We start from the raw sequence: 72,089 nt of genomic DNA on the forward strand, positions 1-72,089 counted from the left end.
AAGTACTAAGAAGACGTTGTATGATCTAAGACATGAAACATGTCTGTCCAGATAGACAACTACAGTCACAGTGAAATATATGTATTTCTCTTTAGGATCCTCTGAGGAATTAGTGACACCATTCAGAGAGGTAATGATGGCTGTTGATGGAGACGATGTGACTATCTCCTGCAACTATTCAGGCTCTGCCAACTACCTCTACTGGTATCAGCAGAAATCAGGTTCATCTCCACAACTTTTCATAGGAGGATATTAAGAGAAAACTAAGAAGTTGTCTACAAGACATGACAAACAATCTAAGGAGTTTCATCTGGAGATCTCCTCTGCTGCACTGACTGACTCTGCTGTGTACTACTGTGCTCTGAGGCCCACAGTGACAGGAAACACCACAACTCTGTACAAAAACCTCTGGAGAGAAGACAACACAATACTCCACAACATCCACTAGAGGGAACATCAGACCGAACAACTCAGCACCAACTCATACTAGTTCTTCCTTTACAGCACCTCACCTCTGTAAATGTGAGAGAACTCACAACGGCCTCCAGTTAAAAACAAGTTCAAGTTTTAAATAAGGTGTTTCTCTGGCCCCGCCCACTGAGACCAAGGGCCCGTTTCAGAAAGAAGGTTCAACAAACTCTAACTCTGAGCTCTGAGTTGATTTACCCTCAGGTGGGAAACTCTGAGTTTTGGGTTCCAGATCAGCTGATTTGAGTTAAATCAACTCTGAGTAGGTTCACTCGGTGTTCAGCGTGTGCACCACTACTATAAAAAGCCAACATTAATGGAGCCATGGCAACAGGTGACAAAAAAGAGATCCTCTTACTTCAACCATCTGGAAATATAACCGTTCTACATCTTCATGCAGACACACTACAAATATAAACCAGTTATAAGAAAGAAAGAAAAAGTAACACTGCTGCAGCAGCACAGGAGAGAAAGAAGTGGTGAAGGAGAAAACTGCTGCTCGCGTCAGCATGTAATGAAGTCTATTCATCTAATATTTAATCAGAATAATAGTTTTGCAGGTAAAAACCGGTGTGTAATGTTGATGACAGCTTTAAGTGAAGCAACAACGCCATCTATGGGTGTCACATTTATATAGAGCAGTCATGTAGCACAGTCATGGTTAGTTAGTCACTGTTTGTGAATGTAACTGGCAGCCTCTGGATTAAAAGCATATACATTGCTACGTCGTTGTCCGCCTGTTTCATCTCGGGGTTTTACAAACATTACATTGGCGACGAGGAGTAAAGGAAAAGACGCAAAGAGGCATTTTTCAGTGAAAGAACAGTAAACTGGACAGACGGAGACCAAGTTAATAGCGACCACGAAGCTAAAGCAGAACAACGTGACTGTACAACTTGGATAAAAAGTAGCAAGCATGGCTGCCGCAGCACACGCAACTCTACCACCTTTCGACACAGAAATGGATCCTGGATCTATTGGACCACGGTGGAACAAATGGGTGCAAAGGTTTGAGAATTATGTGACTGCTATGAACATTACTGGAGATGCAAGAATTAAAGCATTGCTGTTGCATATCGCAGGACAACGTGTGCATGACATATATGACACGTTAGCAGCACAGGATGATAAATATGCAGACGTGCAGGAGAAGCTAACTGGCTATTTCTCTCCCAACAAGAACGCACAGTACCAAGTCTATATGTTTAGAAAAGCCATGCAAGAACCAGGAGAATGTCTGGACAATTATCACACTAGACTGAAGATGCTGGCTAAGAATTGTGAGTTTGCAGATACTACGGTGGAGATAAAAACTCAAATAATACAGTGCTGTACGTCATCTAGGCTGCGGAGGAAGGCACTGAGGGAACCAAATATGACTTTGGATCAGCTCCTTGATCACGCAAGGACACTTGAACTGTCGGAAATGCAAGCGAGTGGCATGGAAAAACACGCAGCAGCTACGCCTTCAGTGAATGAAGTTAACAGGAAACCCGTGGATAAGCACTATCCAAACAATAGAAAGTGGCCTGAAAAACAGCGCCTCACTCACAACAACCGCTGCAGGAACTGTGGAGGCAAATATCCTCATGATGGTGAGTGTCCTGCTAAAAACAAAGAATGTTGAGCCTGTGGAAAATTAAACCATTTCGCTAAACAATGTCGCTCGACATCCAAAGACAGTATCAAAAGACAGCCCCGATACACTGTTAAACAACACTCCAGAAAATTCCAGCGCATAACAAAAGCTGCACCAGATAATGAAACACAACATGACTCCTCAAGCAGTGATGATAAATATGTGTTCACAGTTAGTGATGACAATACATCGGATTTGCCACAGACGCAAATCAAGCTGAATGACCGTGATGTGCAAGTGCTAATCGATTCAGGAGCCTCAGCTAATTGTATTAGTGAAGTGAGTTTTGAGACACTAATGCCACGCCCACAGTGCGACCAAGATTTACCCCTTCCGCTCCAATGTTCCTTTGCCTGTCAGTGGTGCATTCAAGTGCAGCGTGGAAAAGGGACAGAAAAAAACAAGGTGCACATTCTATGTCATTAAAGGTGACTATTTTAATGTACTTAGCTATAAAACATCGAAAACACTTGGTCTGATTAAAATAGTCACTGCAGTATCATCCACACCACAGCATAGCACAGCTGCTGATGAGCTGGTGGCAAACAATCCAGAACTGTTCCATGGTGTTGGAAAGTTACAAGATTTTCAGGTGAAACCACATATAAATCCTGACATCAAACCCACATGTCAACCTCATCGACGAGTGCCATTCCATATCCGCCAGAAGGTTGAGGATGAGCTTCGGAAGCTGGAGGCAGATGGTATCATTGAAGAGGTCACTGGCCCGACGCCATGGGTCTCGCCCATTGTTGCAGCTCCTAAGCCTAAAGCTCCAAACAAAGTAAGGATCTGTGTTGACATGCGGCAAGCTAATACGGCCATAGAAAGAGAACGTCACATCACTCCCACCATGGACGACGTGATACATGAGTTAAATGGAGCTACGGTGTTCTCTAAACTAGACCTGAGAGCTGGATATCACCAACTAGAGCTGCATCCAGACAGTAGGTACATAACTACATTCACGACTCACCTTGGATTGAGGCGCTGCAAAAGGCTTAGTTTTGGCATATCTTCCGCTGCTGAGGTGTTTCAAAACACCATATGTCAAACACTACAAGGTCTCTCTGGCGTCAAGAACCTCAGTGATGACATCATAGTCTACGGCGCTTCTCAGAAGGAACATGACTACAACCTAAGAGCGCTGTTCCAAAGACTCAAAGAAAGCGGTCTCCCACTTAACCGTGAAAAATGTGAGTTCAACAAATCCAGGCTTCAATTCTTCGGTTTTGTTTTCTCAGCACAAGGTGTTTCAGCTGACCCCAAGAAGGTCGCTGCAGTTCAACATGCTGCAGAACCACAGACTGTCAGTGAAGTCAAGAGCCTGCTGGGCATGGCCAAATATTGCTCCAGGTTTATAAAAGACTATGCCTCTATCTCTGAGCCACTTCGCAAGATAACCAGAAAGGACCTGCCCTGGGAATGGGGTCCAGAACAGCAAGCTGCATTTCAAGCACTAAAGAACGGTCTACCAAATGACACAGTTATGTCATACTTTGACCCAAGCAAAGAGACTGAGTTAGTTGTGGATGCTAGCCCTGTCGGACTGGGTGCTATTCTCAGTCAAAAGGATGAAAAAGGAGAAAAGCATATAATAGCGTATGCTAGTCGATCTCTCAGTGATGTGGAGAGGAGATATTCACAGACAGAGAAAGAAGCTCTGGCCATTGTGTGGAGTTGTGAACACTTCCATCTGTACATTTATGGTCATCCTGTAACTCTAGTAACTGACCACAAAGCTCTGGAGATTATATGGAACAACCCAAGATCAAAACCTCCTGCCAGAATTGAGCGATGGGGACTAAGACTTCAGCCCTACGACTTCAAGATGGAGTACAGAAAAGGAACTGACAACCCTGCTGACTACATGTCCCGTCACCCCATCCGTTTTGACAAAGCTGACAACGCACGTGCAACGAAAGTGGCAGAGGAGTATGTTAACTTCATCGTGAGTAATGCGATACCAAAAGCTATGACACTCGCTGAGATCAAAGCTGAGACTCTTAAAGACACAATCCTTCAAGAGTTCAGTGAGTGCATCAGACACAACACATGGAACAAAATGGACAAGTCACGTAATACAGACATACTAAAGCAGTTCAAACAAGTTAGCAGTGAACTATCAATATCACATGACTCAGACATCGTACTGCGGGGGAATAGAATAGTTATTCCCACTTCCCTACAAGAGAGAGTGCTACGGTTAGCCCATGAAGGACATCAGGGAATTGTTAAAACTAGAACACTACTCAGAACCAAGGTATGGTTTCCAGACATTGATCAAAAAGCAGAAACAGCAGTACGCAGTTGTCTCGCATGTCAAGTCAATACACCAGTTACACAGAATGAGCCACTAAAAATGTCAGTTCTACCAGAATCTCCATGGCACAGTGTGAGTGCAGACTTCTATGGACCGCTCCCAACGGGAGAGTATTTGATTGTTGTCATAGATGATTACACACGTTATCCAGTTGTCGAGAGTGTAAGCTCAACTTCGGCAAACACCGTCATTCCGGTCATAGACAAGGTCTTCTCAATGTTTGGGATCCCCAGAGTTGTAAAAACCGATAACGGACCGCCATTCAACAGTGATCAGTTCTCCCAGTTCGCAGACTATCTAGGATTCGAACATCGCAAGATCACACCGCTTTGGCCCCAAGCCAATGCTACAGCTGAAAGATTCATGCGGACCCTGGGGAAAGCTATCCGTGTTGCGGACACACAGGGAATGCACTGGAAACAACAACTGAACATCTTCCTACGTGAGTACCGATCCACACCTCACAGCACAACAGAGAGCTCACCCGCTGAACTTTTATTCCAACGCAAGATGTTCACGAAGATTCCTTCATTCACTCAAACACCGAGTAACAGTACAGATTCTGAAGTGAGAGCAAAGGACAACAAGGCTAAGGACAAAATGAAATCTCATGCTGACTTTCATCGTCATGCCAAACCACACACACTTACTCCAGGGGACACTGTACTTCATCGTCAGCCCAAGAAAAACAAGCTCACCACACCATACAACAACAAGCCATACACTGTGACCAATACCAAAGGCTCCATGGTTACAGCGGCTAGAGATGGGCACTGCATCGTCAGGAATTCTTCATTCTTCAAGAAGATACCACCACAGCTACTGGACATCTCAGCTGATCCTGATGACGAAGGTCGTGAATACAGTGAAGCCTCTACAACCACAACTACACCAAGATACCCCACACGACTCAGATGTCCTCCCACATACTTGAAGGACTACAAATAAACAATTGCTACTTGAAATGTGTGGAGTAGAGAGACAATGACATTGGAATACCAAGATGGACAGTTTTTGTTTGTTTCTTAATTTCAATTATTCTATAGTTTAACAGTTAAAAAAAAAAAAGAAAAAGAAAAGAAAACAGCAAAGTAGAACACTTAAAAAAAGAAAAAGAAAAAAAGAAAACTTGATTTTTCTGTTTTCAGACAGATTTGATCTATTCTGTTTTAATTTCAGATTTAAAATTTTCTGTTATCAGGAAAGTTTTGAAGCATGTTTGAAGAGCAGGTTCAGTATAGCAACATTTACATTATTTTGTTTCTTTGTTAAAAAAAAAAAAGAGCACAGCTTTAAGTGAAGCAACAACGCCATCTATGGGTGTCACATTTATATAGAGCAGTCATGTAGCACAGTCATGGTTAGTTAGTCACTGTTTGTGTATGTAACCGGCAGCCTCTGGTTTAAAAGCATATACATTGCTACGTCGTTGTCCGCCTGTTTCATCTCGGGGTTTTACAAACATTACACGGTGTAATGGTGTTTAAACTAAAATTAATTGACATAAAGATGCAATTAAGCAGGAGAAAAGCAACTTTAAAGCAGCTCAAGATGAAATAGGCTATAAGAACAAACTAGGCTCATGGTGGGAGCCAACCTTATTTTATTCATATTTGACAAAGTAAACTTAGCCTAATTCATTTGAAAGTGCATTATCAAATGTTCTTTTTATACGCTATAGCCTTCCTAACATATAACATTAAAACAACCTGGATTTTTATTCAGACAAAACGGTGAATCTTCACTAATATTCACGTGATACGGACTGAATGAAAGAATGAGGAAAACCCAGTTTCCCTCATGTCATGGTTAACTGACTCAGTGTTTGTTAAAAACCTGCTTACTGAAACAGGCCCCAGGATTAAAGTATTTCAGAATATCCAAACAATACTTGACATAAATATACAATATCTGAACAGTACGTCTGATATGTTGCTTTTTCATATTAATCCTTTAGGGCAATTCATCGATAGTTTGGTATCAAATTTCTGAATAAATTATCCCTGTAAACATCTAGAAACACATGATTGATTACTGTGTACCACATGGTTCAACCCTGCGTCCTCATTTCTTCTTTATGTGTTGACTTTGATATTTTAAAAATGATTTGATCTATTTTCATTTGTGTAATAATAGTAAGAATGGATTATATATAAATTCATTAACATGTGCATCAGGTTCAGAACATTTTAAATGTGTTCCAGTATGCAGTTCAGAGACGCGTTCCAGGATGTCACTTCTAGAATTTCTGCACTACATTTTTACAATTCCTCCAGGGGGAGACATTATTGACCAGGTAATGAACTACTGTGTTCAAACATTATATTAATACCAGCTGCTGCTGTAAAGAGAACACTTCAACACAGTGAACATTGAACATCAGAGAGTTCCTCCTGTTGGTTTAAACCTGGTTTTAGAAATGGAAATTTGGCTTTGGATTATTCTGGCTGCTCTTTTCTTTGGTAAGATATAAAGCACAACATGTCTTCAGTGTTTTTAAGTTCTGAGCAGAAATCTATGAACATTTGAATTATTTTGTTCTTGCAGTAAGACCGAACAACTGATATTTTCCACTGTCTCATCTTCTCAGTCTCTTGAACAATATTTAATCTAATGGCTTCATTTTCTCTATCTTTTACAGGACTAACAGCTGGAGACAAAATCTATCCTGCAGTCGATGAAGTCAGAGGAACAGAAGGAGAATCTGTCACACTCAGATGTAACTATGAGACAACATCAGAATATGTTGTTCTCTTCTGGTACAGACATCATTCTGACCTCCAGGCACCTCAGTTTATACTCTTGAAAGGAGCAAGATCATGGAGTGATAGCAAATACAAATATATTCCAGATAAACGATATGAATCTCAAACATCACGCAGCTCAACTGAACTGACCATTAGAAAGCTAACCCCTGAAGACACAGCTCTCTACTACTGTGCTTTAGAAACACAGTGATACAAAGTGTAGAAGAGGCTGTACAAAAACCTGAACACAGATATCTGACTACTCTTCAAAGAGGAGGGAAGTGGGATTCAAACCACAGCTTCATGTCAGATGGATTCTGATGATTCCTGTTTGATCAGAGTCTCTGTGGTTACAGCTGCTGATGAGACACTGAGGGAATTAAATACTCAGCTACTAACTACACATTTTGTATAGCACCAAATCATAACAAGTGTCATCTCAAGACACTTTACAAAAGAGCAGGTCGAGACCTTACTCAATGTTATATTAAGATAATCTGCATATTATCAAAGTGCCATCAAATAACTACTTAAAATGAATCACAAAGTAGATAATGCTTGAAAGTTAGGTAGCTAATGTAACTAGCCCGGTAGCAAGCTAATCTTTCTGTGAAGTCAATTAGAACTAGCTAATACATGTTTCTCAGAGTTAAATATGTATTTGGGTGTGGTTATGTGTATCAAAGTACAAAGAAATATGAAATAATGCTAAAGCCACCTAGCTAATTGTTGTGGTTTTCTGTATTGGAGATATCACAAAAATGTAGCGTAGCATTAGTTCAGGCAGGCCACAGAGTCACGCTCTTCTATTATGCCAGAGATTTTGGAAACAGCTGATCTCATGCAAACCTCATCAGCTGATTTGCTTCAAAGCATCCTATTGGCCAAATAGTACTTATGCTGCCTTATTATTATAACTGCTCTTGACTGCCTACTCTTTGCTGCTCCCTCTGCAAGCTACATTTACAAACCTCCTCCACCCCAGCTCCTCCTTTTATTCTGTTCTGACTTAATCAATGTCATGCTGTTGTCATTGATGCCTGCTCTGTTTGGGTGTGCTGCTTCTCTCCCTGCCTTAAGCTTTCCTTGTATGAACGGGGAGGGCAGGAATGTGTGCTGTTCCTGCCTAATGCTTTCCACATAAAGATGTTTACGGGCAGGGAGATCCCAGAACAACCGCTGAATATAAATAATTACAATAAAGTTTTTTTTTTTTTTGACAAAGTGGTCCTGACTGAACTCTAGTTTTGTACGATCATTTACTTAAACTGGTCTTAAGAGTTAATGAGTTTGAATATGGCCACCGGTGATGTCATCAGGATGCAGCACCCTTCAATTATATTAAATACAGCCTAATGAAGTGATGTTGAGGAAGGACGTTTTCATCTTGTCCTAACAACTTTAAAACCAATGAATGTGTACGAAACCCCAAAGGATTTTGGTATGTGAAATCCATTAAAAAAATCAGCATGGTTTGTCCGTTAATGACCCCTTCAAGAAGATACTCTAGATGTTAAATGTGGTATGGTGGTTGGTGCTGGGTTGTTTTCATGTGCATCTTTTTCAGAATCCTCTCCTGCGATGGTGTTTTGGTGACAACCCTTTAAAAGTGACATATCCTGATAGATCAGACCTAGATCTCTACATCCAAGTAATCCAAGCCACCCCACAGCATCAACTGGAACATTTGTGTCCCCTGTCATGTATTAACAGATGAATCTTTATAGAGTCCACTCAGATCAACCAACCAACCTGTAATAGTGGCTATGCATCCCTGGAAGAAGACCTTCTTCAGATCCACAACGGACCTCAACCAGGAGCGACAGGATGACACATAGATTTAACGGTACTGTGTCTGTATGTGCTGGCAGAGGAAAGAAGACTGCTTGGAAACTTGGAAGTCTCTCCCAGAGGTGAAGGATGGACGGTGGGTCTGGGACACACTTCTGCATATTTGCATCATAGTTGTAGGTTGATGCATTATGTAAGCATACAGAACCAGCAGGCTCACTGCAGAAGAACTGATCTGATCTATTTAACGATTTTCCTCCACTTGAGGGCGACATTATCAGGTAGGCGGTTCATCACCTCTGCACTGAGTTCAACCTTTCTATCAATACAAACTGCTGCAAGGAAGAGAACTTTTCTCACTCTGCATGTTGAACATCAGAGAGTTCTCCTGTTGGTTTAAACCTTGTTGTAGAGATGGGACTTTGGCTGTGGATTATTCTGGCTGCTCTTTTATTAGGTGAGAGACAAAGAACATATTCTGATTACACTGTACATGTTTGTGTGTCTGATTCTCTAGCTACATAACTTTTCTAACCTACTAAGTATTTTTGGCAACAATTAATCTCTCCCTCCTCATGTTCTATTTTTCTCAGAGTGTAAAGGAGAAGACAGAGTGATCCAGCCAACAGAAGATGTCTTTGCTTCTGAAGGAGACACAGTCACACTTGATTGTAAATTTGAGACAACTGACACAGCCCCCTCTTTGTTCTGGTACAGACAAGAAATGGGTGATTTCCCAAAGTACCTGTGGAAAGGTTATGCAGGATTGTCACAAAATGCTCTTGGGATCTCAGAAGACAGATTTAATGCAACAATCAACGGGAAATCTGTTCCTCTGAAGATCCAGAAGCTTCAGCTGACTGACTCTGCTGTGTACTACTGTGCTCTGCAGCCCACAGTGACAGGAAACACCACAACTCTGTACAAAAACCTCTGGAGAGAAGACAACACAATACTCCACAACATCCACTAGAGGGAGTCACTGTTCAAACATACTTTTCATAGTCTGATTGAAATATCAAAACTTGAGCTTTTCTTACATTTCAAGGAGGAGCACAGTTTAGAGTTAAGATGTTACTTTTTATCTGTTATGACACACTGACCAATTGCCTATTTAACAACTCAGCAGCCTGTCATGGGGTCTTTGATGATACGTGGATGATTGCATCGTTGACATACAACTGGCAACAAACATCTTCACAGCTGTCTGGTAGTTGGTTAATGTATAGGAAAAAGAGCAGCGGCCCCAGAATGGATCCTTGTGGTACGCCAACATTACAGTGTTGGGGCGATGATATTGAACTATTGATTTTAACTCATTGACTTAAAAATTCCAGACATGACTTGAGAGCTTGATTACAGAAATGTAGATTGTTTTGAGTATTATAAATCAAGTCATGGTTTACAGTATCAAAGGCCTCTTTCAGGTCTAGAAATACTGCTCCCAAAACTCAGTATCTAATCCAAACATATCTTTAGCCTGAGAGGTATTAGATTAATTATTTGTTGAATGTTGCCTTCATTAGTCTGTGTAATGAAAAATGAGTTTGATGCATCTGTAGGTAGTATCGCTTTCATTGTGCAGGTCTGAAAAAGAAGCTGACGCCAGATGCTGTCACACGTATCAGAAAGTATGTTAAAAAAATATCTAAAACTTTGCAACAGAGAGACATGACAAATGCATAAACACCAAATTTGCAGCAAATACATGAACCATGCAAATTTACAGCATATCAACTAAATTAGTACATATATTCAGTCACTTTTCTCTCTCTCTTTCTGGGAATATGCATTTTTGACTTTAGAATCAATTCTGAATTCCAGTCCTGTCTCTCCAAATGGAAATCTCTTGACCTGTTGCAGCGTGGTTTCATTCCTCAGCCACAGTCCTACATAAGAGACAAACAAAGATGATTTTAGAGTTGAGTGGAGTGAGGGGTTAAAGGGAGGAGTCAAACTGTGACTCAACGACCAAAAAGACAAACTTTCACAAATATGGTTCATAGAAAAGGAGACTCTTTATGTTTAAAGATGCTTTCAGTATATTTGAGTCGGTTTGTGACTTTGTTTCTGCTCACATTAACAGGTAGGTCACTAAGAATAACAGAGCTTTATTCATTAAAAAAGATGATTTTGAATCAGAAGCACTTCTTTGTTCCTACTGGAAATCACATTAAGACAGTAAGTGTTATTGTTCCTTCAGGTGTTATCTGTGATGATCTCACTCCAGTCAAGAATGAAGTGTTCGGTTCAGAAGACAGCACTATAACTCTGTCCTACAGATACTCCAAGACTGTTTCTAGTGGTGATGATTTCTTCTGGTACCAACAACATCCAGGAAAACCACCAGAGTTTATTCTGTATATCTCTGGGCGTAATTCTTCAAGGCCAGCAGAATCTCTCAAATCAGACTCAGAGTTCTCGACTAAGGTGTCTGGAAAGAACCATCTGGATCTACAGATCTCCTCTGCTGCACTGACTGACTCTGCTGTGTACTACTGTGCTGTGAAGCCCACAGTGACAGGAAACACCACAACTCTGTACAAAAACCTCTGGAGAGAAGACAACACAATACTCCACAACATCCACTAGAGGGAGTCACACGCTGATAAACTTCTATGGTATGTCATGATGAAGGCTTGATGTTTCTCAATTCAGAAATGAAACTAGTTCAACAGATGAGTCTCCTCCCAATGACTGCAGAGGTGTTTGATGACAGAGAACTGTTTGATTCCAGCTGTGAACATCAGACCAAACTCTACTCACAAAAATGAATCATACTGAACATTCAGTTACAGCATCTCACCTCTACAAACATGGAACAACTCACTGTTATTTTGTTCTTCTCAGTTCTCATAGGTATGTATGTAATAAATGGACAGTGTGTTGTGATTTTGAAAATAAAGAGTATTTCAGTTTGGACAACAGTCGTTATTATCACATTAAATTTGTTAGATGTAAAGTGCTGTAGTGATGCTGTAAAGATGCTGTAATTCACAAATTTCCCCCATGCGGGATCAATAAAGTTTATCTTTATCTTTATCTTTATGTTTGTTCAATGTTTAGATTTAATGACGTGACTTTGAATAATTTCTTTGGCTTCATCTTTTTTAGGTGTCAGCTGTGAAGAACTCACTCCAATGAAGAATGAAGAGCACAGTTTAGAAGTCAGCACCGTCACTCTGTCATACAGTTACTCCAAACAAGCTGTTGGCAGTGATTCTTTCTTCTGGTATCAACAATATACAGGAACACCACCGCAGTTGATAATTTCTCATTCAGGAACAGGACGACTTATATCAGATCCAGTCTCTGGACTGTCTGTTACAGTGAGGGGGGATAAAAAACATCTGGATCTACAGATCTCCTCTGCTGCACTGACTGACTCTGCTGTGTACTACTGTGCTGTGAAGCCCACAGTGACAGGAAACACCACAACTCTGTACAAAAACCTCTGGAGAGAAGACAACACAATACTCCACAACATCCACTAGAGGGAGTCACATGCTGTTAAACTACGATGGTATGTAATGATACAGACCAGATCATCTGAACACTTATTAAAACTGAAGACATGATGTAGGAGGGATGCATGCTTTTATGTGGGGCTGTACCAGTCTCTCAAAGCATTTCATAATCACCGGGGTGAGAGCAACCAGACGGTAATTGTTCATGCTGGTGATGGCTGAGGTTTTGGGTACGGGGATTATGGTTGCGGTTTTCAGACAGATGGGGACAGTGGCTTGCTGTAGTGACAGGTTGAAGATGTGTGTGAATACTGTAGTGAACTGGTCAGCACACGCCTTCAGTACTCGTCCTGAAACGCCTTCAGGCCCGGCTGCTTTGCTGCAGTTGATGTTGAGTAGTGCTCTCTTTACCTCATATGTCTGGAGAGTGAGTGGCTGGTCACTCTCAGGAAAGCTGGTTATGGCATCTGGATCTGGTCATGTTTACCTCAGCTAGACAGCATCAACCTCCACTAGAGGGCGACATTATCTAGTAGGTGGTACAAAACCCAGATACTGAGCTCAACCTGTCTTTGAATAATAACTTCTGCTGAGAAGAGAACAAACGTCACTCTGAATGTTGAACATCAGAGAGTTCCTCCTGTTGGTTCAAACCTTGTTGTAGAGATGGGACTTTGGCTGTGGATTATTCTGGCTGTTTGTTTGTTTGGTGAGAGGCTGAGCAAATCTTATTTTTAATGTCTCTAAAATGTTTGTGTTTGATCCTCTGACTAGGTAACTCCTTCATAATAAATATTTTTATTCAATCAACAATTAATCTCTTCCTCTTTCTGTTCCCTTCTCAGAGTGTAAAGGAGAAGACAGAGTGATCCAGCCAACAGAAGATGTATTTACTTCTGAAGGAGACACAGTCACACTTGATTGTAAATTTGAGACTTAAACGACCCCCTATTTGTTCTGGTACAGACAAGAAATGGGTGAAATCCCAAGGTACCTTTGGAGAGGCAATGCAGGCTTTTCAGAAAATGCTCCTGGGATCTCAGGAGACAGATTTAAAGCTACAATAAATGGTACATCAATTCCTCTGAAGATCCAGAAGCTTCAGCTGACTGACTCTGCTGTGTACTACTGTGCTCTGCAGCCCACAGTGACAGGAAACACCACAACTCTGTACAAAAACCTCTGGAGAGAAGACAACACAATACTCCACAACATCCACTAGAGGGAGTCACTGTTCAAACATACTTTTCATAGTCTGATTGAAATATCAAAACTTGAGCTTTTCTTACATTTCAAGGAGGAGCACAGTTTAGAGTTAAGATGTTACTTTTTATCTGTTATGACACACTGACCAATTGCCTATTTAACAACTCAGCAGCCTGTCATGGGGTCTTTGATGATACGTGGATGATTGCATCGTTGACATACAACTGGCAACAAACATCTTCACAGCTGTCTGGTAGTTGGTTAATGTATAGGAAAAAGAGCAGCGGCCCCAGAATGGATCCTTGTGGTACGCCAACATTACAGTGTTGGGGCGATGATATTGAACTATTGATTTTAACTCATTGACTTAAAAATTCCAGACATGACTTGAGAGCTTGATTACAGAAATGTAGATTGTTTTGAGTATTATAAATCAAGTCATGGTTTACAGTATCAAAGGCCTCTTTCAGGTCTAGAAATACTGCTCCCAAAACTCAGTATCTAATCCAAACATATCTTTAGCCTGAGAGGTATTAGATTAATTATTTGTTGAATGTTGCCTTCATTAGTCTGTGTAATGAAAAATGAGTTTGATGCATCTGTAGGTAGTATCGCTTTCATTGTGCAGGTCTGAAAAAGAAGCTGACGCCAGATGCTGTCACACGTATCAGAAAGTATGTTAAAAAAATATCTAAAACTTTGCAACAGAGAGACATGACAAATGCATAAACACCAAATTTGCAGCAAATACATGAACCATGCAAATTTACAGCATATCAACTAAATTAGTACATATATTCAGTCACTTTTCTCTCTCTCTTTCTGGGAATATGCATTTTTGACTTTAGAATCAATTCTGAATTCCAGTCCTGTCTCTCCAAATGGAAATCTCTTGACCTGTTGCAGCGTGGTTTCATTCCTCAGCCACAGTCCTACATAAGAGACAAACAAAGATGATTTTAGAGTTGAGTGGAGTGAGGGGTTAAAGGGAGGAGTCAAACTGTGACTCAACGACCAAAAAGACAAACTTTCACAAATATGGTTCATAGAAAAGGAGACTCTTTATGTTTAAAGATGCTTTCAGTATATTTGAGTCGGTTTGTGACTTTGTTTCTGCTCACATTAACAGGTAGGTCACTAAGAATAACAGAGCTTTATTCATTAAAAAAGATGATTTTGAATCAGAAGCACTTCTTTGTTCCTACTGGAAATCACATTAAGACAGTAAGTGTTATTGTTCCTTCAGGTGTTATCTGTGATGATCTCACTCCAGTCAAGAATGAAGTGTTCGGTTCAGAAGACAGCACTATAACTCTGTCCTACAGATACTCCAAGACTGTTTCTAGTGGTGATGATTTCTTCTGGTACCAACAACATCCAGGAAAACCACCAGAGTTTATTCTGTATATCTCTGGGCGTAATTCTTCAAGGCCAGCAGAATCTCTCAAATCAGACTCAGAGTTCTCGACTAAGGTGTCTGGAAAGAACCATCTGGATCTACAGATCTCCTCTGCTGCACTGACTGACTCTGCTGTGTACTACTGTGCTGTGAAGCCCACAGTGACAGGAAACACCACAACTCTGTACAAAAACCTCTGGAGAGAAGACAACACAATACTCCACAACATCCACTAGAGGGAGTCACACGCTGATAAACTTCTATGGTATGTCATGATGAAGGCTTGATGTTTCTCAATTCAGAAATGAAACTAGTTCAACAGATGAGTCTCCTCCCAATGACTGCAGAGGTGTTTGATGACAGAGAACTGTTTGATTCCAGCTGTGAACATCAGACCAAACTCTACTCACAAAAATGAATCATACTGAACATTCAGTTACAGCATCTCACCTCTACAAACATGGAACAACTCACTGTTATTTTGTTCTTCTCAGTTCTCATAGGTATGTATGTAATAAATGGACAGTGTGTTGTGATTTTGAAAATAAAGAGTATTTCAGTTTGGACAACAGTCGTTATTATCACATTAAATTTGTTAGATGTAAAGTGCTGTAGTGATGCTGTAAAGATGCTGTAATTCACAAATTTCCCCCATGCGGGATCAATAAAGTTTATCTTTATCTTTATCTTTATGTTTGTTCAATGTTTAGATTTAATGACGTGACTTTGAATAATTTCTTTGGCTTCATCTTTTTTAGGTGTCAGCTGTGAAGAACTCACTCCAATGAAGAATGAAGAGCACAGTTTAGAAGTCAGCACCGTCACTCTGTCATACAGTTACTCCAAACAAGCTGTTGGCAGTGATTCTTTCTTCTGGTATCAACAATATACAGGAACACCACCGCAGTTGATAATTTCTCATTCAGGAACAGGACGACTTATATCAGATCCAGTCTCTGGACTGTCTGTTACAGTGAGGGGGGATAAAAAACATCTGGATCTACAGATCTCCTCTGCTGCACTGACTGACTCTGCTGTGTACTACTGTGCTGTGAAGCCCACAGTGACAGGAAACACCACAACTCTGTACAAAAACCTCTGGAGAGAAGACAACACAATACTCCACAACATCCACTAGAGGGAGTCACATGCTGTTAAACTACGATGGTATGTAATGATACAGACCAGATCATCTGAACACTTATTAAAACTGAAGACATGATGTAGGAGGGATGCATGCTTTTATGTGGGGCTGTACCAGTCTCTCAAAGCATTTCATAATCACCGGGGTGAGAGCAACCAGACGGTAATTGTTCATGCTGGTGATGGCTGAGGTTTTGGGTACGGGGATTATGGTTGCGGTTTTCAGACAGATGGGGACAGTGGCTTGCTGTAGTGACAGGTTGAAGATGTGTGTGAATACTGTAGTGAACTGGTCAGCACACGCCTTCAGTACTCGTCCTGAAACGCCTTCAGGCCCGGCTGCTTTGCTGCAGTTGATGTTGAGTAGTGCTCTCTTTACCTCATATGTCTGGAGAGTGAGTGGCTGGTCACTCTCAGGAAAGCTGGTTATGGCATCTGGATCTGGTCATGTTTACCTCAGCTAGACAGCATCAACCTCCACTAGAGGGCGACATTATCTAGTAGGTGGTACAAAACCCAGATACTGAGCTCAACCTGTCTTTGAATAATAACTTCTGCTGAGAAGAGAACAAACGTCACTCTGAATGTTGAACATCAGAGAGTTCCTCCTGTTGGTTCAAACCTTGTTGTAGAGATGGGACTTTGGCTGTGGATTATTCTGGCTGTTTGTTTGTTTGGTGAGAGGCTGAGCAAATCTTATTTTTAATGTCTCTAAAATGTTTGTGTTTGATCCTCTGACTAGGTAACTCCTTCATAATAAATATTTTTATTCAATCAACAATTAATCTCTTCCTCTTTCTGTTCCCTTCTCAGAGTGTAAAGGAGAAGACAGAGTGATCCAGCCAACAGAAGATGTATTTACTTCTGAAGGAGACACAGTCACACTTGATTGTAAATTTGAGACTTAAACGACCCCCTATTTGTTCTGGTACAGACAAGAAATGGGTGAAATCCCAAGGTACCTTTGGAGAGGCAATGCAGGCTTTTCAGAAAATGCTCCTGGGATCTCAGGAGACAGATTTAAAGCTACAATAAATGGTACATCAATTCCTCTGAAGATCCAGAAGCTTCAGCTGACTGACTCTGCTGTGTACTACTGTGCTCTGAGGCCCACAGTGACAGGAAACACCACAACTCTGTACAGAAACCTCTGGAGAGAAGACAACACAATACTCCACAACTAGAGGAAGTAACACGCTGATAAACTTTGATTAGATGTGTTGATACTGGATTATTTTTTTAATGCTGATAGAAACCAAATTGTTTTCATTAAAAACAAAACTGTTGTGAATGAGGTGCATTGTGATTTTATTTCCATGAACAATACCTCATCATATTTGTGTGTTACAACAAATCCCCTGTTACCTATCAGAGTGTAAGTTTACCAAAATGGATCAGTCAGATCAGGAGCTCTCTGCTGGGTTCTCTCTTCATAATCAGACCCACTGATTGACAAAAAATTGTACCGTGAACTAAAGATCTGATTAAAATATGAAATATCTTCAAAGTAGGTCTTGTTTTTCATCATATTTACTCTGGTGTTTAATTTCACCATTGTTGACTTGTATCATTTAAATAAAGTAAGCCAGATAACTGCCAGCATTACAGATTCTGGTGTTGATTTCTTTTGTCTTGATCTTTATTAAAGAAGTTTCTATTTTGTTCTTTGTGGGCTGCGATCTCTTGAGGTGTTCCACAGGGTTCATTCCCGGGTCCTCTCAGTTTTTAATTATATGCTGGCAGCGATATTGGTAAAATGATTTAATGAGGTTTCCTTTGTGTTTGTTAAGATTAGTGGATTTTGTAAATATGTACAAGGCCTCCACAGAGTCTGAAAAAACACATTCTGGAAGTACCTTTAACACAATTGTAATATTTTTTATCTCCACTAGAGGAAACATTATCAAGGGGGCAGATCACCTAAGCACTCTGTTCAAGCATCAATATGTAACAGCTGCTGTAAAGTGAACTATTCTCACGCTTCATTCTGTACATCAGCTCGGGTCTCCTGTTGGTTTAAACCTTGTTGTAGAGATGGAACTTTGGCTGTGGATTATTCTGGCTGCTCTTTTCTTTGGTGAGAGTCAAAGGATGTTATTCTAATTAGTCTGTACATGTTTGTGTGTCAGATTATTTTGCTACAAAAATCATTTAACCTTTTTTAATCTAGTAAGTATTTTTGTCGACAATTAATTTCTCCCTCCTCATGTTCTATTTTTCTCAGAGTGTAAAGGAGAAGACAGAGTGATCCAACCAACAGAAGATGTCTTTGCTTCTGAAGGAGACACAGTCACACTTGATTGTCAATTTGAGACTTCAACGACCCTCTATTTGTTCTGGTATCGACAAGAAATGAGTGATTTCCCAAATTACATGTGGAATGGCTATGGAGGATTTTCAGAAAACTCTCCTGGGATCTCAATAGAAAGATATAAAGCTGCAATCAATGGGACATCAGTTCCTCTGACGATCCAGAAGCTTCAGCTGACTGACTCTGCTGTGTACTACTGTGCTCTGAGGCCCACAGTGACAGGAAACACCACAACTCTGTACAAAAACCTCGGGAGAGAAGACAACACAATACTCCACAACATCCACTAGAGGGAACATCAGACTGAACAACTCAGCACCAACTCATACTAGTTCTTCCTTTACAGCACCTCACCTCTGTTAATGTGCGAGAACTCACAATGGCCTCCAGTTAAAAACAAGTTCAAGTTCTAAATAAGGTGTTCCTCTGGCCCCGCCCACTGAGGCAAACCAATGAGATTGTCTGTGTCTCCAGAGCAGAAAAGTCAAAGTAGAAGAGAACATCTGTGCAGCACAGAGGCTGTTTAGTTTAGAAGAACATTACTCATCTGCTGTCTGTTTGTCTTCAACAACTCCAAAGACATGCTGCTTTACCTCTTTTTACTTTGCTCTCACTTTATAGGTGAGTGTTACAACACACATCAAACTCTAATTTCACCTGCTGTTTAGACCAGATATCTGAACAACTATTTCAAAGTAGATGTTTATCTGTGGGAGCTACAAATTCCACTGATAGAAAAAGACTTTTGTTTTCTTCATGAATCTCAAAATGATCAAAGATGACTGATGAAGTAGAGGACTGATTTTCAGTCTCTTGATGTCTGAATCTCTTGCAGACTAACAGACATGTATAATACTTATTTTGCAGCCCTGGGCTCCATGAACAGCATAAACCCAGAAACAACTGAAGAAAAAGTTGAAGAGGGAGGAAACATCAACCTGACCTGTACATATGATGGTTTTATTAACAACATCCAGTGGTACAGACAAAACCAGAGATCCAGACCAGAGTTCCTGCTCTACATCACAGAGGGAGGATTGATTCATCCAACAGATTCTGATTTCTCAGCTTACATTAACAAAACGGAGAAACGAGTAAATCTGGAGATCTCCTCTGCTGCACTGAATGACTCTGCTGTGTACTACTGTGCTCTGCAGCCCACAGTGACAGGAAACACCAAAACTCTGTAAAAAAACCTCTGGAGAGAAGACAACACAATACTCCACAACATCCACTAGAGGGAGTCACACACTGATAAACTTCAACTGTAAGTATGGAGATGTACATATCCAGAACTGTTTGAATGTAACATGAATTTGGTTTGCAAACTATAGATATAAATGAAGCTCTTAAAATACAAAAAGTTAATATGATGTGATGTTTTGTCATCATATTTAATCTGGATCAAATCATTAGAATAAAGTACCATCATAAACAGTTGGCACGACAAAATTCAATTTCAATTTCTGTCTTTGATGAGGAAGTTCTTCTTTGGCTGTTATTCCTCGTGGTGTACAACAGGGTTTAGTTCTAGGCCTGAACAGTTAAAAAAAAAAAAAAAAAAAAGAGAAAACTTGATTTTTCTGTTTTCAGACAGATTTGATCTATTCTGTTTTAATTTCAGATTTAAAATGTTCAGTTATCAGGAAAGTTTTGAAGCATGTTTGAAGAGCAGGTTCAGTATAGCAACATTTGCATTATTTTGTTTCTTTGTTAGAAAAAAAAAAAAAAAAAAAAGAGCACAGCTTTAAGTGAAGCAACAACGCCATCTATGGGTGTCACATTTATATAGAGCAGTCATGTAGCACAGTCATGGTTAGTTAGTCACTGTTTGTGTATGTAACCGGCAGCCTCTGGTTTAAAAGCATATACATTGCTACGTCGTTGTCCGCCTGTTTCATCTCGGGGTTTTACAAACATTACACGGTGTAATGGTGTTTAAACTCACATTTATTGACATGAAGATGCAATTCAGCAGGAGAAAAGCGACTTTAAAACAGCTCTAAATGAAATAGGCTATAAGAACAAACTAGGCTCATGGTGGGAGCCAACCTTATTTTATTCATATTTGACAAAGTAAACTTAGCCTAATTCATTTGAAAGTGCATTATTAAATGTTCTTTTTATACGCTATAGCCTTCCTAACATATAACATTAAAACAACCTGGATTTTTATTCAGACAAAGCGGTGAATCTTCACTAATATTCACGTGATACGGACTGAATGAAAGAATGAGGAAAACCCAGTTTCCCTCATGTCATGGTTAACTGACTCAGTGTTTGTTGAAAACCTGCTTACTGAAACAGGCCCCAGGATTAAAGTATTTCAGAATATCCAAACAATACTTGACATAAATATACAATATCTGAACAGTACGTCTGATATGTTGCTTTTTCATATTAATTCTTTAGGGCAATTCATCGATAGTTTGGTATCAAATTTCTGAATAAATTATCCCTGTAAACATCTAGAAACACATGATTGATTACTGTGTACCACATGGTTCAACCCTGTGTCCTCATTTCTTCTTTATGTGTTGACTTTGATATTTTAAAAATGATTTGATCTATTTTCATTTGTGTAATAATAGTAAGAATGGATTATATATAAATTCATTAACATGTGCATCAGGTTCAGAACATTTTAAATGTGTTCCAGTATGCAGTTCAGAGACGCGTTCCAGGATGTCACTTCTAGAATTTCTGCACTACATTTTTACAATTCCTCCAGGGGGAGACATTATTGACCAGGTAATGAACTACTGTGTTCAAACATTATATTAATACCAGCTGCTGCTGTAAAGAGAACACTTCAACACAGTGAACATTGAACATCAGAGAGTTCCTCCTGTTGGTTTAAACCTGGTTTTAGAAATGGAAATTTGGCTTTGGATTATTCTGGCTGCTCTTTTCTTTGGTAAGATATAAAGCACAACATGTCTTCAGTGTTTTTAAGTTCTGAGCAGAAATCTATGAACATTTGAATTATCTTGTTCTTGCAGTAAGACCGAACAACTGATATTTTCCACTGTCTCATCTTCTCAGTCTCTTGAACAATATTTAATCTAATGGCTTCATTTTCTCTATCTTTTACAGGACTAACAGCTGGAGACAAAATCTCTCCTGAAGTCGATGAAGTCAGAGGAACAGAAGGAGAATCTGTCACACTCAGATGTAACTATGAGACAACATACCAGAATGTTTACCTCTACTGGTACAGACATCATTCTGACCTCCAGGCACCTCAGTTTATACTCTGGAAAGGAGCCAGATCATGGAGTGATAGAAAATACATTCCAGATAAACGATATGAATCTCAAACATCAAGCAGCTCAACTGAACTGACCATTAGAAGGCTAACCCCTGAAGACACAGCTCTCTACTACTGTGCTTTAGAAACACAGTGATACAAAGTGTAGAAGAGGCTGTACAAAAACCTGAACACAGATATCTGACTACTCTTCAAAGAGGAGGGAAGTGGGATTCAAACCACAGCTTCATGTCAGATGGATTCTGATGATTCCTGTTTGCTCAGAGTCTCTGTGGTTACAGCTGCTGATGACAGTGCACAGGCTGCCTGTTGCAGTTGCTCCTGTTTGTTTTTTTACTTTCTAGTACTTTACTGTCAGAGTCAGAGGGAGTATCGGGAGTGCAGCTTGATGTGCGTCACTAAAATGCGGTTGCATCAGGATGTTCCCGACAACAACGTCTCTTTCGACCAGGATGCCAGAAAACAGAAAACACTACAACTCAGTACAGAAACACAAGCTGACATGATGACAACCTGCTGCTGGGAGCATTTCCTAAATGTTAAAACTGCAATTTCAATCTCCACCAGAGGGCGGCATTACTACTGCAGCAATGACTTCAACCCTTCTTGAAATAAAAACTGTTGTTGAGAAGAAAACAAATCACAGACTGAATGTTGAACATCAGAGAGTTCCTCCTGTTGGTTTAAACCTTGTTGTAGAGATGGGACTTTGGCTGTGGATTATTCTGGCTGCTCTTTTATTTGGTGAGAGTCAAAGAACATATTCTGATTACTCTGTACATGTTTGTGTGTCTGATTCTCTAGCTACATAACTTTTTTAACCTAGTGAGTATTTTTGTCAAAAATTAATCTCTTCCTCTTTCTGTTCTCTTCTCAGAGTGTAAAGGAGAAGACAGAGTGATCCAGCCAACACAAGATGTCTTTGCTTCTGAAGGAGACACAGTCACAATTGATTGTAAATTTGAGACAATTGACACAGCCCCCTCTTTGTTCTGGTACAGACAAGAAATGGGTGATTTCCCAAAGTACCTGTGGAAAGGCTCTGGAGGATTTTCAGAAAATGCTCCTGGAATCTCCGGAGACAGATTTAAAGCTACAACAAACGGGACATCAGTTCCTCTGAAGATCCAGAAGCTTCAGCTGACTGACTCTGCTGTGTACTACTGTGCTCTGCAGCCCACAGTGACAGGAAACACCACAACTCTGTAAAAAAACCTCTGGAGAGAAGACAACACAATACTCCACAACATCCACTAGAGGGAGCATCAGACCGAAAAACAACTCAGCACCAACTCATACTAGTTCTTCCTTTACAGCACCTCACCTCTGTAAATGTGAGAGAACTCACAACGGCCTCCAGTTAAAAACAAGTTCAAGTTTTAAATAAGGTGTTTCTCTGGCCCCGCCCTCTGAGACCAAGGGCCCGTTTCAGAAAGAAGGTTCAACAAACTCTAACTCTGAGCTCTGAGTTGATTTACCCTCAGGTGGGAAACTCTGAGTTTTGGGTTCCAGATCAGCTGATTTGAGTTAAATCAACTCTGAGTAGGTTCACTCGGTGTTCAGCGTGTGCACCACTACTATAAAAAGACAACATTAATGGAGCCATGGCAACAGGTGACAAAAAAGAGATCCTCTTACTTTAACCATCTGGAAATATAACCTTTCTACAGCTTCATGCAGACACACTACAAATATAAACCAGTTTTAAGAAAGAAAGAAAAAGTAACACTGCTGCAGCAGCACAGGAGAGAAAGAAGTGGTGAAGGAGAAAACTGCTGCTCGCGTCAGCATGTAATGAAGTCTATTCATCTAATATTTAATCAGAATAATAGTTTTGCAGGTAAAAACCGGTGTGTAATGTTGATGACAGCTTTAAGTGAAGCAACACCGCCATCTATGGGTGTCACATTTATATAGAGCAGTCATGTAGCACAGTCATGGTTAGTTAGTCACTGTTTGTGAATGTAACCGGCAGCCTCTGGATTAAAAGCATATACATTGCTACGTCGTTGTCCGCCTGTTTCATCTCGGGGTTTTACAAACATTACATTGGCGACGAGGAGTAAAGGAAAAGACACAAAGAGGCATTTTTCAGTGAAAGAATAGTAAACTGGACAGACGGAGACCAAGTTAATAGCGACCACGAAGCTAAAGCAGAACAACGTGACTGTACAACTTGGTTAAAAAGTAGCAAGCATGGCTGCCGCAGCACACGCAACTCTACCACCTTTCGACACAGAAACGGATCCTGGATCTATTGGACCACGGTGGAACCAATGGGTGCAAAGGTTTGAGAATTATGTGACTGCTATGAACATTACTGGAGATGCAAGAATTAAAGCATTGCTGTTGCATATCGCAGGAGAACGTGTACATGACATATATGACACGTTAGCAGCACAGGATGATAAATATGCAGACGTGCAGGAGAAGCTAACTGGCTATTTCTCTCCCAACAAGAACGCACAGTACCAAGTCTATATGTTTAGAAAAGCCATGCAAGAACCAGGAGAATGTCTGGACAATTATCACACTAGACTGAAGATGCTGGCTAAGAATTGTGAGTTTGCAGATACTACGGTGGAGATAAAAACTCAAATAATACAGTGCTGTATGTCATCCAGGCTGCGGAGGAAGGCACTGAGGGAACCAAATATGACTTTGGATCAGCTCCTTGATCACGCAAGGACACTTGAACTGTCGGAAATGCAAGCGAGTGGCATGGAAAAACACGCAGCAGCTACGCCTTCAGTGAATGAAGTTAACAGGAAACCCGTGGATAAGCACTATCCAAACAATAGAAAGTGGCCTGAAAAACAGCGCCTCACTCACAACAACCGCTGCAGGAACTGTGGAGCCAAATATCCTCATGATGGTGAGTGTCCTGCTAAAAACAAAGAATGTAGAGCCTGTGGAAAATTAAACCATTTCGCTAAACAATGTCACTCGACATCCAAAGACAGTATCAAAAGACAGCCCTGATACACTGTTAAACAACACTCCAGAAAAGTCCACCACATAACAAAAGCTGCACCAGATAATGAAACACAACATGACTCCTCAAGCAGTGATGATAAATATGTGTTCACAGTTAGTGATGACAATACATCGGATTTGCCACAGACGCAAATCAAGCTGAATGACCGTGATGTGCAAGTGCTAATCGATTCAGGAGCCTCAGCTAATTGTATTAGTGAAGTGAGTTTTGAGACACTGATGCCACGCCCACAGTGCGACCAAGATTTACCCCTTCCGCTCCAATGTTCCTTTGCCTGTCAGTGGTGCATTCAAGTGCAGCGTGGAAAAGGGACAGAAAAAAACAAGGTGTACATTCTATGTCATTAAAGGTGACTGTTTTAATGTACTTAGCTATAAAACATCGAAAACACTTGGTCTGATTAAAATAGTCACTGCAGTATCATCCACACCACAGCATAGCACAGCTGCTGATGAGCTGGTGGCAAACAATCCAGAACTGTTCCATGGTGTTGGAAAGTTACAAGATTTTCAGGTGAAACTACATATAAATCCTGACATCAAACCCACATGTCAACCTCATCGACGAGTGCCATTCCATATCCGCCAGAAGGTTGAGGATGAGCTTCGGAAGCTGGAGCCAGATGGTATCATTGAAGAGGTCACTGGCCCGACGCCATGGGTCTCGCCCATTGTTGCAGCTCCTAAGCCTAAAGCTCCAAACAAAGTAAGGATCTGTGTTGACATGCGGCAAGCTAATACGGCCATAGAAAGAGAACGTCACATCACTCCCACCATGGACGACGTGATACATGAGTTAAATGGAGCTACGGTGTTCTCTAAACTGGACCTGAGAGCTGGATATCACCAACTAGAGCTGCATCCAGACAGTAGGTACATAACTACATTCACGACTCACCTTGGATTCAGGCGCTACAAAAGGCTGAGTTTTGGCATATCTTCCGCTGCTGAGGTGTTTCAAAACACCATATGTCAAACACTACAAGGTCTCTCTGGCGGCAAGAACCTCAGTGATGACATCATAGTCTACGGCGCTTCTCAGAAGGAACATGACTACAACCTAAGAGCGCTGTTCCAAAGACTCAAAGAAAGCGGTCTCACACTTAACCGTGAAAAATGTGAGTTCAACAAATCCAGGCTTCAATTCTTCGGTTTTGTTTTCTCAGCACAAGGTGTTTCAGCTGACCCCAAGAAGGTCGCTGCAGTTCAACATGCTGCAGAACCACAGACTGTCAGTGAAGTCAAGAGCCTGCTGGGCATGGCCAATTATTGCTCCAGGTTTATAAAAGACTATGCCTCTATCTCTGAGCCACTTCGCAAGATAACCAGAAAGGACCTGCCCTGGGAATGGGGTCCAGAACAGCAAGCTGCATTTCAAGCACTAAAGAAGGGTCTAACAAGTGACACAGTTATGTCATACTTTGACCCAAGCAAAGAGACTGAGTTAGTTGTGGATGCTAGCCCTGTCGGACTGGGTGCTATTCTCAGTCAAAAGGATGAAAAAGGAGAAAAGCATATAATAGCGTATGCTAGTCGATCTCTCAGTGATGTGGAGAGGAGATATTCACAGACAGAGAAAGAAGCTCTGGCCATTGTGTGGAGTTGTGAACACTTCCATCTGTACATTTATGGTCATCCTGTAACTCTAGTAACTGACCACAAAGCTCTGGAGATTATATGGAACAACCCAAGATCAAAACCTCCTGCCAGAATTGAGAGATGGGGACTAAGACTTCAGCCCTACGACTTCAAGATGGAGTACAGAAAAGGAGCTGACAACCCTGCTGACTACATGTCCCGTCACCCCATCCGTTTTGACACAGCTGACAACGCACGTGCAACGAAAGTGGCAGAGGAGTATGTTAACTTCATCGTGAGTAATGCGATACCAAAAGCTATGACACTCGCTGAGATCAAAGCTGAGACTCTTAAAGACACAATCCTTCAAGAGTTCAGTGAGTGCATCAGACACAACACATGGAACAAAATGGACAAGTCACGTAATACAGACATACTAAAGCAGTTCAAACAAGTTAGCAGTGAACTATCAATATCACATGACTCAGACATCGTACTGCGGGGGACTAGAATAGTTATTCCCACTTCCCTACAAGAGAGAGTGCTACGGTTAGCCCATGAAGGACATCAGGGAATTGTTAAAACTAGAACACTACTCAGAACCAAGGTATGGTTTCCAGACATTGATCGAAAAGCAGAAACAGCAGTATGCAGTTGTCTCGCATGTCAAGTCAATACACCAGTTACACAGAATGAGCCACTAAAAATGTCAGTTCTACCAGAATCTCCATGGCACAGTGTGAGTGCAGACTTCTATGGACCGCTCCCAACGGGAGAGTATTTGATTGTTGTCATAGATGATTACACACGTTATCCAGTTGTCGAGAGTGTAAGCTCAACTTCGGCAAACACCGTCATTCCGGTCATAGACAAGGTCTTCTCAATGTTTGGGATCCCCAGAGTTGTAAAAACCGATAATGGACCACCATTCAACAGTGATCAGTTCTCCCAGTTCGCAGACTATCTAGGATTCGAACATCGCAAGATCACACCGCTTTGGCCCCAAGCCAATGCTACAGCTGAAAGATTCATGCGGACCCTGGGGAAAGCTATCCGTGTTCCAGCACTGGAAACAACAACTGAACATCTTCCTACGTGAGTACCGATCCACACCTCACAGCACAACAGAGAGCTCACCCGCTGAACTTTTATTCCAACGCAAGATGTTCACGAAGATTCCTTCATTCACTCAAACACTGAGTAACAGTACAGATTCTGAAGTGAGAGCAAAGGACAACAAGGCTAAGGACAAAATGAAATCTCATGCTGACTTTCATCGTCATGCCAAACCACACACACTTACTCCAGGGGACACTGTACTTCATCGTCAGCCCAAGAAAAACAAGCTCACCACACCATACAACAACAAGCCATACACTGTGACCAATACCAAAGGCTCCATGGTTACAGCGGCTAGAGATGGGCACTGCATCGTCAGGAATTCTTCATTCTTCAAGAAGATACCACCACAGCTACTGGACATCTCAGCTGATCTTGATGACGAAGGTCGTGAATACAGTGAAGCCTCTACAACCACAACTACACCAAGATACCCCACACGACTCAGATGTCCTCCCACATACTTGAAGGACTACAAATAAACAATTGCTACTTGAAATGTGTGGAGTAGAGAGACAATGACATTGGAATACCAAGATGGACAGTTTTTGTTTATTTCTTAATTTCAATTATTCTATAGTTTAACAGTTAAAAAAAAAAGAAAAAGAAAAGAAAACAGCAAAGTAGAACAGTTAAAAAAAAAAGAAAAAGAAAAGAAAACAGCAAAGTAGAACAGTTAAAAAAAAAAAAAAAAAAAAGAGAAAACTTGATTTTTCTGTTTTCAGACAGATTTGATCTATTCTGTTTTAATTTCAGATTTAAAATGTTCTGTTATCAGGAAAGTTTTGAAGCATGTTTGAAGAGCAGGTTCAGTATAGCAACATTTACATTATTTTGTTTCTTTGTTAAAAAAAAAAAAAAAAAAAAGAGCACAGCTTTAAGTGAAGCAACACCGCCATCTATGGGTGTCACATTTATATAGAGCAGTCATGTAGCACAGTCATGGTTAGTTAGTCACTGTTTGTGAATGTAACCGGCAGCCTCTGGTTTAAAAGCATATACATTGCTACGTCATTGTCCGCCTGTTTCATCTCGGGGTTTTACAAACATTACAGGGTGTAATGGTATTTAAACTAACATTTATTGACATGAAGATGCAATTAAGCAGGAGAAAAGCAACTTTAAAACAGCTCAAGATGAAATAGGCTATAAGAACAAACTAGGCTCATGGTGGGAGCCAACCTTATTTTATTCATATTTGACAAATTAAACTTAGCCTAATTCATTTGAAAGTGCATTATTAAATGTTCTTTTTATACGCTATAGCCTTCCTAACATATAACATTAAAACAACCTGGATTTTTATTCAGACAAAGCGGTGAATCTTCACTAATATTCACGTGATACGGACTGAATGAAAGAATGAGGAAAACCCAGTTTCCCTCATTTCTTCTTTATGTGTTGACTTTGATATTTTAAAAATGATTTGATCTATTTTCATTTGTGTAATAATAGTAAGAATGGATTATATATAAATTCATTAACATGTGCATCAGGTTCAGAACATTTTAAATGTGTTCCAGTATGCAGTTCAGAGACGCGTTCCAGGATGTCACTTCTAGAATTTCTGCACTACATTTTTACAATTCCTCCAGGGGGAGACATTATTGACCAGGTAATGAACTACTGTGTTCAAACATTATATTAATACCAGCTGCTGCTGTAAAGAGAACACTTCAACACAGTGAACATTGAACATCAGAGAGTTCCTCCTGTTGGTTTAAACCTGGTTTTAGAAATGGAAATTTGGCTTTGGATTATTCTGGCTGCTCTTTTCTTTGGTAAGATATAAAGCACAACATGTCTTCAGTGTTTTTAAGTTCTGAGCAGAAATCTATGAACATTTGAATTATTTTGTTCTTGCAGTAAGACCGAACAACTGATATTTTCCACTGTCTCATCTTCTCAGTCTCTTGAACAATATTTAATCTAATGGCTTCATTTTCTCTACGTTTTACAGGACTAACAGCAGGAGACAAAATCTATCCTGCAGTCGATGAAGTCAGTGGAACAGAAGGAGAATCTGTCACACTCAGATGTAACTATGAGACAACATACGATGATGTTTACCTCTACTGGTACAGACATCATTCTGACCTCCAGGCACCTCAGTTTATACTCCGGAAAGGAGCCAGAGATTATAGCAATTATGAATATATTCCAGATAAACGATATGAATCTCAAACATCACGCAGCTCAACTGAACTGACCATTAGAAAGCTAACCCCTGAAGACACAGCTCTCTACTACTGTGCTTTAGAAACACAGTGATACAAAGTGTAGAAGAGGCTGTACAAAAACCTGAACACAGATAACTGACTACTCTTCAAAGAGGAGGGAAGTGGGATTCAAACCACAGCTTCATGTCAGATGGATTCTGATGATTCCTGTTTGATCAGAGTCTCTGTGGTTACAGCTGCTGATGACAGTGCACAGGCTGCCTGTTGCAGTTGCTCCTGTTTGTTTTTTTATTTTCTAGTACTTTACTTTCAGAGTCAGAGGGAGTATCGGGAGTGCAGCTTGATGTGCGTCATTAAAATGCGGTTGCATCAGGATGTTCCCGACAACAACGTCTCTTTGGACCAGGATGCCAGAAAACAGAAAACACTACAACTCTGTACAGAAACACAAGCTGACATGATGACAACCTGCTGCTGGGAGCATTTCCTAAATGTTAAAACTGCAATTTCAATCTCCACCAGAGGGCGGCATTACTACTGCAGCAATGAGTTCAACCCTTCTTGAAATAAAAACTGTTGTTGAGAAGAAAACAAATCACAGACTGAATGTTGAACATCAGAGAGTTCCTCCTGTTGGTTTAAACCTTGTTGTAGAGATGGGACTTTGGCTGTGGATTATTCTGGCTGCTCTTTTATTAGGTGAGAGACAAAGAACATATTCTGATTACTCTGTACATGTTTGTGTGTATGATTCTCAGGCAAGTTAACTAGAATCCTAAATATTCATTTATAGAATCATTAAACAATAAATATCTTCTTTCTGTTCTCTTCTCAGAGTGTAAAGGAGAAGACAGAGTGATCCAGCCAACAGAAGATGTCTTTGCTTCTGAAGGAGACACAGTCACACTTGATTGTACATTTGAGACCACTAGAACAAGCCCCACTCTGTTCTGGTATCGACAAAAATGTAATGATTTTCCGAGATACATGTTGAAATCTTACTCAGACAAAGCAGAAAAAGCTTCTGAGTTCCAGACAGACAGATTTAATGCTGCAATCAACGGGACATCAGTTCCTCTGAAGATCCAGAAGCTTCAGCTGACTGACTCTGCTGTGTACTACTGTGCTCTGGAGCCCACAGTGACAGGAAACACCACAACTCTGTACAAAAACCTCTGGAGAGAAGACAACACAATACTCCACAACATCCACTAGAGGGAGTCACTGTTCAAACATACTTTTCAAAGTCTGATCGAAATATCAAAACTTACATTTCAAGGAGGAGCGAAACTGTTACTGAACTATACAAAGAAAAGGAACTTTAATATTCAGCACACTGCAATACATGACACTGACACATTACTTCATTCAGCATGCAGTCACTGCATCTATGTGTCTTTTGACTACTATATATTTTCATTATATCAGGTATGTTGGATATAGGAGCATGAAAATAACCCACATTTTATCTGCAGAACAATAAATCTTCTAGTTTGAAAAACACAAATTACCAAAATGTTCATTCTTTCTCCAGGTATCAGCTGTAAAGAAGTGACTCCAGAGAAGAATGAACAGTACAGTTTAGAGAACAGTACTGTTACTCTGTCCTACAGATACTCACAACAAACAACAGCTGGAGATGAATTTTACTGGTATCAACAATATCCAGGAAAACAACCACAGTTCATCATCTCTCACTCAGGAACAGGACGACTTCTATCAGATCCAGTCTCTGGACTGTCTGTTACAGTGAGAGAGGATGAAATACATCTGGATCTACAGATCTCCTCTGCTGCACTGACTGACTCTGCTGTGTACTACTGTGCTGTGAGGCCCACAGTGACAGGAAACACCACAACTCTGTACAAAAACCTCTGGAGAGAAGACAACACAATACTCCACAACATCCACTAGAGGGAGTCACACACTGATAAACTTCAACCGTAGTATGGAGATGTAGGCTGGACTGTTCTCTGTGCTCTAAAGATAAACTGAAGGTCTGAATATAATATTAATTATCTACAAAGTACATCTTGTTTGTCATCATATTTACTCATGTGTTTAATTTCACCACTGTTGAATTGTATAATTTAAATAAAGTAACTCAGTAAACTTCCTGCATTCTTTTGTCTTGTGCTTTATTAAAGAAGTTTGTCTTCTGTTCATTGGAAGCTGCGATTTCTCGAGGTATTCCACAGGGTTCATTCCTGGGTCCTCTCAGTTTTTAATTATATGCTGGCAGCGATATTGTTAATATTATTTGATCAGGTTTCCTTTGTTTTGGTTTAGATTAATGGATCTTGTAAAATTGTTCAAGACATTCATTGGCCCTTTTTCAAACTGGCCACTACACCCTACCCCTACGCACTACCCCTCCGTTTGCGCGTCCCCGTGGAGGGTCCGCCATGTTAAGTCCGTCCCAAACCAATTAGCGGGGAGTGGTAGTGGGTTATAAAACCCTCCACCAGCGAGTGTGCACCAATGCCGACTTTCGGATCACGTGCAATGCCTATTGTGTCCGGTCGTTATGGATGAAGCAACCTGTGAGTTTTGTGCAAGTGCCTATAAACACTGCTCTAACTAAGATAGACATTTAATATCCTCATACAGGCGTTAACAACTTCAAAGGTGTATTGTATTGAGGATCAAATATATGTTTATTTATTGTGTTTCATATTTACAGGGACTGTTGCAAAAACAAAAGAATATTAAATCACGTTGCAGACAACTTTGTTGTGAACATTTATTTCTTTTTTTTCTACTTTTGATGTCTTTGTGAAATCTCAATTCAACAATAAAAAATACACTTTTTGATGTTCTGATGTTCAACAATATTATCCTTGTCTTTGCATTAATTTAGGACACCCTGTTCTATGAAATTACAATAAATTAACTGAAATTATAAATTACAATAAACAATGTAGGCTCAATCTAATAGTTTTGTTACCAGTCTACACTAATATAACTGAAAAAGAAGAATAATCTAGGCTACATAAATATTTTTACAGAATGCTTTAGCTACAAAAAAAAGTCGTTCCCGCAAGATACCGTTGAGTAACCATGGTAACATACAGTTCCTGTTTCCACCTGAGAGAGGGAAGTTTTTCCTAAAGCCTGCCGCTGTATTTTTACCCTACACCTTGATGAAGGAGAAGGAGGGTTTGGTTTGAAAAAGGGCCATAGAGTCTGGAAAAAACTTACTGGATGTAACTTTTAAACACAATTGTAATATTTTTTATCTCCACTAGAGGCAACATAATCAAGGGGGAAGATCACCACAGCACTCTGTTCAAGCATTCATATGTAACAGCTGCTGTAAAGTGAACTATTCTCACACTTCTGGCTGAACATCAGATCAGGTCTCCTGTTGGTTTAAACCTTGTTGTAGAGATGGAACTTTGGCTGTGGATTATTCTGGCTGCTCTTCTATTTGGTGAGAAACTATAGCATAACATATTTCCTTTACTCCTCACTTGTTTGAGTGTCTGTTTTAAAAGCTACATAACGTATTTAACCTCAATCCTTTTTTTAATCAATCAACAATTCATCTCTTCCTCTTTCTGTTCTCTTCTCAGAGTGTAAAGGAGAAGACAGAGTGATCCAGCCAACAGAAGATGTCTTTGCTTCTGAAGGAGACACAGTCACACTAGATTGTAAATTTGAGACCTCAACGACCCCCTATTTGTTCTGGTATCGACAAGAAATGGGTGATTTCCCAAAGTACCTGTGGAAAGGTTATGCAGGATTGTCACAAAATGCTCTTGGGATCTCAGAAGACAGATTTAATGCAACAATCAACGGGAAATCAGTTCCTCTGAAGATCCAGAAGCTTCAGCTGACTGACTCTGCTGTGTACTACTGTGCTCTGCAGCCCACAGTGACAGGAAACACCACAACTCTGTACAAAAACCTCTGGAGAGAAGACAACGCAATACTCCACAACATCCACTAGAGGGAGTCACACTGATGAACTTTAGTTGTATGCGTTGATACAGTCTAGATTATTTTCCCTCATGATACAGATGTGATAAAACTCTTCACAAATGAAAATGATTTGATATGAGTCTCCTCCTACTGACTGCAGAGGAGCCTTATGACAGAGAACTGGGTCTTTGTAATATAACAATGAGTAAGGTCTTTAACCTGTTCTTTTGTAAAGTGTCTTCAGATAACATTTGTTATGAATTGGTGCTATACAAATAAAGATTGATTGAGAACTCTTTTAATCAAGCTGTGAACATCAGACCGAACAACTCGGCACCAACTCATACTAGTTCTTCCTTTACAGCACCTCACCTCTGTAAATGTGGGAGAACTCACAATGGCCTCCAGTTAAAAACAGGTTAAAGTTCTAAATAAGGTGTTCCTCTGGCCCCGCCCACTGAGGCAAACCAATGAGATTGTCTGTATCACCAGAGCAGAAAAGTTTGAGGAAGTCAAATTAAAATCATGTCAAAGTAGAGGAGAACATCTGTGCAGCACAGAGGCTGTTTAGTTTAGAAGAACATTACTCATCTGCTGTCTGTTTGTCTTCAACAACTCCAAAGACATGCTGCTTTACCTCTTTTTACTTTGCTTTCACTTTATAGGTGAGTGTTACAACACACATCAAACTCTAATTTCACCTGCTGTTTAGACCAGATATCTGAACAACTATTTCAAAGTAGATGTTTATCTGTGGGAGCTACAAATTCCACTGATAGAAAAAGGCTTTTGTTTTCTTCATGAATCTCAAAATGATCAAAGATGACTGATGAAGTAGAGGACTGATTTCCAGTCTCTTGATGTCTGAATCTCTTGCAGACTAACAGACATGTATAATACTTATTTTGCAGCCCTGGGCTCCATGAACAGCATAAACCCAGAAACAACTGAAGAAAAAGTTGAAGAGGGAGGAAACATCAACCTGACCTGTAGATATGATGGTCAAATCTACAACATCCAGTGGTACAGACAAAACCAGAGATCCCGACCAGAGTTCCTGCTCTACATCACAGAGGCAGGATCGATTCATCCAACAGATTCTGATTTCTCAGCTTACATTAACAAAACGGAGAAACGAGTAAATCTGGAGATCTCCTCTGCTGCACTGACTGACTCTGCTGTGTACTACTGTGCTCTGAGGCCCACAGTGACAGGAAACACCACAACTCTGTACAAAAACCTCTGGAGAGAAGACAACACAATACTCCACAACATCCATTAGAAGGAGGCACACACTGTGAAACTTCAATTGTAGGTATGGAGATGTTGGCTCGACTGTTTTGTAGTGATGATAAAGAGGCTCTCTGACAGGAGATAAACTAATACTACTCTGAATATAATATTAATTATCTACAAAGTACAGCTTGTTTATCATCATATCTACTCTGGTGTTTAATTTTACCACTGTTGAAGTGTATCATTTAAATAAAGTAACTTAGTAAACAGCCTGCATTACAGATTCTGGTGTTGATTTCTTTTGTCTTCATATTTATTAAAGAAGTTTCTCTTTTGTTCTTTGTGGGCTTTAATTTCTTGAGGTGTTCCACAGGGTTCATTCCTGGGTCCTCTCAATTTTTAATTATATGCTGACCATAATATTTTTAAATTATTTGATCAGGTTTCCTTTCTTTTGGTTTAGATTAATTGGTCGTGTAAAACTGTTCAAAGCCTTCATAGAGTCCGGACAAAAACTTGCTGGAAGTCCCTTTTATACACAATTGTAATATTTTTTATCTCCACTAGAGGCAACATTATCAAGGGGGAAGATTACCTCAGCACTCTGTTCAAGCATTCATGTGTAACAGCTGCTAAAGTGAACTATTCTCACACTTCTGGCTGAACATCAGCTCGGTTCTCCTGTTGGTTCAAACCTTGTTGTAGAGATGGAACTTTGGCTGTGGATTTTTCTGGCTGCTCTTTCCTAAGGTGAGATAAAAAGAACTACACATATTAATGATTCTATTTATTAAATAAGTAAACTGGAGTTCAGAGCAGGAATCTCTGAACTGTTGACATGTGTCTGTTCTGACTATAACTATAGAGTTGACACTATTCACTGTCTTCCCTTCAGCCTCACTAACAATGTTTAGACTAATGGTGTCCATTCCTACACTTTTTACAGGATCAGCAGTTGGAGACAAAATCTATCCTACAGTCGATGAAGTCAGAGGAACAGAAGGAGAATCTGTCACACTTACATGTAACTATGAGACAACATCAGAATATGTTTACCTCTACTCAATTGAAATGACCATGAGAGCTAACCCCTGAAGACACAGCTCTCTACTACTATGCTTTAGAAACACTGATACAAAGTGTAGACGAGCATGTACAAAAACCTGAACACAGATATCTGACTACTCTTCAAAGAAGAGGGAAGTGGGATTCAAACCACAGCTTCATGTCAGATGGATTCTGATGATTCCTGTTTGATCAGAGTCTCTGTGGTTACAGCTGCTGATGAGACACTGAGGGAGGATTCACATGAGCATCACATATATAAAAGAAAATGAGTTTAGAATATGAGCCAAATCAGTCACGCTTTAGAGGGGCCAGTCTACTGAGCTTCTCATACCACTCGTATGCTGACGATACCCAGCTCTTCCTGTCATTCTCACCAGATGACGTTACAGTCTCAGAAATAATTTCCTCATGCCTCAAACCACAAATCTGTACAAAAACACAAACTGACAAACTGCTGAAAGCCGTTTGTACACAATGTAATGCCAAACTTTGAACCTCCACTAGAGGGCGAATGCTTCTGCACTGTGTTGAACCACTCTGTTGATAAAAACTGTTGCTGAGAAGAAAAGTAATCTTTCTGTGAATGTTGAACATCAGAGAGTTCCTCCAGTTGGTTCAAACCTTGTTGTAGAAATGGAACTTTGGCTGTGGATCATTCTGGCTGCTGTTTTCTTTGGTGAGAAAGAAACTATAGCATAACAATTGTTTATGACCTTCTATTTTGAGTGTTTGTTCTTAACGCTAGGTAACTTATTTAACCTGAAGCCCTTTTTTCATTTATCAACAATTAATCTCTTCCTTTTTCTGTTCTCTTCTCAGAGTGTAAAGGAGAAGACAGAGTGATCCAGCCAACAGAAGATGTCTTTGCTTCTGAAGGAGACACAGTCACACTTGACTGTAAAGTTGAGACCACTGACACAACCCTCTATTTGTTCTGGTACAGACAAGAAATGGGTGATTTCCCAAAGTACCTGTGGAAAAGCTATGTAGGAATTTCAGAAAATGCTCCTGGGATCTCCGGAGACAGATTTAAAGCTACAACAAACGGGACATCAGTTCCTCTGAAGATCCAGAAGCTTCAGCTGACTGACTCTGCTGTGTACTACTGTGCTCTGCAGCCCACAGTGACAGGAAACACCACAACTCTGTACAAAAACCTCTGGAGAGAAGACAACACAATACTCCACAACATCCACTAGAGGGAGTCACACACTGATAAACCTATGATTATTTCATTCATGATACAGTTGTGATAAAACCTGTAAGGAATTAGAGTAGTTTAAAGAGTCTCCTCCTCCTGACTGCAGAGGAGCCTGATGACAGAGAACTCTTTAAATCAAGCTGTGAACATCAGCTCACCAAACTTACTCATACTTGTTCTTCACTTACAGCGTCTCACCTCTACAAACATGGAACAACTTATTGTTATTTTGATCTTCTCAACTCTCATAAGTATGTATGTAAAGGAAAATGTGGGTGTTTAGGGAAATAATATGTATCTACATTTTAAAAGAAGTTGAATTAAAACAATAGATTTTTGAGGTGTGATGGATTGTGTTGCATGAAGAGTTGAATTTCAATAACATACGATTCTGTATCATATCTTCTTTTCTAGAATCCAGCTATGAAGAGCTCACTCCAGTTAAGAATGAAGAGCTCAGTTCAGAAGGCAGCACTGTTACTCTGTCATACAGTTACTCTGAACTGTCAACTGGTGATTATTTCTTCTGGTATCGACAACATCCAGGAAAACAACCACAGCTCCTTGTTGGTCACGGCGCTTCAGGAACGATAGGAAATGCACTTAGATCAGGATTAAAGATTTCAGTGGAGCAAAAAGAAATCAACATGAACATCTCCTCTGTTGCACTGACTGACTCTGCTGTGTACTACTGTGCTGTGAGGCCCACAGTGACAAGAAACAACACAACTCTGTACAAAAACCTCTGGAGAGAAGACAACACAATACTCCACAACATCCACTAGAGGGAGTCACTGACTATAAACTGGAATCGGTCAGGAGGGTAACTGACAAGACAGATCATTAAAAGCGAGCAGAGTGTCAGTAAAAGATGTTCAGTGTAAAGTTGTCAGTCGGGGAATAACACAGGGCTGTGAATGAGACCTGTCTCTGTGATCAGGCTCCTCCTTCTAATCCTCTAACTTAGTGTTGATGTGGACTAAACACAGAGATCACAGCTTTCTTTATACTCTCTGTAACTCAGAGTTATTAACACTGCAGATATGATGTCTCTGGTTATCTCAGTGTTGCTGGCTGCTGTGTGTCTTGGTATGAACTCTGTTTCTTTGATATCAATCCAACACTGACATGATTCTTTAACAGCACACTAATACTATTTGTTAGTGTTTTACAGAATGTATGGCACAAACAGACAACGTGCTGCAACCAGAAGGAGATGTGACTGCTACTGAAGGAGAGGCAGTAACTCTTGGCTGTCAATACAACAGCAGTTTATCAAATGATTATCTCTACTGGTACAAACAGGATGGAAACAACAGCCCCAAATTCATACTGAGCCGCTTTAAGATTGGAGAAGGGAAAACAATGAAAGAGTTTGAGGAGAGATTTTCATCCACACTGGATTCTACTTTAAGATCAGTTCCTCTGAAGATCCAGAAGCTTCAGCTGACTGACTCTGCTGTGTACTACTGTGCTCTGAAGCCCACAGTGACAGGAAACACCACAACTCTGTACAAAAACCTCTGGAGAGAAGACAACACAATACTCCACAACATCCACTAGAGGGAGTCACACACTGATAGACTTCTATGGTATGTCACGATGAAGGCTAGATGTTTTTCAATTCAGAAATGAAACTAGTTCAACAGATGAGTCTCCTCCCAATGACTGCAGAGGTGTTTGATGACAGAGAACTGTTTGATTCCAGCTGTGAACATCAGACCAAACTCTACTCACAAAACTGAATCATACTGAACATTCAGTTACAGCATCTCACCTCTACAAACATGGAACAACTCACTGTTATTTTGTTCTTATCAGTTCTCATAGGTATGTATGTAATAAATGGACAGTGTGTTGTGATTTTGAAAATAAAGAGTATTTCAGTTTGGACAACAGTCGTTATTATCACATTAAATATGTTAGATGTAAAGTGCTGTAGTGATGCTGTAAAGATGCTGGAATGCACAAATTTCCCCCACGGGGGATCAATAAAGTTTATCTTTATCTTTATCTTTATGTTTGTTCAATGTTTAGATTTAATGACGTGACTTTGAATTATATCTACATCTTTTTTAGGTGTCAGCTGTGAAGAACTCACTCCAATGAAGAATGAAGAGCACAGTTTAGAAGACAGCACCGTCACTCTGTCCTACAGTTACTCCAAACAAGCTGTTGGCAGTGATTCTTTCTTCTGGTATCAACAATATACAGGAAAACAACCAGAGTTCATCATCTCTCACACAGGAACAGGACGACTTATTTCAGATCCAGTCTCTGGACTGTCTGTTACAGTGAGGGAGGATAAAAAACATCTGGATCTACAGATCTCCTCTGCTGCACTGACTGACTCTGCTGTGTACTACTGTGCTGTGAGGCCCACAGTGACAGGAAACACCACAACTCTGTACAAAAACCTCTGGAGAGAAGACAACACAATACTCCACAACACCCACTAGAGGGAGTCACACACTGATAAACTACAATGGTATGTAATGATACAGACCATCATCTGAACAGTGATTAAAACTAAAGACATGATGTAGAAAATGTGGTCATCTTAAAATAACTTGATCTAGTTTTAGATTCTATTAAAATCCAGTCATAGATTCAACCACTTTATAACATGAAGTTCTGCTGTTCCAAACATTCACACTCTTTACAAACAGCTGGAAGACTTCTCCCACATTGCTCTCCTGACATGTTTACCTCAACTAGACAGCATCAACCTCCACTAGAGGGCGACATTATCTAGTAGGTGGTACAAAACCCAGATACTGAGCTCAACCTGTCTTTGAATAATAACTTCTGCTGAGAAGAGAACAAACGTCACTCTGAATGTTGAACATCAGAGAGTTCCTCCTGTTGGTTCAAACCTTGTTGTAGAGATGGAACTTTGGCTGTGGATTATTCTGGCTGCTCTTTTCTTTGGTGAGATAAAAAGAACAACACATTTTAATGATTCTATTTATTAAATAAGTAAACTGGAGTTCAGAGCAGGAATCTCTGAACTGTTGACATGTGTCTGTTCTGACTATAACTGTAGAGTTGACACTATTCACTGTCTTCCCTTCAGCCTCACTAACAATGTTTTGACTCATGGTGTCCATTCCTACACTTTTTACAGGATCAGCAGCTGGAGACAAAATCTATCCTACAGTCCATGAAGTCAGTGGAACAGAAGGAGAATCTGTCACACTCAGATGTAACTATGAGACAACAGACAATGGTGTTTACCTCCACTGGTACAGACATCATTCTGACCTCCAGGCACCTCAGTTTATACTCTTGAAAGGAGCCAGATCAAGGAGTTATGAATATATTCCAGATAAACGATATGAATCTCAAACATCACCCAGCTCAACTGAACTGACCATTAGAAAGCTAACCCCTGAAGACACAGCTCTCTACTACTGTGCTTTAGAAACACAGTGATACAAAGTGTAGAAGAGGCTGTACAAAAACCTGAACACAGATATCTGACTACTCTTCAAAGAGGAGGGAAGTGGGATTCAAACCACAGCTTCATGTCAGATGGATTCTGATGATTCCTGTTTGATCAGAGTCTCTGTGGTTACAGCTGCTGATGAGACACTGAGGGAATTAAATACTCAGCTACTAACTACACATTTTGTATAGCACCAAATCATAACAAGTGTCATCTCAAGACACTTTACAAAAGAGCAGGTCGAGACCTTACTCAATGTTATATTAAGATAATCTGCATATTATCAAAGTGCCATCAAATAACTACTCAAAATGAATCACAAAGTAGATAATGCTTGAAAGTTAGGTAGCTAATGTAACTAGCCCGGTAGCAAGCTAATCTTTCTGTGAAGTCAATTAGAACTAGCTAATACATGTTTCTCAGAGTTAAATATGTATTTGGGTGTGGTTATGTGTATCAAAGTACAAAGAAATATGAAATAATGCTAAAGCCACCTAGCTAATTGTTGTGGTTTTCTGTATTGGAGATATCACAAAAATGTAGCGTAGCATTAGTTCAGGCAGGCCACAGAGTCACGCTCTTCTATTATGCCAGAGATTTTGGTAACAGCTGATCTCAAGCAAACTTCATCAGCTGATTTGCTTCAAAGCATCCTATTGGCCAAATAGTACTTATGCTGCCTTATTATAACTGCTCTAGACTGCCTACTCTTTGCTGCTCCCTCTGCAAGCTACATTTACAAACCTCCTCCACCCCAGCTCCTCCTTTTATTCTGTTCTGACTTAATCAATGTCATGCTGTTGTCATTGATGCCTGCTCTGTTTGGGTGTGCTGCTTCTCTCCCTGCCTTAAGCTTTCCTTGTATGAACGGGGAGGGCAGGAATGTGTGCTGTTCCTGCCTAATGCTTTCCACGTAAAGATGTGGACGGGCAGGGAGATCCCAGAACAACCGCTGAAAATAAATAATTACAATAAAGTTTTTTTTTTTTTTGACAAAGTGTTCCTGACTGAACTCTAGTTCTGTACGTTCATTTTCTTAAACTGTTCTTAAGAGTTAATGAGTTTGAATATGGCCCCCGGTGATGTCATCAGAATTCACAGCACCCTTCAATTATATTAAATACAGCCTAATGAAGTGATGTTGAGGAAGGACGTTTTCATCTTGTCCTAACAACTTTAAAACCAATGAATGTGTACGAAACCCCAAAGGATTTTGGTATGTGAACTTCCATTAAAAAAATCAGCATGGTTTGTCCGTTAATGACCCCTTCAAGATGATACTCTAGATGTTAAATGTGGTATGGTGATTGGTGCTGGGTTGATTTCATGTGCATCTTTTTCAGAATCCTCTCCTGCGATGGTGTTTTGGTCACAACCCTTTAAAAGTGACATATCCTGATAGATCAGACCTAGACCTCTACATCCAAGTAATCCAAGCCACCCCACAGCATCAACTGGAACATTTGTGTCCCCTGTCATGTATTAACAGATGAATCTTTATAGAGTCCACTCAGATCAACCAACCAACCTGTAATAGTGGCGATGCATCCCTGGAAGAAGACCTTCTCCGGATCCACAATGGACCTCAACCAGGAGCGACAGGATGACACATAGATTTAACGGTACTGTGTCTGTATGTGCTGGCAGAGGAAAGAAGACTGCTTGGAAACTTGGAAGTCTCTCCCAGAGGTGAAGGATGGACGGTGGGTCTGGGACACACTTCTGCATATTTGCATCATAGTTGTAGGTTGATGCATTATGTAAGCATACAGAACCAGCAGGCTCACTGCAGAAGAACTGATCTGATCTATTTAACGTTTCTCCTCCACTTGAGGGCGACATTATCAGGTAGGCAGTTCATCACCTCTGCACTGAGTTCAACCTTTCTATCAATACAAACTGCTGCAAGGAAGAGAACTTTTCTCACTCTGAATGTTGAACATCAGAGAGTTCCTCCTGTTGGTTTAAACCTTGTTGTAGAGATGGGACTTTGGCTGTGGATTATTCTGGCTGCTCTTTTATTAGGTGAGAGACAAAGAACATATTCTGATTACTCTGTACATGCTTATGTTTCTGATTCCCAGGCAAGTTAACTAGAATCCTAAATATTCATTTATAGAATCATTAAACAATAAATATCTTCTTTCTGTTCTCTTCTCAGAGTGTAAAGGAGAAGACAGAGTGATCCAGCCAACAGAAGATGTCTTTGCTTCTGAAGGAGACACAGTCAAAGTTGATTGTACATTTGAGACCCCTAGAACAAGCCCCACTCTGTTCTGGTATCGACAAAAATGTAATGATTTTCCGAGATACATGTTAAAATCTTACTCAGACAATGCAGAAAAAGCTCCTGAGTTCCAGACAGACAGATTTAATGCTGCAATCAACGGGACATCAGTTCCTCTGAAGATCCAGAAGCTTCAGCTGACTGACTCTGCTGTGTACTACTGTGCTCTGAAGCCCACAGTGACAGGAAACACCACAACTCTGTACAAGAACCTCTGGAGAGAAGACAACACAATACTCCACAACATCCACTAGAGGGAGTCACACACTGATAAACTTCAACCATAGTATGGAGATGTAGGCTCGACTGTTCTCTGTGCTCTAAAGATAAACTGAAGGTCTGAATATAATATTAATTATCTACAAAGTTCATCTTGTTTGTCATCATATTTACTCGTGTTTAATTTCACCACTGTTGAATTGTATAATTTAAATAAAGTAACTCAGTAAACTTCCTGCATTCTTTTGTCTTGCGCTTTATTAAAGAAGTTTGTCTTTTGTTTATTGTAAGCTGCGATTTCTCGAGGTGTTCCACAGGGTTCATTCCTGGGTCCTCTCAGTTTTTAATTATATGCTGGCAGCGATATTGTTAATATTATTTGATCAGGTTTCCTTTGTTTTGGTTTAGATTAATGGATCTTGTAAAATTGTTCAAGACATTCATTGGCCCTTTTTCAAACCGGCCACTACACCCTACCCCTATGCACTACCCCTCCGTTTGCGCATCCCTGCGGAGGGTCTGCCATATTAAGTCCATCCCAAACCAATTAGCGGGGAGTGGTAGTGGGTTATAAAACCCTCCACCAGCAAGTGTGCACCGATGCCGACTTTCGGATCACGTGCAATGCCTATTGTGTCCGGCCGTTATGGATGAAGCAACCTGTGAGTTCTGTGCAAGTGCCTATAAACACTGCTCCAACTAAGATAGACATTTAATATCCTCATACAGGCGTTAACAACTTCAAATGTGTATTGTATTGAGGATCAAATATATGTTTATTTATTGTGTTTCATATTTACAGGGACTGTTGCAAAAACAAAAGAATATTAAATCACGTTGCAGACAACTTTGTTGTGAACATTTATTTCTTATTTTTCTACTTTTGATGTCTTTGTGAAATCTCAATTCAACAATAAAAAATAAACTTTTTGCTGCTCTGATGTTCAACAATATTATCCTTGTCTTTGCATTAATTTAGGACACCCTGTTCTATGAAATTACAATAAATTAACTGAAATTATAAATTACAATAAACAATGTAGGCTCAATCTAATAGTTTTGTTACCAGTCTACACTAATATAACTGAAAAAGAGGAATAATCTAGGCTAAATAAATATTTTTACAGAATGCATTAGCTACAAAAAAAGCCGTTCCCGCAAGATACCGCTGAGTAACCATGGTAACATACAGTTCCTGTTTCCATCTGAGAGACGGAAGTTTTTCCTAAAGCCTGCCGCTGTATTTCTACCCTACACCTTGATGAAGGAGAAGGATGGTTTGGTTTGAAGAAGGGCCATAGAGTCTGGGAAAAACTTGCTGGATGTAACTTTTCAACACAATTGTAATATTTTTTATCTCCACTAGAGGCAACATAATCAAGGGGGAAGATCACCACAGCACTCTGTTCAAACATTCATATGTAACAGCTGCTGTAAAGTGAACTATTCTCACACTTCTGGCTGAACATCAGATCAGGTCTCCTGTTGGTTTAAACCTTGTTGTAGAGATGGAACTTTGGCTGTGGATTTTTCTGGCTTCTCTTCTATTTGGTGAGAAACTATAGCATAACATATTTCCTTTACTCCTCACTTGTTTGTGTGTCTGTTTTAAACGCTACATAACGTATTTAACCTCAGTCCTTTTTTTAATCAATCAACAATTAATCTCTTCCTCTTTCTGTTCTCTTCTCAGAGTGTAAAGGAGAAGACAGAGTAATCCAGCCAACACAAGATGTCTTTGCTTCTGAAGGAGACACAGTCACACTTGACTGTAAAGTTGAGACTTCAACGACCCCCTATTTCTCCTGGTACAGACAAGAAATGGGTGATTTCCCAAAGTACCTGTGGAAAGGTTATGCAGGATTGTCACAAAATGCTCTTGGGATCTCAGAAGACAGATTTAATGCAACAATCAACGGGAAATCAGTTCCTCTGAAGATCCAGAAGCTTCAGCTGACTGACTCTGCTGTGTACTACTGTGCTCTGCAGCCCACAGTGACAGGAAACACCACAACTCTGTACAAAAACCTCTGGAGAGAAGACAACACAATACTCCACAACATCCACTAGAGGGAGTCACACGCTAATAAACTATAATGGTATGTAATGATACAGACCAGATCATCTGAACACTTATTAAAACTAAAGACATGATGTAGAAAATGTGGTCATCTTAAAATAACTTGATCCAGTTTCTGATAAGAATTGATCCAGTTTTAGATTCTATTAAAATCCAGTCATTACAAACAGCTGGAAGACTTCTCCCACATTGCTCTCCTGACATAGATAGATAGATAGATCTTTATTGTCATTTTAAAGTCATACAATGAAACTCTGTAGCGATCCAGCTGCAGCATATAAAATATAAAATATGTACACATACAACAGCACACGCACACAAACACAATCCAAGCACTTCTCATCCATACCCACATACACATTCATTGCTGTCAAAAATTGAAAAAGATTGTAATAAATACTCGTAAGTAGCGATGAGGATTAAACACAACAGTTATTGCTCTTTCCATTGTTGCACTAAGTCCTGGGGTGAGTTCTATCTGTGTGGAAGAAGTTGTTCCGCAGCCTGTTTGTGCCTCTGAAGAGGGGGTTACCGGGGTATGAGGGGTCCTGCAGGATGTTTGTGGCCCATGTGAGGAGACGGCTCGAGTAGATGTCATTCAAGTTTGGGAGAGGGGAGCCGACAATCCTCTCAGCCATCTTCACAACCCGCTGCAGATCTTTTTTTTCTGCAGCAGTGCAGCTGGAGAACCACATAGTACAACAAAAAGTTAAAATGTTCTCTATTGTGCAGCGGTAGAAGCTTATCAACAACTTCTGGGGAAGCCTGTTGCCTTTCAGGGTCCTCAGGAAGAACAGTCTCTGCTGGGCTCTTTTGATGATGTGGGAGGTGTTCAGGCTCCAGGTCTGGTCCTCAGCAATATGCACACCTAGGAACTTAAAACTTCCCCGTTGATGCCAGACCATCGTGGTGTGTTTCGGTTTTCCTTAAGTAGATTATGATTTCTTTTGTTTTCTTGGTGTTCAGGAGGAGGTCGTTGTCCTTGCCCCAAGTGGTCAGTGTCTTGACCTCCTCCCTATAGGCAGTTTCATTATTGTTGGTTATGAGTCCCACTATGGTTGTATCGTCTATGAATTTGATGAGGGTGTTGGAGTTGTGGGAGGAAGTGCAGTCGTGTGTGAAAAGAGAGTAGAGGACTGGACTGAGGACACAGCCTTGGGGGACACCGGAGCTGAGAGTGATGGTGGAGGAGGAGTGATGGCTGATCCTGAGATGCTGAGGTCTGTAGGTGAGAAAGTCTTTAATCCGATGGCGGAAAGGGGCTCCCAGGCCCAGCGTTTGCAGTTTGTTGACCAGTTTTATTGGGTTGATGGAGTTGAATGCAGAACTGTAATCCACAAACAGCATCCTGATGTAGCTGTTGGGGTTTTCCAGGTGTGTGAGGGCTGCGTGCAGTGCGATTGAGATGGCGTCGTCTGAGGATCTGTTGGTCCTGTATGCAAACTGGTGTTGGTCGAGGTCAGGAGGGATGCATGCTTTAATGTGGGGCAGTACCAGTCTCTCAAAGCATTTCATAATCACCGGGGTAAGAACAACCGGACGGTAATCATTCATGCTGGTGATGGCTGAGGTTTTGGGTACGGGGATTATGGTTGCGGTTTTCAGACAGGTAGGGACAGTGGCATCTGGATCTGGTCATGTTTACCTCAACTAGACAGCATCAACCTCCACTAGAGGGCGACATTATCTAGTAGGTGGTACAAAACCCAGATACTGAGCTCAACCTGTCTTTGAATAATAACTTCTGCTGAGAAGAGAACAAACGTCACTCTGAATGTTGAACATCAGAGAGTTCCTCCTGTTGGTTCAAACCTTGTTGTAGAGATGGAACTTTGGCTGTGGATTATTCTGGCTGCTCTTTTATTAGGTGAGAGACAAAGAACATATTCTGATTACTCTGTACATGTTTGTGTGTCTGATTCTCTAGCTACGTAACTTTTCTGACCTAGTAAGTATTTTTGACAACAATTAATTTCTCCCTCCTCATGTTCTATTTTTCTCAGAGTGTAAAGGAGAAGACAGAGTGATCCAGCCAACAGAAGATGTCTTTGCTTCTGAAGGAGACACAGTCACACTTGATTGTAAATTTGAGACAATTGACACAACCCCCTCTTTGTTCTGGTACAGACAAGAAATGGGTGATTTCCCAAAGTACCTGTGGAAAAGCTATGGAAGTTTTTCAGGAAATGCTCCTGGGATCTCGGATGACAGATTTAAAGCTGCAAAAAATGGTACATCAGTTCCTCTGAAGATCCAGAAGCTTCAACTGACTGACTCTGCTGTGTACTACTGTGCTCTGCAGCCCACAGTGACAGGAAACACCACAACTCTGTACAAAAACCTCTGGAGAACACAATACTCAAAAACATCCACAAGAGGGAGTCACTGTTCAAACATACTGCTCATAGTCTGATCGAAATATCAAAACTTGAGCTTTTCTTACATTTCGAGTAGGAGCACAGTTTAAAGTTAAGACGTCACTTTTTATCTGTTATGACACACTGACCAATTGCCTATTTAACAACTCAGCAGCCTGTCATGGGGTCTCTGATGATACATGGATGATTGCATCGTCGACATACAATTGGCAACAAACATCTTCACAGCTGTCTGGTAATTGGTTAATGTATAGGCAAAAGAGCAGAGGCCCCAGAATGGAGCCTTGTGGTACGCCAACATTACAGTGTTGAGGGGATGATATTGAACTATTGATTTTAACTCACTGCTTTCAAAATTCCAGACATGACTTAAATCACCTGAGAGCTTGATTACAGAAATGTAGATTTTTTTGAGTATTATAAATCAAGTCATGGTTTACAGTATCAAAGGCCTCTTTCAGGTCTAGAAATACTGCTCCCAAAACTTTACCGTCACCTATGATGTGTGTTAGGGGCTTTACAAGTGAATAATGCTTATTTATGAATTCAGTATCTAATCCAAACATATCTTTAGCCTGAGAGGTATTAGATTAATTATTTGTTGAATGTTGCCTTCATTAGTCTGTGTGATGAAGAACGAGTTTGATGCATCTGTAGGTAGTATCACTTTTATTGTGCAGATCTGAAAAAGAAGCTGACGCCAGACGCTGTCACACGTATCAGAAAGTATACATGTTAAAAACATATCTAAAACTGTGTAACAGAGAGACATGACAAATGCATAAACAGAAAATGTGCAGCAAATACATGAACCATGCAAATTTACAGCACCTCAACAAAATTAGTACATATATTCAGTCACTTTTCTCTCTCTCTTTTTGGGAATATGCATTTTTGACTTTAGAATCAATTCTGAATTTCAGTCCTGTCTCTCCAAATGGAAATCTCTTGACCTGTTGCAGTGTGGTTTCATTCCTTAACCACAGTCCTACATAGCTGTGAACATCAGACCGAACAACTCGGCACCAACTCATACTAGTTCTTCCTTTGTAGCACCTCACCTCTGTTGGGCCACACAGGCTTAGGACAGTCAAACAATGGACTTGGGCCTGCACCTCTGTAAAAGCCTCATTTGAGTTATTCACTGAGATCACAAAGAGGCCTAAAAGGACTCTTAATCCCAGAATCCCCTGTGGTACTTCACACCTACACGTGAAGTAATGGGGGACCAGAACCTCTCTCTCCTCATTGGAGGGGACCTGAGGTAGACCCCCCATGGAGCAGGCCAGGCTACAAAACTCCAAGACTTGCGTTGTTCTTTCTCTTTCCACGCGCTGACTTCTAGTGCTCGGAGACACAAGCTCACCTTCTGTTTCCTGCAACCATCTTCCTTTGTTTTAAGTTTTTTTTGGCGCGCAGGTAATCCGCGGCCGGCAGTGTTCCGAGCTCGGATTGTCCAGTGAACGCATCTCAGTTTCTCGGAGAGCGTCAGACTATAACAGTATACTGGCCTCCCTCTTCGTGCTTGAAGCAGTTTATCCAGCTAGCCAAACAATCAAACATGCTCAGAGAAGACTCTCAGACCGGAAAGTTGCGTTGTCTTTAAGTTTACTGAGGGACATGAATTGACTGTGAAACTGCAACACAAATAGTTACAAAGGTATTAATGAATACAAGCTCTTGAAAATAGATTGTCTTACAACCTAAATTACTATCACAAAAACTAAGGTAAGTAGAAATACATAGATGTAATCAAACAACATATGTAAAATGTACTGTATATCCTACTCTTAAATGTACATGAAAACCTATGTAATTCTGCACATTATCCATGCTAAACAGCAGCTAAACAAACAAATTGTTTAATGTTCACAAAACAGCATAAAACTTACAGATATGGTCTTCGATAGCTCCAAAAAAACGAAAAGTCCTTCCAGTATACAGACAATGAGAAACAACAGCAGCACAGCAATGTGCTCATTTACTCAAAAACAAAAGTGAAACTTAACTTCAAACTAAAGCCGCATTTATACTCTGTCTCACTAGGCGGCAGTATAACGTCAAATGGCATAGAAACAGTCTCATGGCATAGAAAGGCCATGGCAAACAGATTATCAGAAAGATAACGGTCTTATTCCGTCCTGCAACAAAAGGACATCAAAGGACATCTTTCCACTCGACGGAGAACCAACGAAGCCGCTCTCGCCGTAAGGGACCCTCGCCGCCATCAGACGCCTCTGCACCAGGACAGACAGAAGATCTGCTCCATCGCCGGACTCTTTTCCTTTCACCAATCGCGGACAAAGCGATTCACAAGTGAGGCTTAATTAGGTCTGGGCAGAATTAGCTTTAGAGAGTGTTTTTAACAATTGTTTGATCGAAGCAGGAACTGTAATTTTTATCTTTGTTGGACCTGCGTCCTGAGTTTTACCTGTTTAAAACTCTTGTTGTTGTTTCGGACCGCTGCGTCCTATATGTGTTTAGCGTAACAGCGTTATAACCGGGTATTACTCTTCTGATCAGAAAGGCCAGTGTAAGCTGTATTAACTTGAATTCGGCTATTGGTTTGTTTCTGTGAATGAAGGGAATTACTCCGAGTTGTGGCGCGGGAGTCGGACTGTGATCCGGCCTCTTCAGGCACGCATTTCTCTTTTATTCTCTTTTATCCTCTTTTATTTCCCCTTCTACGAACATACACACACACACACACACACACACACACACACACACACACACACACACACACACACACACACACACACACACACACACACACACACACACACAGAGATCTATTCTCTCACGGCTATCCAGACGCCTCAGAGACACAGATCGTGTAGGGCCGAACTCGGTCTCTTTTAGACAAGGCCACATTTAGGTCTTTGCGCCATCGTGAGCGACCACGTGGGTACGAAACCATCTCCCCTCTCTCTTTCCCCCTCTCTCTCTCTCTCTCTCACACACACACACACACACACACACACACACACACACACACACACACACACCTACATTCACACCCCTTCCACAAGCCTTTGCTTGATAATGTTTGTTGCTTAGATTAGTTTATAATAGTTATTTGTTTAATTAAGTTCATTGATTTTGGATTGATGTTGCTTTGTTTAAATAAATTCTGTTATAATTTAAGAGAGCAGTTGTTTGTGGTTACTGGTGTATTTGCATTGTGATATAAGCTGGGTGCGAAGGCTTTGTGTACGGATTTAACGCCTTCAATTTATTAAATATAGTTATTCATTATTAATAATATTAGTAATTAAATAACTAATTTGAGACTGATTTGAGTGATATTTTGGTTATATTTACCTGATTACAGGTTGGTGCCCCAAAACAAGATTAAACATAGTTTAATGATATTTTATTTATATTATTAATAATTAAGTATAATTATTAAAGAATATAACCAAAGTTGACTTGATACAACCCCAACACCTCTGTAAATGTGAGAGAACTCACAATGGCCTCCAGTTAAAAACAGGTTAAAAAAGGTGTTCCTCTGGCCCCGCCCACTGAGACAAACCAATGAGATTGTCTGTATCTCCAGAGCAGAAAAGTTTGAGGAAGTCAAATTAAAACCATGTCAAAGTAGAGGAGAACATCTGTGCAGCACAGAGGCTGTTTAGTTTAGAAGAACATTACTCATCTGCTGTCTGTTTGTCTTCAACAACTCCAAAGACATGCTGCTTTACCTCTTTTTACTTTGCTCTCACTTTATAGGTGAGTGTTACAACACACATCAAACTCTAATTTCACCTGCTGTTTAGACCAGATATCTGAACAACTATTTCAAAGTAGATGTTTATCTGTGGGAGCTACAAATTCCACTGATAGAAAAAGACTTTTGTTTTCTTCATGAATCTCAAAATGATCAAAGATGACTGATGAAGTAGAGGACTGATTTTCAGTCTCTTGATGTCTGAATCTCTTGCAGACTAACAGACATGTATAATACTTATTTTGCAGCCCTGGGCTCCATGAACAGCATAAACCCAGAAAGAACTGAAGAAAAGGTTGAAGAGGGAGGAAACATCAACCTGACCTGTACATATGATGGTCTAATCAACAACATCCAGTGGTACAGACAAAACCAGAGATCCAGACCAGAGTTCCTGCTCTACATCACAGAGGGAGGAACGATTCATACAACAGATTCTGATTTCTCAGCTTACATTAACAAAACGGAAAAACAAGTAAATCTGGAGATCTCCTCTGCTGCACTGACTGACTCTGCTGTGTACTACTGTGCTGTGAGGCCCACAGTGACAGGAAACACCACAACTCTGTACAAAAACCTCTGGAGAGAAGACAACACAATACTCCACAACATCCACTAGAGGGAGTCACACACTGATAAACTTTAGTTGTATGTGTTGATACAGTCTAGATTCTTTTCTCTCATGATACAGTTGTGATACAACTCTTCAGAAATGAAAATGATTTGATATGAGTCTCCTCCTACTGACTGCAGAGGAGCCTTATGACAGAGAACTGGGTCTTTGTAATATAACAATGAGTAAGGTCTTTAACCTGCTATTTTGTCAAGTGTCTTCAGATAACATTTGTTATGATTTGGTGCTATACAAATAAAGATTGATTGAGAACTCTTTTAATCAAGCTGTGAACATCAGACCGAACAACTCAGCACCAACTCAAACTAGTTCTTCCTTTACAGCATCTCACCTCTGTAAATGTGGGAGAACTCACAATGGCCTCCAGTTAAAAACAAGTTCAAGTTCTAAACAAGGTGTTCCTCTGGCCCCGCCCACTGAGGCAAACCAATGAGATTGTCTGTATCACCAGAGCAGAAAAGTCAAAGTAGAGGAGAACATCTGTGCAGCACAGAGGCTGTTTAGTTTAGAAGAACATTACTCATCTGCTGTCTGTTTGTCTTCAACAACTCCAAAGACATGCTGCTTTACCTCTTTTTACTTTGCTCTCACTTTATAGGTGAGTGTTACAACACACATCAAACTCTAATTTCACCTGCTGTTTAGACCAGATATCTGAACAACTATTTCAAAGTAGATGTTTATCTGTGGGAGCTACAAATTCCACTGATAGAAAAAGACTTTTGTTTTCTTCATGAATCTCAAAATGATCAAAGATGACTGATGAAGTAGAGGACTGATTTTCAGTCTCTTGATGTCTGAATCTCTTGCAGACTAACAGACATGTATAATACTTATTTTGCAGCCCTGGGCTCCATGAACAGCATAAACCCAGAAAGAACTGAAGAAAAGCTTGAAGAGGGAGGAAACATCAACCTGACCTGTACATATGATGGTGTTATTGACAACATCCAGTGGTACAGACAAAACCAGAGATCCAGACCAGAGTTCCTGCTCTACATCACAGAGGGAGGATTGATTCATCCAACAGATTCTGATTTCTCAGCTTACATTAACAAAACGGAGAAACGAGTAAATCTGGAGATCTCCTCTGCTGCACTGACTGACTCTGCTGTGTACTACTGTGCTGTGAGGCCCACAGTGACAGGAAACACCACAACTCTGTACAAAAACCTCTGGAAAGAAGACAACACAATGCTCCACAACATCCACTAGGGGGAGTCACACACTGATAAACCTATGATTATTTCATTCATGATACAGTTGTGATAAAACCTGTAAGGAATTAGAGTATTTTAAAGAGTCTCCTCCTCCTGACTGCAGAGGAGCCTGATGACAGAGAACTCTTTAAATCAAGCTGTGAACATCAGACCAAACAGCTCACCAAACTTACTCATACTTGTTCTTCACTTACAGCGTCTCACCTCTACAAACATGGAACAACTCACTATTATCTTCATTTTAACTCTCCTTGGTATGTTTGTGTTTAATAAGAAATCTAAACGACAAAGAAGCTTTTAAAGAATTTGAGATCCAGTATGAATTTTTGGATCAGCCACAGATCAATTTAACATTTCAAAAACACTTTCTAGAAAACAACACTTCTTTACTGATGACTGTTTCTAGTATTGTTTGTTTGAACACAAGATGTTTATTGTGTGACATCTTTAAACTACAGAATGTCTGATGTTGAAACATCATGTGTTTGTCTCCATCAGGTAACACCTTGGAGGATGATATTACTGCCAGCAGTGCTGAAGTGTTTTCATCAGAGGGTCACAGTGTTACTCTGTCCTGTAAATACTCAGTTAAAGCTGATAATCTCCAGTGGTATCAACAGGATCCTGGATCAGCTCCTCAGTTCCTTCTCCTGATCACAGACACTTCAGATCCAACTGTAGTGACAGCAAAACCTCCACACCCTCGACTGACTGTTAAACTGAATGAGGAGAGAAACCGTGTGGATCTACAGATCTCCTCTGCTGTACTGACTGACTCTGCTGTGTACTACTGTGCTCTGAGGCCCACAGTGACAGGAAACACCACAACTCTGTACAAAAACCTCTGGAGAGAAGACAACACAATACTCCACAACATCCACTAGAGGGAGTCACACACTGATAAACTTCTATGTTATGTCATGATGAAGGCTTGATGTTTCTCAATTCAGAAATGAAACTAGTTCAACAGATGAGTCTCCTCCCAATGACTGCAGAGGTGTTTGATGACAGAGAACTGTTTGATTCCAGCTGTGAACATCAGACCAAACTCTACTCACAAAACTGAATCATACTGAACATTCAGTTACAGCATCTCACCTCTACAAACATGGAACAACTCACTGTTATTTTGTTCTTCTCAGTTCTCATAGGTATGTATGTAAAGGAAAATGTGGGGTGTTTAGGGAAATAATATGTATCTACATTTTAAAAGAAGCTGTAATAAAACAATAGTTTTTTGGGGTGTGATGGATTATGTTTCATTAGGAGTTGAATTTCAATAACACACGATTTTGTATAATTTCTCTTTCTTTTTAGATTTCAGCTATGTAGAGCTCATTCCAGTTAAAAATGAAGAGTTCTGTTTAGAAGGCAGCACTGTTACTCTGTCATACAGTTACCCTGAACTGTCAACTAGTGATTATTTCTTCTGGTATCGACAACATCCAGGAAAACAACCACAGTTCATCATCTCTCACTTAGGAACAGGACGACTTCTATCAGATCCAGTCTCTGGACTGTCTGTTACAGTGAGGGAGGATGAAATACATCTGTAGCGATTTCTCGAGGTGTTCCACAGGGTTCATTCCTGGGTCCTCTCAGTTTTTAATTATATGCTGGCAGCGATATTGTTAATATTATTTGATCAGGTTTCCTTTGTTTTGGTTTAGATTAATGGATCTTGTAAAATTGTTCAAGACATTCATTGGCCCTTTTTCAAACCGGCCACTACACCCTACCCCTACGCACTACCCCTCCGTATGCGCGTCCCTGCGGAGGGTCCGCCATATTAAGTCCGTCCCAAACCAATTAGCGGGGAGTGGTAGTGGGTTATAAAACCCTCCACCAGCAAGTGTGCACCGATGCCGACTTTCGGATCACGTGCAATGCCTATTGTGTCCGGTCATTATAGATGAAGCAACCTGTGAGTTCTGTGCAAGTGCCTATAAACACTGCTCCAACTAAGATAGACATTTAATATCCTCATACAGGCGTTAACAACTTCAAATGTGTATTGTATTGAGGATCAAATATATGTTTATTTATTGTGGAGTGTTTCATATTTACAGGGACTGTTGCAAAAACAAAAGAATATTAAATCACGTTGCAGACAACTTTGTTGTGAACATTTATTTCTTATTTTTCTACTTTTGTTGTCTTTGTGAAATCTCAATTCAACAATAAAAAATACACTTTTTAATGCTCTGATGTTCAACAATATTATCCTTGTCTTTGCATTAATTTAGGACACCCTGTTCTATGAAATTACATTAAATTAACTGAAATTATAAATTACAATAAACAATGTAGGCTCAATCTAATAGTTTTGTTACCAGTCTACACTAATATAACTGAAAAAGAGGAATAATCTAGGCTACATAAATATTTTTACAGAATGCATTAGCTACAAAAAAAGGCGTTTCCGCAAGATACCGCTGAGTAACCATGGTAACATACAGTTCCTGTTTCCACCTGAGAGAGGGAAGTTTTTCCTAAAGCCTGCCGCTGTATTTCTACCCTACACCTTGATGAAGGAGAAGGAGGGTTTGGTTTGAAGAAGGGCCATAGAGTCTGGAAAAAACTTACTGGATGTAACTTTTAAACACAATTGTAATTTTTTTTATCTCCACTAGAGGCAACATAATCAAGGGGGAAGATCACCACAGCACTCTGTTCAAGCATTCATATGTAACAGCTGCTGTAAAGTGAACTATTCTCACACTTCTGGCTGAACATCAGATCAGGTCTCCTGTTGGTTTAAAACTTGTTGTAGAGATGGAACTTTGGCTGTGGATTATTCTGGCTTCTCTTCTATTTGGTGAGAAACTATAGCATAACATATTTCCTTTACTCTTCACTTGTTTGTGTGTCTGTTTTAAACTCTACGTGACGTATTTAACCTGAAGCCTTTTTTTAATCAATCAACAATTAATCTCTTCCTCTTTCTGTTCTCTTCTCAGAGTGTAAAGGAGAAGACAGAGTGATCCAGCCAACAGAAGATGTCATTGCTTATGAAGGAGACACAGTCACACTTGGTTGTACATTTGAGACCATTACTCAAAATCCCTCAATGTTCTGGTACAGACAGGAAATAGTTGACTTTCCAAAGTACATGTTCAGATGCTATTTAAAACAGGTATATAAAGCTCCTGAGTTCCAGACAGACAGATTTAAACCTGCAATTAACGGGACATCAGTTCCTCTGAAGATCCAGAAGCTTCAGCTGACTGACTCTGCTGTGTACTACTGTGCTCTGAAGCCCACAGTGACAGGAAACACCACAACTCTGTACAAAAACCTCTGGAGAGAAGACAATACAATACTCCACAACATCCACTAGAGGGAGTCACATGCTGTTAAACTACGATGGTATGTAATGATACAGACCAGATCATCTGAACACTTTTTAAAACTGAAGATATGATGTAGGATGGATGCATGCTTTAATGTGGGGCTGTACCAGTCTCTCAAAGCATTTCATAATCACCGGGGTGAGAGCAACCGGACGGTAATTGTTCTTGCTGGTGATGGCTGAGGTTTTGGGTACGGGGATTATGGTTGCGGTTTTCAGACAGATGGGGACAGTGGCTTGCTGTAGTGACAGGTTGAAGATGTGTGTGAAAACTACAACATCCACTAGAGGGAGTCACACACTGATAAACTTCTATGGTATGTCATGATTAAGGCTTGATGTTTCTCAATTCAGAAATGAAACTAGTTCAACAGATGAGTCTCCTCCCAATGACTGCAGAGGTGTTTGATGACAGAGAACTGTTTGATTCCAGCTGTGAACATCAGACCAAACTCTACTCACAAAACTGAATCATACTGAACATTCAGTTACAGCATCTCACCTCTACAAACATGGAACAACTCACTGTTATTTTGTTCTTCTCAGTTCTCATAGGTATGTATGTAAAGGAAAATGTGGGTGTTTAGGAAAATAATATGTATCTACATTTTAAAAGAAGTTGAATTAAAACAATAGATTTTTGAGGTGTGATGGATTGTGTTGCATTAAGAGTTGATTTCAATAACACACGATTCTGTATAATTTCTCTTTCTTTTTAGAATCCAGCTATGAAGAGCTCACTCCAGTTAAGAATGAAGAGTCCAGTTTAGAAGGCAGCACTGTTACTCTGTCATACAGTTACCCTGAACTGTCAGCTGGTGATTATTTCTTCTGGTATCGACAACATCCAGGAAAACAACCACAGCTCCTTGTTGATCACGGCGCTTCAGGAACGATAGGAAATGCACTTAGATCAGGATTAAAGATTTCAGTGGAGAAAAAAGAAATCAACATGAACATCTCCTCTGTTGCACTGATTGACTCTGCTGTGTACTACTGTGCTCTGCAGCCCACAGTGACAGGAAACACCACAACTCTGTACAAAAACCTCTGGAGAGAAGACAACACAATACTCCACAACATCCACTAGAGGGAGTCACACACTGATAAACTACAATGGTAAGTAATGATACAGACCATCATCTGAACAGTGATTAAAACTAAAGACATGATGTAGAAAATGTGGTCATCTTAAAATAACTTGATCCAGTTTTAGATTCTATTAAAATCCAGTCATAGATTCAACCACTTTATAACATGAAGTTCTGCTGTTCAAAACATTCACACTCTTTACAAACAAATGGAAGACTTCTCCCACATTGCTCTCCTGACATGTTGACCTCAGCTAGACAGCATCAACCTCCACTAGAGGGCGACATTATCTAGTAGGTGGTACAAAACCCAGATACTGAGCTCAACCTGTCTTTGAATAATAACTTCTGCTGAGAAGAGAACAAACGTCACTCTGAATGTTGAACATCAGAGAGTTCCTCCTGTTGGTTTAAACCTTGTTGTAGAGATGGAACTTTGGCTGTGGATTATTCTGGCTGTTTGTTTGTTTGGTGAGAGGCTGAGCAAATCTTATTTTTAATGTCTCTGAAATGTTTGTGTTTGATCCTCTGACTAGGAAACTCCTTCATAATAAATGTTTTTATTCAATCAACAATTAATCTCTTCCTCTTTCTGTTCTCTTCTCAGAGTGTAAAGGAGAAGACAGAGTGATCCAGCCAACAGAAGATGTATTTGCTTCTGAAGGAGACACAGTCACACTTGATTGTAAATTTGAGACTTCAACGACCCTCTATTTGTTCTGGTACAGACAAGAAATGGGTGAAATCCCAAGGTACCTTTGGAGAGGCAATGCAGGCTTTTCAGAAAATGCTCCTGGGATCTCAGGAGATAGATTTAAAGCTACAATAAACGGGACATCAATTCCTCTGAAGATCCAGAAGCTTCAGCTGACTGACTCTGCTGTGTACTACTGTGCTCTGAAGCCCACAGTGACAGGAAACACCACAACTCTGTACCAAAACCTCTGGAGAGAAGACAACACAATACTCCACAACATCCACTAGGGGGAGTCACACGCTGATAAACTTCTATGGTATGTCATGATGAAGGCTTGATGTTTCTCAATTCAGAAATGAAACTAGTTCAACAGATGAGTCTCCTCCCAATGACTTCAGAGGTGTTTGATGACAGAGAACTGTTTGATTCCAGCTGTGAACATCAGACCAAACTCTACTCACAAAACTGAATCATACTGAACATTCAGTTACAGCATCTCACCTCTACAAACATGGAACAACTTACTGTTATTTTGTTCTTCTCAGTTCTCATAGGTATGTATGTAATAAATGGACAGTGTGTTGTGATTTTGAAAATAAAGAGTAATTCAGTTTGGACAACAGTCGTCATTATAACACTAAATATGTTAGATGTATAGTTAAGTTTGTTCAATGTATAGATTTAATGACATGTGACTTTGAATAATTTCTTTGGCTTCTTCTTTTTTTAGGTGTCAGCTGTGAAGAACTCACTCCAGTTAAGAATGAAGAGCACAGTTTAGAAGACAGCACCGTCACTCTGTCATACAGTTACTCCAAACAAGCTGATGGCAGTGATTATTTCTTCTGGTATCGACAATATCCAGGAAAACAACCAGAGTTCATCATGTTCATCTCAGGGTTGAACTTCACAAAAACAGCAGAATCTCTGAAATCAGAGAAAAGGTTTTGGACACGACTCTCTGAAGAAAAGGATCGTGTGGATCTACAGATCTCCTCTGCTGTACTGACTGACTCTGCTGTGTACTACTGTGCTCTGAGGCCCACAGTGACAGGAAACACCACAACTCTGTACAAAAACCTCTGGAGAGAAGACAACACAATACTCCACAACATCCACTAGAGGGAGCATCAGACCGAAACAACTCAGCACCAACTCATACTAGTTCTTCCTTTACAGCACCTCACCTCTGTAAATGTGGGAGAACTCACAATGGCCTCCAGTTAAAAACAAGTTCAAGTTTTAATTAAGGTGTTTCTCTGGCCACGCCCACTGAGACCAAGGGCCCGTTTCAGAAAGAAGGTTCAACAAACTCTAACTCTGAGCTCTGAGTTGATTTACCCTCAGGTGGGAAACTCTGAGTTTTGGGTTCCAGATCAGCTGATTTGAGTTAAATCAACTCTGAGTAGGTTCACTCTGTGTTCAGCGTGTGCACCACTACTAGAAAAAGACAACATTAATGGAGCCATGGCAACAGGTGACAAAAAAGAGATCCTCTTACTTTAACCATCTGGAAATATAACCTTTCTACATCTTCATGCAGACACACTACAAATATAAACCAGTTATAAGAAAGAAAGAAAAAGTAACACTGCTGCAGCAGCACAGGAGAGAAAGAAGTGGTGAAGGAGAAAACTGCTGCTCGCGTCAGCATGTAATGAAGTCTATTCATCTAATATTTAATCAGAATAATAGTTTTGCAGGTAAAAACCGGTGTGTAATGTTGATGACAGCTTTAAGTGAAGCAACACCGCCATCTATGGGTGTCACATTTATATAGAGCAGTCATGTAGCACAGTCATGGTTAGTTAGTCACTGTTTGTGAATGTAACCGGCAGCCTCTGGATTAAAAGCATATACATTGCTACGTCGTTGTCCGCCTGTTTCATCTCGGGGTTTTACAAACATTACATTGGCGACGAGGAGTAAAGGAAAAGACGCAAAGAGGCATTTTTCAGTGAAAGAACAGTAAACTGGACAGACGGAGACCAAGTTAATAGCGACCACGAAGCTAAAGCAGAACAACGTGACTGTACAACTTGGTTAAAAAGTAGCAAGCATGGCTGCCGCAGCACACGCAACTCTACCACCTTTCGACACAGAAACGGATCCTGGATCTATTGGACCACGGTGGAACAAATGGGTGCAAAGGTTTGAGAATTATGTGACTGCTATGAACATTACTGGAGATGCAAGAATTAAAGCATTGCTGTTGCATATCGCAGGAGAACGTGTGCATGACATATATGACACGTTAGCAGCACAGGATGATAAATATGCAGACGTGCAGGAGAAGCTAACTGGCTATTTCTCTCCCAACAAGAACGCACAGTACCAAGTCTATATGTTTAGAAAAGCCATGCAAGAACCAGGAGAATGTCTGGACAATTATCACACTAGACTGAAGATGCTGGCTAAGAATTGTGAGTTTGCAGATACTACGGTGGAGATAAAAACTCAAATAATACAGTGCTGTACGTCATCCAGGCTGCGGAGGAAAGCACTGAGGGAACCAAATATGACTTTGGATCAGCTCCTTGATCACGCAAGGACACTTGAACTGTCGGAAATGCTAGCGAGTGGCATGGAAAAACACGCAGCAGCTACGCCTTCAGTGAATGAAGTTAACAAGAAACCCGTGGATAAGCACTATCCAAACAATAGAAAGTGGCCTGAAAAACAGCGCCTCACTCACAACAACCGCTGCAGGAACTGTGGAGGCAAATATCCTCATGATGGTGAGTGTCCTGCTAAAAACAAAGAATGTAGAGCCTGTGGAAAATTAAACCATTTCGCTAAACAATGTCGCTCGACATCCAAAGACAGTATCAAAAGACAGCCCCGATACACTGTTAAACAACACTCCAGAAAAGTCCACCACATAACAGCTGCACCAGATAATGAAACACAACATGACTCCTCAAGCAGTGATGATAAATATGTGTTCACAGTTAGTGATGACAATACATCGGATTTGCCACAGACGCAAATCAAGCTGAATGACCGTGATGTGCAAGTGCTAATCGATTCAGGAGCCTCAGCTAATTGTATTAGTGAAGTGAGTTTTGAGACACTAATGCCACGCCCACAGTGCGACCAAGATTTACCCCTTCCGCTCCAATGTTCCTTTGCCTGTCAGTGGTGCATTCAAGTGCAGCGTGGAAAAGGGACAGAAAAAAACAAGGTGCACATTCTATGTCATTAAAGGTGACTGTTTTAATGTACTTAGCTATAAAACATCGAAAACACTTGGTCTGATTAAAATAGTCACTGCATTATCATCCACACCACAGCATAGCACAGCTGCTGATGAGCTGGTGACAAACAATCCAGAACTGTTCCATGGTGTTGGAAAGTTACAAGATTTTCAGGTGAAACTACATATAAATCCTGACATCAAACCCACATGTCAACCTCATCGACGAGTGCCATTCCATATCCGCCAGAGAGACCTTGTAGTGTTTGACATATGGTGTTTTGAAACACCTCAGCAGCGGAAGATATGCCAGAACTAAGCCTTTTGTAGCGCCTGAATCCAAGGTGAGTCGTGAATGTAGTTATGTACCTACTGTCTGGATGCAGCTCTAGTTGGTGATATCCAGCTCTCAGGTCCAGTTTAGAGAACACCGTAGCTCCATTTAACTCATGTATCACGTCGTCCATGGTGGGAGTGATGTGACGTTCTCTTTCTATGGCCGTATTAGCTTGCCGCATGTCAACACAGATCCTTACTTTGTTTGGAGCTTTAGGCTTAGGAGCTGCAACAATGGGCGAGACCCATGGCGTCGGGCCAGTGACCTCTTCAATGATACCATCTGGCTCCAGCTTCCGAAGCTCATCCTCAACCTTCTGGCGGCAAGAACCTCAGTGATGACATCATAGTCTACGGCGCTTCTCAGAAGGAACATGACTACAACCTAAGAGCGCTGTTCCAAAGACTCAAAGAAAGCGGTCTCACACTTAACCGTGAAAAATGTGAGTTCAACAAATCCAGGCTTCAATTCTTCGGTTTTGTTTTCTCAGCACAAGGTGTTTCAGCTGACCCCAAGAAGGTCGCTGCAGTTCAACATGCTGCAGAACCACAGACTGTCAGTGAAGTCAAGAGCCTGCTGGGCATGGCCAATTATTGCTCCAGGTTTATAAAAGACTATGCCTCTATCTCTGAGCCACTTCGCAAGATAACCAGAAAGGACCTGCCCTGGGAATGGGGTCCAGAACAGCAAGCTGCATTTCAAGCACTAAAGAAGGGTCTAACAAGTGACACAGTTATGTCATACTTTGACCCAAGCAAAGAGACTGAGTTAGTTGTGGATGCTAGCCCTGTCGGACTGGGTGCTATTCTCAGTCAAAAGGATGAAAAAGGAGAAAAGCATATAATAGCGTATGCTAGTCGATCTCTCAGTGATGTGGAGAGGAGATATTCACAGACAGAGAAAGAAGCTCTGGCCATTGTGTGGAGTTGTGAACACTTCCATCTGTACATTTATGGTCATCCTGTAACTCTAGTAACTGACCACAAAGCTCTGGAGATTATATGGAACAACCCAAGATCAAAACCTCCTGCCAGAATTGAGAGATGGGGACTAAGACTTCAGCCCTACGACTTCAAGATGGAGTACAGAAAAGGAGCTGACAACCCTGCTGACTACATGTCCCGTCACCCCATCCGTTTTGACACAGCTGACAACGCACGTGCAACGAAAGTGGCAGAGGAGTATGTTAACTTCATCGTGAGTAATGCGATACCAAAAGCTATGACACTCGCTGAGATCAAAGCTGAGACTCTTAAAGACACAATCCTTCAAGAGTTCAGTGAGTGCATCAGACACAACACATGGAACAAAATGGACAAGTCACGTAATACAGACATACTAAAGCAGTTCAAACAAGTTAGCAACTATCAATATCACATGACTCAGACATCGTACTGCGGGGGACTAGAATAGTTATTCCCACTTCCCTACAAGAGAGAGTGCTCCGGTTAGCCCATGAAGGACATCAGGGAATTGTTAAAACTAGAACACTACTCAGAACCAAGGTATGGTTTCCAGACATTGATCGAAAAGCAGAAACAGCAGTACGCAGTTGTCTCGCATGTCAAGTCAATACACCAGTTACACAGAATGAGCCACTAAAAATGTCAGTTCTACCAGAATCTCCATGGCACAGTGTGAGTGCAGACTTCTATGGACCGCTCCCAACGGGAGAGTATTTGATTGTTGTCATAGATGATTACACACGTTATCCAGTTGTCGAGAGTGTAAGCTCAACTTCGGCAAACACCGTCATTCCGGTCATAGACAAGGTCTTCTCAATGTTTGGGATCCCCAGAGTTGTAAAAACCGATAATGGACTGCCATTCAACAGTGATCAGTTCTCCCAGTTCGCAGACTATCTAGGATTCGAACATCGCAAGATCACACCGCTTTGGCCCCAAGCCAATGCTACAGCTGAAAGATTCATGCGGACCCTGGGGAAAGCTATCCGTGTTGCGGACACACAGGGAATGCACTGGAAACAACAACTGAACATCTTCCTACGTGAGTACCGATCCACACCTCACAGCACAACAGAGAGCTCACCCGCTGAACTTTTATTCCAACGCAAGATGTTCACGAAGATTCCTTCATTCACTCAAACACCGAGTAACAGTACAGATTCTGAAGTGAGAGCAAAGGACAACAAGGCTAAGGACAAAATGAAATCTCATGCTAACTTTCATCGTCATGCCAAACCACACACACTTACTCCAGGGGACACTGTACTTCATCGTCAGCCCAAGAAAAACAAGCTCACCACACCATACAACAACAAGCCATACACTGTGACCAATACCAAAGGCTCCATGGTTACAGCGGCTAGAGATGGGCACTGCATCGTCAGGAATTCTTCATTCTTCAAGAAGATACCACCACAGCTACTGGACATCTCAGCTGATCCTGATGACGAAGGTCGTGAATACAGTGAAGCCTCTACAACCACAACTACACCAAGATACCCCACACGACTCAGATGTCCTCCCACATACTTGAAGGACTACAAATAAACAATTGCTACTTGAAATGTGTGGAGTAGAGAGACAATGACATTGGAATACCAAGATGGACAGTTTTTGTTTATTTCTTAATTTCAATTATTCTATAGTTTAACAGTTAAAAAAAAAAAAGTAAAAGAAAAGAAAACAGCAAAGTAGAACAGTTAAAAAAAAAAAAAAAAAAGAAAACTTGATTTTTCTGTTTTCAGACAGATTTGATCTATTGTGTTTTAATTTCAGATTTAAAATGTTCTGTTATCAGGAAAGTTTTGAAGCATGTTTGAAGAGCAGGTTCAGTATAGCAACATTTGCATTATTTTGTTTCTTTGTTAAAAAAAAAAAAAAAAAAAAAGAGCACAGCTTTAAGTGAAACAACACCGCCATCTATGGGTGTCACATTTATATAGAGCAGTCATGTAGCACAGTCATGGTTAGTTAGTCACTGTTTGTGAATGTAACCGGCAGCCTCTGGTTTAAAAGCATATACATTGCTACGTCGTTGTCCGCCTGTTTCATCTCGGGGTTTTACAAACATTACACGGTGTAATGGTGGTTAAACTAACATTTATTGACATAAAGATGCAATTAAGCAGGAGAAAAGCAACTTTAAAACAGATCTAAATGAAATAGGCTATAAGAACAAACTAGGCTCATGGTGGGAGCCAACCTTATTTTATTCATATTTGACAAAGTAAACTTAGCCTAATTAATTTGAAAGTGCATTATCAAATGTTCTTTTTATACGCTATAGCCTTCCTAACATATAACATTAAAACAACCTGGATTTTTATTCAGACAAAAGGGTGAATCTTCACTAATATTCACGTGATACGGACTGAATGAAAGAATGAGGAAAACCCAGTTTCCCTCATGTCATGGTTAACTGACTCAGTGTTTGTTAAAAACCTGCTTACTGAAACAGGCCCCAGGATTAAAGTATTTCAGAATATCCAAACAATACTTGACATAAATATACAATATCTGAACAGTACGTCTGATATGTTGCTTTTTCATATTCATTCTTTAGGGCAATTCATCGATAGTTTGGTATCAAATTTCTGAATAAATTATCACACATTTTAAATGTGCTCCAGTATGCAGTTCAGAGACGCGTTCCAGGATGTCACTTCTAGAATTTCTGCACTACATTTTTACAATTCCTCCAGGGGGAGACATTATTGACCAGGTAATGAACTACTGTGTTCAAACATTATATTAATACCAGCTGCTGCTGTAAAGAGAACACTTCAACACAGTGAACATTGAACATCAGAGAGTTCCTCCTGTTGGTTTAAACCTGGTTTTAGAAATGGAAATTTGGCTTTGGATTATTCTGGCTGCTCTTTTCTTTGGTAAGATATAAAGCACAACATGTCTTCAGTGTTTTTAAGTTCTGAGCAGAAATCTATGAACATTTGAATTATTTTGTTCTTGCAGTAAGACCGAGCAACTGATATTTTCCACTGTCTCATCTTCTCAGTCTCTTGAACAATATTTAATCTAATGGCTTCATTTCCTCTACGTTTTACAGGACTAACAGCTGGAGACAAAATCTATCCTGCAGTCGATGAAGTCAGTGGAACAGAAGGAGAATCTGTCACACTCAGATGTAACTATGAGACAACAACAGAAGATGTTGATCTCTACTGGTACAGACATCATTCTGACCTCCAGGCACCTCAGTTTATACTCTTGAAAGGAGCCAGATCAAACAGTTATGAATATATTCCAGATAAACGTTATGAATCTCAAACATCACCCAGCTCAACTGAACTGACCATTAGAAAGCTAACCCCTGAAGACACAGCTCTCTACTACTGTGCTTTAGAAACACAGTGATACAAAGTGTAGAAGAGGCTGTACAAAAACCTGAACACAGATATCTGACTACTCTTCAAAGAGGAGGGAAGTGGGATTCAAACCACAGCTTCATGTCAGATGGATTCTGATGATTCCTGTTTGCTCAGAGTCTCTGTGGTTACAGCTGCTGATGAGACACTGAGGGAATTAAATACTCAGCTACTAACTACACATTTTGTATAGCACCAAATCATAACAAGTGTCATCTCAAGACACTTTACAAAAGAGCAGGTCGAGACCTTACTCAATGTTATATTAAGATAATCTGCATATTATCAAAGTGCCATCAAATAACTACTCAAAATGAATCACAAAGTAGATAATGCTTGAAAGTTAGGTAGCTAATGTAACTAGCCCGGACGCAAGCTAATCTTTCTGTGAAGTCAATTAGAACTAGCTAATACATGTTTCTCAGAGTTAAATATGTATTTGGGTGTGGTTATGTGTATCAAAGTACAAAGAAATATGAAATAATGCTAAAGCCACCTAGCTAATTGTTGTGGTTTTCTGTATTGGAGATATCACAAAAATGTAGCGTAGCATTAGTTCAGGCAGGCCACAGAGTCACGCTCTTCTATTATGCCAGAGATTTTGGAAACAGCTGATCTCACGCAAACTTCATCAGCTGATTTGCTTCAAAGCATCCTATTGGCCAAATAGTACTTATGCTGCCTTATTGTAACTGCTCTAGACTGCCTACTCTTTGCTGCTCCCTCTGCAAGCTACATTTACAAACCTCCTCCACCCCAGCTCCTCCTTTTATTCTGTTCTGACTTAATCAATGTCATGCTGTTGTCATTGATGCCTGCTCTGTTTGGGTGTGCTGCTTCTCTCCCTGCCTTAAGCTTTCCTTGTATGAACGGGGAGGGCAGGAATGTGTGCTGTTCCTGCCTAATGCTTTCCACATAAAGATGTGGACGGGCAGGGAGATCCCAGAACAACCGCTGAATATAAATAATTACAATAAAGTATTTTTTTTTTTTGACAAAGTGGTCCTGACTGAACTCTAGTTCTGTACGATCATTTACTTAAACTGTTCTTAAGAGTTAATGAGTTTGAATATGGCCACCGGTGATGTCATCAGAATTCACAGCACCCTTCAATTATATTAAATACAGCCTAATGAAGTGATGTTGAGGAAGGACGTTTTCATCTTGTCCTAACAACTTTAAAACCAATCAATGTGTACGAAACCCCAAAGGATTTTGGTATGTGAACTTCCATTAAAAAAATCAGCATGGTTTGTCCGTTAATGACCCCTTCAAGATGATACTCTAGATGTTAAATGTGGTATGGTGGTTGGTGCTGGGTTGATTTCATGTGCATCTTTTTCAGAATCCTCTCCTGCGATGGTGTTTTTGTCACAACCCTTTAAAAGTGACATATCCTGATAGATCAGACCTAGACCTCTACATCCAAGCAATCCAAGCCACCCCACAGCATCAACTGGAACATTTGTGTCCCCTGTCATGTATTAACAGATGAATCTTTATAGAGTCCACTCAGATCAACCAACCAACCTGTAATAGTGGCTATGCATCCCTGGAAGAAGACCTTCTCCGGATCCACAACGGACCTCAACCAGGAGCGACAGGATGACACATAGATTTAACGGTACTGTGTCTGTATGTGCTGGCAGAGGAAAGAAGACTGCTTGGAAACTTGGAAGTCTCTCCCAGAGGTGAAGGATGGACGGTGGGTCTGGGACACACTTCTGCATATTTGCATCATAGTTGTAGGTTGATGCATTATGTAAGCATACAGAACCAGCAGGCTCACTGCAGAAGAACTGATCTGATCTATTTAACGTTTTTCCTCCACTTGAGGGCGACATTATCAGGTAGACAGTTCATCACCTCTGCACTGAGTTCAACCTTTCTGTCAATATAAACTGCTGCAAGGAAGAGAACTTTTCTCACTCTGAATGTTGAACATCAGAGAGTTCCTCCTGTTGGTTTAAACCTTGTTGTAGAGATGGGACTTTGGCTGTGGATTATTCTGGCTGCTCTTTTATTAGGTGAGAGACAAAGAACATATTCTGATTACTCTGTACATGTTTGTGTGTCTGATTCTCTAGCTACATAACTTTTCTAACCTAGTAAGTATTTTTGACAACAATTAATCTCTCCCTCCTCATGTTTTATTTTTCTCAGAGTGTAAAGGAGAAGACAGAGTGATCCAGCCAACAGAAGATGTCTTTGTTGCTTAGATGTGTTTGTTGCTTAGATTAGTTTATAATAGTTATTTGTTTGATTAAGTTCATTGATTTTGGATTGATGTTGCTTTGTTTAAATAAATTCTGTTATAATTTAAGAGAGCAGTTGTTTGTGGTTACTGGTGTATTTGCATTGTGATATAAGCTGGGTGCGAAGGCTTTGTGTACGGATTTCACGCCTTCAATTTATTAAATATAGTTATTCATTATTAATAATATTAGTAATTAAATAACTAATTTGAGACTGATTTGAGTGATATTTTGGTTATATTTACCTGATTACAGGTTGGTGCCCCAAAACAAGATTAAACATAGTTTAATGATATTTTATTTATATTATTAATAATGAAGTATAATTATTAAAGAATATAACCAAAGTTGACTTGATACAACCCCAACACCTCTGTAAATGTGGGAGAACTCACAATGGCCTCCAGTTAAAAACAAGTTCAAGATCTAAATAAGGTGTTCCTCTGGCCCCGCCCACTGAGACAAACCAATGAGATTGTCTGTATCTCCAGAGCAGAAAAGTTTGAGGAAGTCAAATTAAAATCATGTCAAAGTAGAGGAGAACATCTGTGCAGCACAGAGGCTGTTTAGTTTAGAAGAACATTACTCATCTGCTGTCTGTTTGTCTTCAACAACTCCAAAGACATGCTGCTTTACCTCTTTTTACTTTGCTCTCACTTTATAGGTGAGTGTTACAACACACATCAAACTCTAATTTCACCTGCTGTTTAGACCAGATATCTGAACAACTATTTCAAAGTAGATGTTTATCTGTGGGAGCTACAAATTCCACTGATAGAAAAAGACTTTTGTTTTCTTCATGAATCTCAAAATGATCAAAGATGACTGATGAAGTAGAGGACTGATTTTCAGTCTCTTGATGTCTGAATCTCTTGCAGACTAACAGACATGTATAATACTTATTTTGCAGCCCTGGGCTCCATGAACAGCATAAACCCAGAAACAACTGAAGAAACGGTTGAAGAGGGAGGAAACATCAACCTGACCTGTACATATGATGGTCAAATCTACAACATCCAGTGGTACAGACAAAACCAGAGATCCAGACCAGAGTTTCTGCTCTCCATCACAGAGGGAGGATCGATTAATCCAACAGATTCTGATTTCTCAGCTTACATTAACAAAAAGGAGAAACGAGTAAATCTGGAGATCTCCTCTGCTGCACTGACTGACTCTGCTGTGTACTACTGTGCTCTGCAGCCCACAGTGACAGGAAACACCACAACTCTGTACAAAAACCTCTGGAGAGAAGACAACACAATACTCCACAACATCCACTAGAGGGAGTCCCACACTGCTAAACTTCAACTGTAGGTATGGAGATGTAGGCTTGACTGTTTTGTAGTGATGATGAAGAAGATCTCTGACAGGTGCTCTCCACATATCCAGAACTGTTGGAATGTAACATGAATTTGGTTTGCAAACTATAGATATAAATGAAGCTCTTAATATACAAAAAGTTAATATGATGTGATGGTTTGTCATCATATTTAATCTGGATCAAATCATTAGAATAAAGTACCATCATAAACAGTTGGCACACCAAAATTAGAAGTGAGTTTCTGTCTTTGATGAACACGTTCTTCTTTGGCTGTTATTCCTCGTGGTGTACAACAGGGTATAGTTCTAGGCCTGGTCATTTTTATTTGTAAGTTGAATTTGATTTAAAATAAATTAGTTTAGTTTCTTTTTTGTTGTTATTGATGAACAGATCTTATCTTAATCCAGTCATAGATGGCCCTATGTTACTACATTTGAGATACAAGTGTTAAGAGGAGGAGCTACACAAATGAATATGAACAGTGTCACTTTGGAACAGAAGAGCTGCTGTGTTCTCTCTACTGTTCATTTATCACAGGAACAACAATGCAGCTTGCTTTGATTTGGATGATGATAGTATTCTTTCATACTGGTAAGTACTAAGAAGATGTAATAAGATCTAAGACATGAAACATGTCTGTCCAGATAGACAACTACAGTCACAGTGAAATATATGTCTTTCTCTTTAGGATCCTCTGAGGAATTAGTGACACCATTCAGAGAGATAATGATGGCTGTTGATGGAGAAAATGTGACTCTCTCCTGCAACTATTCAGGCTCTGTCAACTACCTCTACTGGTATCAGCAGAAATCAGGTTCATCTCCACAACTTCTCATTGGAGAATATTCAGAAAAAACAGAGAAGTTGTCGACAAGACACGACAAACAATCTAATGAGTTTCATCTGGAGATCTCCTCTGCTGCACTGACTGACTCTGCTGTGTACTACTGTGCTCTGCAGCCCACAGTGACAGGAAACACCACAACTCTGTACAAAAACCTCTGGAGAGAAGACAACACAACATCCACTAGAGGGAGTCACACACTGATAAACTTCTATGGTATGTCATGATGGCTAGATGTTTCTCAATTCAGAAATGAAACTAGTTCAACAGATGAGTCTCCTCCCAATGACTGCAGAGGTGTTTGATGACAGAGAACTGTTTGATTCCAGCTGTGAACATCAGACCAAACTCTACTCACAAAACTGAATCATACTGAACATTCAGTTACAGCATCTCACCTCTACAAACATGGAACAACTCACTGTTATTTTGTTCTTCTCAGTTCTCATAGGTATGTATGTAAAGGAAAATGTGGGTGTTTAGGGAAATAATATGTATTTACATTTTAAAAGAAGTTGAATTAAAACAATAGTTTTTTTATTTGCGAAATTTCTCTTTCTTTTTAGAATCCAGCTATGAAGAGCTCACTCCAGTTAAAAATGAAGAGTCCAGTTTAGAAGGCAGCACTGTTACTCTGTCATACAGTTACCCTGAACTGTCAGCTGGTGATTATTTCTTCTGGTATCGACAACATCCAGGAAAACAACCACAGCTCCTTGTTGGTCACGGCGCTTCAGGAACGATAGGAAATGCACTTAGATCAGGATTAAAGATTTCAGTGGAGAAAAAAGAAATCAACATGAACATCTCCTCTGTTGCACTGACTGACTCTGCTGTGTACTACTGTGCTCTGGAGCCCACAGTGACAGGAAACACCACAACTCTGTACAAAAACCTCTGGAGAGAAGACAACAAAATACTCCACAACATCCACTAGAGGGAGTCACTGACTGTGAAACATCAATTGTAGGTATGGAGATGTAGGCTTGACTGTTTTGTAGTGATGATAAAGAGCCTCTCTGATAGGTGCTCTCCACATATACAGAACTGTTTGAATGTAACATGAATTTGGTTTGCAAACTATAGATATAAATGAAGCTCTTAATCTACAAAAAGTTAATATGATGTGATGGTTTGTGGTCATATTTAATCTGGATCAAATCATTAGAATAAAGTACCATCATAAACAGTTGGCACGACAAAATTAGAAGTTAGTTTCTTTTGTTCTGTCTTTGATAAACACGTTCTTCTTTGGCTGTGATTTCTCGTGGTGTACAACAGGGTTTAGTTCTAGGCCAGGCCTTTTTATTTGCAAGTTGAATTTGATTTAAAATAAATTAGTCTAGTTTATTTTTCGTTGTTATTGATGAACAGATCTTATCTTAATCCAGTCATAGATGCCCCTATGTTACTACATTTGAGATGTTAGTGTTAAGAGGAGGAGCTACACAAATGAATATGAACGATGTCACTTTGGAACAGAAGAGCTGCTGTGTTCTCTCTACTGTTCATTTATCACAGGAACAACAATGCAGCTTCCTTTGGTTTGGATGATGATAATATTCTTTCATACTGGTA

This window comes from Labrus bergylta, chromosome 4, assembly GCF_963930695.1.
Source record: "Labrus bergylta chromosome 4, fLabBer1.1, whole genome shotgun sequence".
Lineage (NCBI taxonomy): Eukaryota > Metazoa > Chordata > Actinopteri > Labriformes > Labridae > Labrus > Labrus bergylta.